We start from the raw sequence: 72,089 nt of genomic DNA on the forward strand, positions 1-72,089 counted from the left end.
TTTTAACTATTAATGGAAATCTTACTATTTCTTTAGCTTTATTATGCACCAGAACAAGCTTTGAAATTGCTGGGTGTAACTGCCTTTCACATCAGATACATAGAAAATGAATCAACTTCCATTGTGTAACCAGATATGTGAATCAATAGCATCTTCTATACTGTGAACAGGCACTGAGACTTACAGAACCTTTGAAAATTTGATTGGAAGGAACTGATGGAGATCACTTAATCCAATTTCCCATTCAAAGCAGGATTACCACCAATAGTAGATCAGGTCAGTTATGACTTTGTCTAGCTGAGTCATGGAAATGTCCATGGATGGAGATGGATCCACTCTTCACCCATTTGTTCCAGTTCTTACCCTTTTGTTACAATAGTTTTTCCTAACATTCAATCTGAACTGTCCAAGCAGTGAATTGTGGGTGTTGCTATAGCATCTTATTATACCGTCCACTACCAAAAAGTGTTTGGCTCCACTACCTTTGTAATTAACCTTCAAGTATCTGTAGGTTGCTATTAGATTTTCCCTTTGCCTTCTCTTTGCTAGACTAGAAAAGCCCAGCTCTCTCTTCCTCTCCTTGTAAAGTCACGTGCTCTATGCTCCTAAATACCATTAGTCCCCTGTTGGACCTACTCCAGCATCTTAAATGTTCTGTTTCAACTGGGGAGCCAAAACTGGACCAGCATGCCATTGGCAGTCCTACCACAGCCAGGCAGAATGGAATAATTAATTCCTCAATATCCCAGGCCATCCTCATATACTCCTTGAGGAACTTCACAATGTTGCTGTTGACATAATCCTCAAGTTTGCCAAGGTCTGTCTGGATTGGAACTCTGACATTTGCATGTGTCAACTATGCTCCCATAATTCAGTACCATCCACAAATTTGCTACGAGTGCATTCTATCTCATTATCTATACCACTGATGATGGTAACAGTATTTGCCGCAGCACAGACTCCTGACTCAGCTTGTTGCCAGCTGCCAATCACATATTACTGTATTGGTATTAACCTTTGAACCAGGTGCTACAGCCCATTTTTATCCCATCTGACAGTCTGCTCATCCAGGCCATACTTCCAAATGAGAATGTTGTGAAAGATGGTGCCAACAACTGTGCTAAAAGTCAAGGCATATGATGTCCACTGCTTTCTGCTCAGCTGTTTCATCAGCAATGGCAATCAAGTTGGTCAAGCGTGATTTGCCCTTAGCGTATCTGTGTTGATTGTTCATGATTACCTTCCTGACTTTCACATGTGTGGAAATGGATTGCAAGAAGACATGCTACATAATCCTTCTAGAAGCTGAGATGACGCTAACTGGCCTATAGGCCCCACATCATCCTTTTTCATTTTTCCTAAAGATGGGTATAGCAATAACTTCTTTGTATTTGTCAGGGACCTCCTGTGATTTCCCTGATTTTTATTCAATGGCAGACAATGACCTCACAGACACATCAGATTATTCCATCAGCACCCTCACCTGCACCCCACCTGATCCCAATATATTTAACTTCTATAAAAGATCTGTTGTTCCCTAATTGTTAGCTGTCACTCTCCTTCCCAAACATTGGTAATATATGTAGAAATCAGGAGCAAGGTTGCCTGTGAAGTTTTAGCAAAAATGGCATTGGCACTTCAGTGTTTCTTTATGTTGTCCATCATAAAGTTGTCTCCATGTTCAAAACCAGATATGTTTTCTCTGAATCACTTTTCATTATTAGTGTATTTGTAGAATCCTTTATACTTCCCTAGTCATTTCTTGTTCAGTTGGCTTTCCTGATTTTGTCCCTGAGTGCTTTTGTGATCCTCCTTAGTTGGCTGTCCATGCTTCTACTTCTTGTCTTTTTTGCATTTCAGTTAATTAAGAAGTTCTTAACTCAGTCATGCAGGCTTTCTGTCAAAATTTCCAGTCTTCCTGCATAACACTGTTGTTCCTTCTTGAGCTTTCAGTAAATTCAGTTAATCTGATCTGAGCACTCCTGCTCTTAGGACAGCTTCCTAAAGGAAGGACTTTGCCTAGCAATTTCCTAAGCAACCCAAAATCTGCTCTCTTGAAGTCCTAATTCTACTGCTTGCCTTCCTTCGAAACTGAAATTCAATCATCTTGTCATGGCAACCCAAGCTGCCTTTTATGGATATTTTTCCTGGTACCACATTTTTGGTATTACATCCCCCTTCTAAGCTTGACTCAGATACCCTAAGCAGACATGCCCTCAGTTTCAAACTGGAGTGATGTGAAGACACAGAGCTCCTTTACAAACAGCATGATACTCTCTCCTCTTCTTCCCTCCCTATCCTTTCTAAACAGCAACCTGTTATTTGCTGTGAAAGCTGTGAATATGTCATTGTGGTATGTGGAGAACCTCTGAGGATGCAGGCTCAGAACATCAGAACCAGTGCCAGCCAGTGGTTAGGTGCTGCAGGAATCTGAATATGCCAATCAAGATCGCATATCCTCTACCCAATCTCGTGACTGAAGTTGTCACCCGAGGGAGACACCTGGAAGAGACCCCAAGACACACTCCAGACAGAAAATGGGGAGATGTCACAGGCACCTGAGAGGGAACAGAGGGGACACCCAGCCCTGCCCCAAGACGATGCACTGCAGTGCTGGAACTGCCTCCCTGGCCTGCCCCAGCCTGCCCTGGCCCATGCTGTCCCATAGGACAGGGAAGTCATATAATTAGTAGCACTGCACATCTATCTGTGACTGACGTATCCAAGTCCACTTAGTCTCCACACTGCTAATTTGGCATTAAGTTGCAACACGATCCACCCCCCTGATGAATTTAACTGAAAGATCTCCTTACCAAGTTAGCAAGTGTTCACATTGACATCATCCAGTAATAAGAGCACAGGCGAACTGTATGAGTCTGTGCCAAAAACCTTACCTCTGACCACCAGCCTCATTCACGTCTTTAAATTTCTAGTTACAACGAAGTACTGCTACACAAAGTAGCACATTCAGCTTATGTAACAAAGAAAACCAGCAAGAAACAAGCAAACAATGAAGTATTTCAATGAAATGCCAGCAGTAGGAAAAAACGATCACCGAAAAGACTGTCACAAATATTTTGAATCTAGCCACGAAGATCAACTACTGCAAGACTGGAAGTGAGTGGAGAGCAAATGAAGAAAAGCCTGGATATGCAAGGATATGCAACTGCTCTATTTAGTCCAGGGCACTTGCACAGAAGTATGAAGCATTTAGGTATTAAAAGTACAATGTTTTTTTTAAAAAAGAAGAGGATTAACAGATGCTAGCTCAGTCATAAACTGTTAGATCAGGTTTTCTAGGGCAATAGGTCATCAAAAGTCTTATTGAATCTGGAGGCTGGTGACTGAGAAATTTGTTTTCAAAACTGGATTTCTGGAATCCAAGCTTAAACTTCTGGGAAGTTGAAACTGTGCAGGAACTAGTAATTTGTCTGGATTTAACTTTATGGTGTAATAGCTGTGTACTAGAAGCTAGAAACAGCATGCTTTCAATCTGAAGAAATTCCCCTGAAAATTGTGGCTCATGATAATTTGTACAAAAATCTATTTCTAATTGTACATAAAAAAAAGGCCACATGCTCAACACAGAAAACAACAATGATTGGACAGACTGCCAGAAAGGATGGGAACTGGTTGAAATGTATTAGGGAAACTGTTAAGGCTTTTGTCTTTTCTTGCATATTTATTCAATGTTTCTGAAAAGCAGAAAATAGCAAACAAGGAACTCTGATTACAGAATATTAATTCTAATCTGCAAGAAAACTACAGAGACTTCACATTTAACTTACATACTGGCAATTGGATATTGCTCTAAATTTAAATGGAGAACAGTCTGACACAGAAGTTATCAAACTTTTGAGATCATACACTTCAAAATTTCCTTCCTTTCCCATATACATACAAGTCATACAATGACCTACCTTAAATCAATACACTGCAGTCCTGAGTCTTTAGCTGTAGGAGTCCACACTACCTAACCTCCTACACCCTTGCACCGTAAGATCTAGAAAAGCCATTCTCACCCGTGCCCTACTAAGCATTTTCCCTAAATCCTAGACCTCCAGTCCTGCCCTACCTTCCCTTAGTCAATTTTAGCCATAGTACTCTCAAAAAAGCTCTTCCATTCTTTCATCTTGTGTTAATTGTCCTAAGTTCCTGTACTTCCCATCTTCAAGGACTCCCTCCAAAAGAGGATGCCTTTCCTGAACCCCCATATCTGTTCCTTGCTCAAACTGGCAGTCCTTAACCTTCCCTGTGAAGATGAAGCTCTCTCCTGCCCATGGTTTCAGTGCAGTTACCACAGCACATCCTGTGATCCCACTTGGCTTGAGTAAGAAAACCACCTCTGTGCTACCAGCAATTAAGCGAGCCACTGCCTGGACACAGTTAACAGCTCCTGTAGCCTGTTCCATTGATAAAGTAAACTTGCACTCTCTGCTCCTCAGCAGAACGGAGAGGTTTTAAGGGCAGGAGAGAGAGGGAAAACAGAGGAAGGGAGGAATGGAAAGTCAGAAAAGAAGGAAGCTTTGGTGGGACTTCCTTAGGGATTTCATTCTGACTGGATACATTTGTTAGAGCCCATGGGTGCCCCCTATATGTAAAAACTTCTGTGACTGCAGTCAGGAAAAAGGAGTCACGCCAAAAGAAATGCAGACAGCTGTATCTTTGTATACCTATTTTTCATTTTATCTTCCGTTACAGTCATTGCCTCATGCTTTCATAGAAGATAAGCTTCATGATACTTTTGAGAGACATTAAATATTCAGGAACATTATGGACAGTCCTTTGCCAGAGGAGCAAGGAGAAATGTCTCACTGAGATAATGCTGGGCACTGAGATGAGCTATCCAGAAGGGGCCCTTTTTTCATCCAGCCTGAATTTCACTCACATGGGATTTCTTTCTTAAGGTACACTGATCTGGTCCAGCAAAAAAAAATCATTTGGGGAAAAATCAGTGTTAATTCTATTAAAGCACCCAAAAAGGCAAGTGCTACCTTGATAACTTAAAATGTAAATTTAGATTTCTCTAGAACTGATTGTGGGCTAGTTTTAAAAGCTTTTCCTCTAAGGCTTTGCTCCACTTTTCAAAATAAGCTGAACCATGAAGGTGGCAGGTCATCACTGAGTAACAGCAGTTACCAGTCTTGTGAGGACGAAACACGACTAATACAGACGATGTCATAACAGGCATTACAGCATCCAGGCAAGTCTGTACTCTCAATTCTCTTCTTTCTTACCCTCCGCATCCCTTTGTCCCTCAGTTGTGACTTGGCTCCACATACCCAGGTTGTCAGGCACCTGGGACGAGGACACACAGGAGGTAGCTCTACTCTTTGGTGGTCCCTTCTTTACCAACGCCACCTGTACTACCACCAGCATCTTCCTCTTCAGAGCCTCTTAGAGCTCAGGAGCACGTTGCCGTTTATTCATCTCTGTGGCTTCTCTGTCAGAAACAGACACAAAGAACCTGCTCCCAGCCCTCTGAGGCAATCAGAGAAGGGCAAAGACAGAGCTGATAAATTAAGTACACTATGCACACCATGTTGAGGAAGGGAGAGTGAATGATGCATGGAGGTGAAGGAGAAAGAAGAAGGAGGACCAAAGACATAAGCGTCATCACCATCTACTCGGCTTTCCTGCAGGTAAAAGAGGCAACAGCAGTGGGGATTTGCCTCTCATACCAACCCAAAAAAGACTTTTCAAGTCTGTATGTTAGCAAGTATTGATGGTGCATTATATTGGCTTCTAGTAGGTTCCTGCTTATTGCAAGACTAAATTATTTTTTAGGATGCTATTTTTTTCCTCTTTTGTTAGTCAAAGCTTTCATTAAGAAATACAAACTTCTAATTATGTTTTAAAATTATATTTTGAAATTTGTATCATGAATGATACACATACATATAAACAGTCACAAGTTTCTCAGAGGCAGACATTCATCCAACAAAATAAGGATGTAAAATTGAAATTCTGACTAAGTGTGAAGTATGGTCTGAAAAACAATTCTACTACAGGCATCACTTACAGTCAATATACTTTTGCATTGCCCCCAGCCACAGAGAAAACTTACAGAAGAGGTTCTCTCAATTTCCTCCTAAATCTCCTCTGATACAACATGATCTCTTACATAGGAAGAATTAGGCATTACAATATTCATTTAAATGCAGCACATAATTGTTAAAAGGTTGCAAACTTCATTTTCTATCATAAAGTATTAGATTCAAATACATCAACCAGTATCTTCCCCTGACATTAAAAGATTACAAAGACATTACAATTTTAAAGATATTTTCAACCTTTCTGTGAGGCACTTTTATGGAATAAAATTGTACGTAAGAGAGTATATTGTGAATATGTTCTTTTTTTTCCCCTTTTTGCAAGTACTCTGCCAATCTACTTTAGGTGGAAAAGATGGCTGTTATGACTCTAAGAATCTAATTTAGCAATGTCATCTGTCATCAGTCTCACTTTAAATTTGTCTGTAAGGAACCTGTATATAAAAAAGGGTAAAAAAAATCCCCAAAGCCACTCTTGAAACTTTCATATTGGAAAAGCTGTTAATGATAAAAAGGGCTGACATATAAAAGGAAACTCACTATAACAAATTACTTCCCATAACAAATCAGTATAGTATTACCGCATTTAATCACACAATTTAAGACTGAATTTTTTGTAGGTATTAGTTATAGCAATTATAGGTTCTCTTTTCTGCTGTAATACGATAATCTAGTGAAAGAACACAATGTAAATGTGCAAGACATTCTTGTCGGTTTATCTCCATAAACCCCCTGATTTAAAATACATCTGAGACTTGGTGTACTGTCTAGACAGGGCCTATTATGAAATTTTCTGCCCTCTTTAGGGCTCTATTTTCTGGCTGCATCTTGCTTGGATACGACACACCATACTTTCTTTTGCTAAACTTCTATTTCTCAATAAAAGGTTACTGATTAAAAATTCTTTTTCTGCCTGTATTGTATTTCATTGTTGACAGGTAACATCTCTAAATATTTAACAATAATAACAAGTGTTATTAACAAACAAGTGTCCTCCATGTTTTCTTTACATTTAATTCAACTGTTACCCCAACACGGTCTGCTCTTCACTTCCCTCTTTCACTCAGCATGTCTTTGAAGACACAGAGTAAGGAAAGATAAAACCATTTCTTGAAGTCCAATTGTAAAGCTGTGCTTTTTGACTCCCTGATTCATGGGTGTATGCTGTATTTGAAAACATTTCTAACTCACTTTTATGTTGAAAACCAGTCAGGTATTAAACCAACTATTCTTTTAACACCATCATCTGTTCTAGGATTACAGTAAAATTTGATAATGAACTCTACTTTGTGCATCTTCAAAGTGAAGTTGGGTCTAATCTCGTTATTTTTAATCTAAATTAGATGTGTGTGTAACACTGAGAATCTAGGCCTTTGAGATTTAATTCACACTTTGTGAACAGTCCACGCAGTTGAAAGCAGAAAACCATGGTATCGTTTCACAGAGGAAAAAAAATAGATTTCTGTAACTGATTTATTTAACTGTTGTATTTTTATTGTTCCTAAAACAAGCCTTTTTTGGCGATGTTTACAACACAAGAAAAACTGCAGAGACTTTATTTTTGTTCTTCTTTTCTTTTTTCCAGTTCATGAAAATCATTTTTCGGGAGTGCAGTAAAGTTCTGAACAGTGTATTCCTCCACTGAGGCAACATACTGAATTCTTGATGCTTTTGCAAAGACGAATGCAAGCAAGCAACACAAAAAAGTTTCAAAAACAGGCGAACATATAACTTTAAAATGTAAATAATCATGCAAGCCAAGAGAGTACTCGTGTGTGGAAATTATTGATAAATTTCTGGCATCTAATGAGACAGCCATAACCATAAATCTCTAAAATGGATACATTAGATTTTTAAGAAGTAATTAAAGTGGTGAGCAGTACTGTTTATTTTGAAGCCCCAATCTCCAACGCTTTTCAACAGCAGACATCCTATATGCTTTCAGCATCAGGAAACAGCCACAGGCCACTTATCATTTTAGAGAATATTCAGTGCTTCGAGGAAGGGACAGGACTACCATGGGTGCATCAAGCATGTGTATCATGCAGACAGATTTTGCCAGGAGTAGCACATCTGTGCAGGTGCATCTCTGTGTATACTGGAGCAGCCCAGAAAAGAAATGAGCTGCTGTCATGAGAACAATTAATATATTGCGCTCACTGTGGCTCTCTCTGCTGGGGCCTTTTTGTCCTTCTGCTCATCACTTGGCCAGGACATAGCTGTGATTTATGGGGGAGAGAGCGGAAGATTTTCAGGAAGCACTGCAGCTGACAGTGTTTGGTAGCAACATTTTTTTACTTCAACAGAGACACAGTGTGCCTCTAGGAAGTTTACAATGTCTCTGACAGAGGAAGAAGCTGCAATGGTCGTAGGCTCAAAACATGCAGAAACCACAGATTTAGATCAATTCAGTTAAGAAAAATTAAGCAGGGGACTGCAATAGAAGGTCAAGTATAAGAATGCATGATACAAATTGTGACCCCTTCCAGCTTTCATCTTTAGGTAAACAGCCTAGATTCTGCTGGAAGCTAAAGATCTGTTGGATCTAAAGATAAATGTGAGAGTAATGGAAGAAAAATACTGTCTGCTGGAATACTAGAAGACACTGATGTAGATGAAAACTTTCCAAAGAAACACTTGTTCAGACCAGTAATAAGAACTCATTTTAAAATCCTTAAGCCAATTTATTGCTGTTATAAACTACTGATTTTTTTATAGTTGCATATAAAACGATATCTTCTTTGAAACAAATTAAGGTAGCTTGTCTACCTTCAGCAATTTGCCATTATACTAAAAGCAGACTGTATCTGGCAACCCAACTTTACAAAAGCACTATAAAAGAGCAACATTTATTGTTAACTCTTATTATACTCCTGCTTAAAATAAGAAAGCAAAATACAGAGTACATAAAACACTGTGATTTTATCAGCAAATATCACCCCAAACATTCTATTCCAAAGAGAATTTAAACTTATGTGATATATTCCTAAGGATATGTTCATGATTTACAATAAAAAGCGTAAGAGATGGGGGTTTTTTTTCAGCATTCTTTTGTCCTCTTAATTACTTCATGTTCTTGAGCACAAGAAATTGATCCTGGCACTACCAGAGCCTTTTGGTACTACAAGGACAAAAGGTAATAAACAAACATGAAAATATAATACCAAACATGGATGAGATTCCTCAGTCCCTTCAAGGCATTTTGACAAAAACTTACACAGAAATACAGTCAATTATTTTAATTATGATAAACATTTTGTGAAGGAATATCATGACAAGAACACCATAGAATTGTTTTACTTCAGAGGTACCAGATGCAGTAGTCCCTGGCTCTGTAATTGCACACATACAGGAAGAGCCATTCCACATCTCCTCTGGGGTATGTCTGTGTGAACCACCAGAATACCATTCAAAACATGTTTTTAGACAGTATTTTCTCAAACTTTGGAAAGATTCCTCACCTTCAGATTCGAGATACCATTTTTATATCCAGGAAACCATACTGTCTTTTTCACAAAGTTTTCTTTGAATACAATAGCTTAATTAGTGTGGTCCAGAGCTAATGAAGACATTTAAAATAACAATTATGTAGACCTAAATAGCTGGATTTTTAAAGGCACCTAAAGAGGCACTCAGTTGCATTCTAAAAAGCAGTCAGGGACCAATCTCCAGCTGATTGTACATAAATGTAAAATGCATCACTTCTTTTTTTAGAAAAGTTATACATGTGTTTTTTTACAAAATGTATCTGTAAATCCTTTGCAGAGTACATTCTTCTGCAATCCTTTGTCACAGTTTGTAGTTACTTAGTTTGCATATCATTAGGGGAAGAGTCATTAAAAGAAAAGGGACAGATTAACCTCTGGGCTTTTTTGAATTGATTGCTCGAAAATATTTCTGATCTATGCAAGGGTAAGTATAGATATATTTGGACAATTATGTCCCCAGATAGCATAAATAATAGCGATCAGAATGTGGTTTGGAGACCTAGAGAATTGCATAGTGCTATTCAGGGTTTAAGAGCTTAATATGGCTGACAGGGGCAGAGGACAGCTTGCACCTGGGTAGTCTCCTATCAGAGCAGAGAAGCACAGTCACTTCTGGTTTCTTCATTTCTCAATATCACCTGAAAGCCGTTCCACAAGGACTTCATAAGGATGACATCGACAGACTGATAGGGCTGAAGGAAAAAGATGTGTTCTGTACTGTGCCCTTTGTCACTACAAGTATCAGGAAGCACACAATGCCATTTTAGTTGAACTAGCAAAACAAGAAAAAGAACGAACATACAGAGCTCCTAAGTGCCTTTCTCTGAATTACCATTTCATTTCCTGATAAAAAGGCCCCTTCCCAAACATCCTTGACACTCACATAATCTTGCAAAGTAATCTCTCTGCTCTTTCAATTCATCTACAAGGCCTATTTTAAGGAACTCAAAAAAATTGGCCAATTTTGTTTTTCTCAAAGGTAAAAGTCAGGTTAGCTCCATTAATTTTAATGGACAGTTTAGCGGTCTCAGGGTCTTTCACTGGCACTCAAGTTCTTTCACCTTTTGGGTGTAAGATATGAAAATGAAAGTTCTTTATGTCTTTCATAAGTGAGAAAAGTTCTACAATTTACACATGGAATGGGGGAATACAACCCTAAGACGCCTCTTTCAAAAGCTGCTGTATACCAGGATAATCGCAGAATGTCACCATTTGTTTTTAATTCTCTTTCCTGTCTTTGGCTCCAAGCAATAACTTACTAACAGGCAGCTACACTTAAAAAACTTAAATATGACTGTCAAATCCATTTCCACATGCAGGCTCAAAGTTATGTCACATTTCATCAAAGAATTATCTTACAGCTCTCTCAAAGCAAATTTTTGCATACCAAATCTATTTATACCTGACTTGAATACTAAACAAATTTATGCATTTCAATGATTAAAAAAAAAACCCAAAGAAATCTACAAAGACTTCAATAATTGTTTTTGTTTCAAAATACAGAACATAAATTGCTGTACTTTAGTTTTCTATTCTGAAAGTTCGAAGACTATCTTAACTTCCTGAAATACGAGCATCAGCTTCTCATTTTGGAAAAAACTTCAAAAAACAACCTTCCCTGGCCATACAGCACTAGAAACCTTGGTCATAAGGAGGGTAGTTTTGCAAATATGGACATTGAAAAATGACAAAATTAAGTCATGCCATAGTCGTCACTGACCAAGACACTCCCCCTTTTTTTTCCCCTCACACTTTGCATCTGATATGTTTGCCATAAAATATGCAATACCTGGTCTGGTACGGTCTTCCGATTACTCCCCGCTGTTGGTTATACAGGCTGGCAGTGATGAGGTTCCAGAGAGAAGTCCTGCAGTGATCAAAAGGGACTTCAGGGCACTGGGGCGACTGGTTGAAGGGTCAGGAGCACAGGTAGTGTTTTCCTCAATCCCTACAGTGGCAGGGAAGGATACTGAAAGGAGCAGGAAAACACACCTGATCAACACATGGCTCAGGGGCTGGTGCCATTGGCGGAATTTTGGCTTTTTTGATCACGGGGAGGTTTACATGGCACCGGGCCTGCTGGCGACAGATGGAGTTCAGCTGTCTCACAGGGGGAAAAGGATCATTGCTCATGAATTGGCGGGGCTCACTGAGAGGGCTTTAAACTAGGTTTGAAGGGGGAAAGGAATAAAACCAGGCTCACTAGAGATGAGCCTAGGGGTGGCATGCCGATGCCGGGGGTGAAATCGATAGTCCAGCTCAAGTGCATCTACACCAATGCACGCAGCATGGGCGGCAAGCAGGAGGAGCTGGAAGCCATTGTGCAGCGGGAGAGATATGACTTAGTCGCCCTCACAGAAACATGGTGGGGTGACTCTCACGATTGGAGTGCTGCAATGGATGGCTATAGACTCTTCAGAAGGGACAGGCGAGGAAGGAGAGGCGGGGGGGTGGCCCTGTATGTTAGGGAGTGTTTCGATTGTCTAGAGCTCAACAATTGCGATGATGATACGGTTGAGTGTTTATGGGTAAGGATGAGGGGGAAGGCCAACGAGGCAGATATCCTGCTGGGAGTCTGTTATAGACCACCCAACCAGGATGAAGGGGCGGATGAAGCGTTCTACAAGCGGCTGGCACAAGTCTCTCAATCGCTAGCCCTTGTTCTCATGGGGGACTTCAACTTCCCGGACGTCTGCTGGAAATACAACACGGCAGAGAGGAAGCAGTCTAGGAGGTTCCTGGAGTGTGTGGAAGACAACTTCCTGACACAGCTGGTAAGTGAGCCTACCAGGGGAGGTGTCTCGCTCGACCTGCTGTTTACAAACAGAGAAGGACTGGTGGGAGATGTGGTGGTCGGAGGCCGTCTTGGGCTTAGCGACCATGAAATGGTAGAATTCTCGATTCTTGGTGAAGTAAGGAGGGGGGGGCAGCAAAACTGCAACCATGGACTTCCGGAGGGCGGACTTTGGCCTGTTCAGGACACTGGTTGAGAGAGTCCCTTGGGAGAGAGTCCTGAAGGGCAAAGGGGTCCAGGAAGGCTGGACGATCTTCAAGAAGGAAGTCTTAAAGGCGCAGGAGCAGGCTGTCCCCATACACCATAAGAAGAATGGGCAGGGAAGACGACCGGCCTGGCTGAACGGGGAGCTCTTGCTGGGACTCAGGAAAAAAAGGAGAGTTTACCGCTTGTGGAAGAAGGGGCAGGTGACTCAAGAAGAGAACAGGGATCTCGTTAGGTCATGCAGAGAAGAAATGAGAAAGGCAAAAGCCCAGCTAGAACGCAATCTGGCCGCTGTCGTTAGAGACAACAAAAAATGTTTTTACAAATATATTAATGACAAGAAGAGAGCCAAGGAGAATCTCCATCCCTTATTGGATGCGGGGCGGAACACTGTCACCGAGGATGAGGAAAAGGCTGAGGTACTCAATGCCTTCTTTGCCTCAGTCTTTAACAGGCAGACCAGTTATCCTCAGGGTACTTGGCCCCCCTGAGCTGGAAGACAGGGACGGCGAGCAGGATGAACCCCCCATAATCCAAGAGGAAGCAGTCAACGACCTGCTACGCCACCTGGACGCTCACAAGTCTATGGGGCCAGATGGGATCCACCCGAGAGTGCTGAGGGAGCTGGCGGAGGAGCTCGCCAAGCCGCTCTCCATCATTTATCAGCAGTCCTGGTTAACGGGGGAGGTCCCGGAAGACTGGAGGCTTGCCAATGTGACGCCCATCTACAAGAAGGGCCGGAAGGAGGATCCGGGGAACTACAGGCCTGTCAGTCTGACCTCGGTGCCGGGGAAGGTTATGGAGCGGTTCATCTTGAGGGCGCTCACAAGGCATGAGCGGAACAACCAGGGGATCAGGCCTAGCCAGCACAGGTTCATGAGAGGCAGGTCCTGCTTGACCAACCTGATCTCCTTCTATGACCAGGTGACCCGCCTAGTGGATGAGGGAAAGGCTGTGGATGTGGTCTACCTGGACTTCAGTAAGGCCTTTGACACCGTCTCCCACAGCATTCTCCGATCAAAGCTGGCGGCTCACGGCTTAGACAGGTGGACTCTGTGCTGGGTAAAAAACTGGCTGGATGGCCGGGCCCAGAGAGTTGTGGTGAACGGAGTTCAATCCAGTTGGCGGCCGGTCACGGGCAGTGTTCCCCAGGGCTCAGTTTTGGGGACAGTCTTGTTCAATATCTTTATCAATGATCTGGATGAGGGGATTGAGTGCACCCTCAGTAAGTTTGCAGATGACACCAAGTTGGGCAGGATGGTTGATCTGCTTGAGGGTAGGAAGGCTCTGCAGAGGGACCTGGACAGGCTGGATCGATGGGCCCAGACCAATTGTATGAGGTACAACAAGGCCAAGTGCCGGGTCCTGCACTTCGGCCACAACAACCCCATGCAGCGCTACAGGCTTGGGGAAGAGTGGCTGGAAAGCTGCCTGGAGGAAAAGGACCTGGGGGTGCTGGTCGACAGCCGGCTGAACATGAGCCAGCAGTGTGCCCAGGCAGCCAAGAAGGCCAATGGCATCCTGGCCTGTATCAGAAATAGCGTGGCCAGCTGGAGTAGGGAAGTGATCGTCCCCCTGTACTCGGCACTGGTGAGGCCGCACCTCGAATACTGTGTTCGGTTTTGGACCCCTCACTACAAGAAGGACGTTGAGGTGCTGGAGCGTGTCCAGAGAAGGGCAACAAGGCTGGTGAGGGGTCTGGAGAACAAGTCTTATGAGGAGCGGCTGAGGGAACTGGGGTTGTTTAGCCTGGAGAAGAGGAGGCTGAGGGGAGACCTCATCGCTCTCTACAACTACCTGAAAGGAGGTTGTAGCGAGGTGGGTGTCGGTCTCTTCTCCCAAGTAACTAGCGATAGGACGAGAGGAAATGGCCTCAAGTTGCACCAGGGGAGGTTTAGATTGGACATGAGGAAAAATTTCTTTACTGAAAGAGTGGTTAAACATTGGAACAGGCTGCCCAGGGAAGTGGTGGAGTCCCCATCCCTCGAGGTATTTAAAAGACGAGTAGATGAGGCGCTTAGGGACATGGTTTAGTGGGCCTGGTGGTGTTGGGTCAACGGCTGGACTCAATGATCTTAGAGGTCTTTTCCAACCTCAATGATTCTATGATTCTATGCCGCCGCACTCCCCTCAGTGAGTATCCCAGCACTGTTACATCTTACACAGACCATGCATCATTGACATTTCCTTAGGACAGTTTAACATCAATGACTGATGTTCTAAAAAGTATTCCTCTTTGACTTTTGAATATAACACTTCCCCTCAGTCATAAGCCACTGTGCTGGAAGGCAGTTGCTTGGACTTGTCAGGAAGAAATACACCTCAAGGGAATTCATGGGGAAGAAGTCTGACTAGGGGTGGGGGGACCTGAATCAGTCAAGCTGTATCAAAGTTATAAACCATGGAAAGAGCTATTAAGAAAGTTTACTCACATGCTCCCTTCAGCACCTTCAGCAAAAACTGTTGTTCAAAGTATAAAAAGGACCATGATTTTTCAAGGGGAAGACATACAGATGACAGTTAAATGGCACACATTCTATTTAAATCAGTTTCACCCTTTCCAAATTCTGTCTCATTGTTTGTGTGACACAAGACCTTGAACTTGTTTTCCTAGTTAACAGCTAAACTTGTTAATGGTTTACTAACTAATCACTGTTGAAATTATCTCTATGATAATTACATGACCTGATATGACTGATAAACTGTAAAGTGTAAGGCCTCTGGGACAAAAACAAGTCTGCTCATACAGAAAATCCGATTGTTACGCACATTACTTCAACTGCAGAAATATTACTGTACAAGGCTTCTTTGCTACTCTGGCATTTTATCCATTTCCTTCTAAACTGTGACAAATGAAGAAGAGCTCACTGCCAGTGTGGATTTCCTCTTCTTCTATATCCACATCTGACCCCTGAAAGCCTTGCTGTAGTTTACTGTTCACAAAAAAGGAGCCAAAGAAAATACTCTAATAATGGACTCTAACAATTAAAGGATTATGCTACCAGAACAGCATTTACTTAAGGAACACGTGACACAAGTGTAATACACATCACGGCAGATTCACTCTGTACAAAGCCTTAACCTAAGTCAGGGTCCTGTCTCCCAGGTTCATGAATGTCCACTAGCTTCATAACATACCAGCTGCTCCACCACCTTTGGTTGTGATCTGCTGAGGCACAACCACTTTCCTGAGCTTTCCACCATTTGACCTGAAGCAAACACTGTAGTCTAAGTCTTCAGGCCCTAATATTTTCCAAACCCTCCTTTTGCTTGTATTTTCTTAACCGTTTCACATAACGGCTTAATATAGGAAAAGCCAAGCAGATCACAAACCTGGCACCTCATCACCAGATCCTTAACGTCTGGCCATTACAACTGAGGAAATGAACGGCCCTTACTAATGTGACCTCCAAAAGTGACTTCCAAGTTTTGAAAGCCAGAATGCCGCCCAAGAGGCAGAAGGCAGAGCGGGCAGCTGTTGGGTGCCGCCGTCTGCAGCCACGCCTCTGCGCGCACCCCACCCACCCAGCCCACGCAGCCCCTGTCCCGCTGCCGCTCGCCAGCTGACGGGCCCGGCCACACGCACAGCAGCTCAAGCACTCCCGGCGGGCGCTCAGCGGCGGCGGCCTGGGGGCGGCGGGAGGAAAGCGGGCCGTTTGAGCAGAAGGCCGCACGCTGCAGTGCCGGGGCGGCGGGGTCCCTTGGCGGCCGTGCGGAACTCGCGCCCCCTCGGTCCTGCCCGGGCTCCGGCTTCCACCGGGCACCGCACCGCCCGCGCGCCGCCCTGCGCCACGTGACTGCAGCCGGGAGCGGGGCGGGCTGCCCGCCGGCGCTTCCATGGCAGCGGCGGGCGCCGGGCGATGAGCGCTTCCGCTTCCGGCGGCTAGAGGGCGGCGGGACCCGGCCGCGCTTAGGCCGGGCCGGGCCGCAGGGGGGGTCGGGGCCAGCGCGGGGCAGGAGGAGAGGACGACATGTGGCCGCCGCCGCTGCTGCCTTGGCTCCTGGCGGGGCTGCTGCTGGCTGCCCGCTGCGGGGAGGCTGCGGCCCTTTCCCCCCGGAGTGCCGCCACCGCCTCCCCGCGCCCCACGGAGGTGGCCGGCGGGGGCGTCACTCGAAGCAGCAGCAGCCGCCTGGCCGAGGTGTCGGCGCCGCCCGAGCAGGGCCAGCCCATGACCCAGCGCGCCCTGTCCGTGCTGGTGCTGGCCAGCGCCGCCCTCGTCGTCTACTTCGTGATCCGGACCGTGCGGTGAGGGCGGGGGCCGCGCCAGCTGGAGCGCTGCCGCGGGGAGCGGGTGGGCGAGCGGGGGCGGCGCTGCTGCCCCCTCCGGGCCACCGTGGGGAGGTAGCGCGGCGCCGAGGGGCCGGCCCTGCTCCTGCCAGCAGCGCGCCGGGCCCGGACGGTTGTGTTGGCTGTCAGGGTCCCCTCCGCTCCTGGCTGGGGGCCGGCGAGCAGGGCCTGTCTCCGCTGCCTGCGGAAAGCGCCGCTGGCCGAGGCGTCTGGGAAACTCCTGGTGCCTCCCCGCCGCGTATGGGCGGAAAGGTGCTCGGTCGGGCTGCGCTCACAGCGGTGATACCGCTTATCAGTGTCGGGCCTTTCCTGATTCTCTCCTGTTCTCTTCAAGTGGAGTTGTCGCTACTGACGTCCATCAGTCCACCTGAATTTAATTTTCTACATTCTGTGGGTTATTTTTGTCCTGTTTGCAAACTTCTGTCTTGCTGAGCTACCGAATTCGTCCATCTCCCCTTATTTGTCAGTAAACATCTTTCTTTTGTGCTTTCTTTTCAGTAAACTTTTCTATTTTGCGCTTTCTTAAGAAAAGGGCCCTTAAAAAGCTTGCATTACCAGTCAACTGCCTTTATGTTTCTCATGGAAACTATTGACTGCGTAACTCTACATGCTTTTACAGTTAATTACAGTGTTTGTCACTGTGTTTTGTTGTCCTTGCAGTTTTACTTGCTCTTTCTCAAGCTTAAACTGTGAACTCTTCTAGGTGAGGCCAAAATATGTGATTATGCATAAAGCGCATTCATTATGCAGCGAGTTCTCTATGTACTTTTGGCTGTAGTCAGATATACTGGTGGTTAGTGTGTCCACTACCTTCACCATTTGTTCCAGAAAGGTAACTGAAAGACAGTGGTCTGTGTGGGGCGCTTACTAAGACATGCAGTCCAAGTAAACTAGGGTATCCTGATTGCTCTATAGCTCTTACAGATCACTCTTGAGCAGCCTTCAGTCTTATTTTCATTAGAATGCATATCTTGATGATATCACGTCTTAAAGGAAACAACATAATCTTTTAAGCAAGTGAGAATGGACAAGAGCACTTCTCAGTGTTGCGGTTCCTCCTAGCAGGAGCCTGTTGGATTTGGAGTTCTGAGTAGTACTATGGAAAGGCCAAATAAATACATAAAAGCCTCTCATTGCAGGAGCTGGAGAAGGAAATTCTCATCTACTGCCATTATTTTCTGGATGAGTGGCAATTATTTGATATTCTCGTTTTGGCAATAGGAAGGTTGCTGTTCTGCATTTGAAACAGGAGTGCTGTCTCCTAGGTGCTACTGTAAACAAGAAGGTTAAACCTCATGTTATTCTGTAATTCTGCTGCATTGTTCTGTTGCATCTTGCTTCTGAAATTTGGAATAGATGAAGCATATGCTTTTGAATTTGAACTTGTGGCTGAAATATTTTTGGCAATGGTTGTATAAGAAATTTAAGGTTTAGGTACAAACCTCCCAGTTCCCTTTTGAAAGATTTTCTCGGGAAGAAACTCTATGTAATTGTTATCAGATATAAAAGCTTCAGGGCTTTTTACAAACTTTCAACTAGGTCATCTGCCTAGTGGATGAAGGGAAGGCAGTGGATGTAGTTTTTCTGGATTTTAGTAAGGTTCTTGATACTGTCCCTCACAGTATCCTACTGGACAAGTTGTCCAATTGTGGGATAAGAGGGTTCACGGTGCGCTGGGTGATGAACTGGCTGAACGGCAGGGCTCAGAGGGTTGTAGTGAATGGCGCTACATCTGGCTGGCAGCCAGCCACCAGCGGTGTTCCTCAGGGCTTAATTCTAGGGCCAGCCCTGTTCAATATATTTATCAATGATCTGGATGCAGGAGGTGAATGCACCCTTAGTAAGTTTGCTGATGATACCAAACTGGGAGGTGCTGTTGACTCTCTTGAGGGACAAGAGGCCTTGCAGAGGGATCTAGATAGATTGGAGCATTGGGCAGTCATCAATGGCATGAAATTTAACAAGTCCAAATGCCAGACTCTGCACCTTAAGACAGAGTAATGCCAGGCACAAGTATAAACTGGGAGAGGAGTGGCTGGAGAGCAGCCCTGCAGAAAGGGTTTTGGGGGTGCTGGTTGGCAGCAGGCTCAACATGAGTCAGCAGTGTGCCCTGGCAGCCAAGAGGGCAAACCGCATCCTGGGGTGCATCAAACACAGCATAGCCAGCCGGTCAAAAGAGGTGACTATCCTGCTGTATTCAGCATTGCTGCAGCCTCACCTTGAGTCTTGTGCGCAGTTCTGGGCCCCACAATTTAAAAACAATGTTAAGGCACTTGAATGCGTCCAGAGGAGGGCAACAAAGCTGGTGGAAGGGCTGGAAGGCATGTCCTGTGAGGAGCGGCTAAGGACTCTGGGTTAGTCAAAGCTTGAGAAAAGGAGGCTGAGGGTCGACCTCATTGCTCTCTACAGCTTCCTGGGGAGGGGAAGCGGAGAGGGAGGTGCTGATCTCTTCTCCCTGGGATCCAGTGACAGGAGGCCTGGGAATGGCTCAAAGCTCCGTCAGGGGAGGTTCAGACTGGACATTAGGAAACATTTCTTTACCGACAGGGTGCTCAAACCCTGCAACAGGCTTCCTGGAGAGGTGGTCGATGCCCCAAGCCTGTCAGTGTTTAAGAGGCATTTGGACAATGCCCTTAATAACATGCTTTAACTTTTGGTCAGCCCTGAAGTGATCAGGCAGTTGGGCCAGATGGTCATAGTAGGTCCTTTCCAACTGAAATATTCTATTCTGTTCTGTTCTAACTTAATATAGACACACACCCTTCAACTTTATTTATTCATTTGTTCAGAGGAAAGATCTGTAATTTTAAAATAAAAATTAATGTTTTTCAAGTTCTGGTAAAGACTTTACCTGGAAAATCTGGCTACTTCCTGTTGACATAACCTGTAGCCAGCTCTTTGCCTGATTCAGGAAGGTAGCATTCTCTTCCTTTATCAATTTTATACATTCTGGTAAAGGTATGACTTTTCCGTTTTCAGAGCCACGTAACTTTCTTTGAAGATGGTGCCCTGAAAATACATTTTCAAGAAAACCTTGTGCAAGCTGATATGACTTCGCTAATGTGGCTAACACTTAACTTCTTTCCACGTAGGAGATGAATTTTGTTTGGGAATGGTTATGTAAACTATAGCAATCTCCCATTGACCTTCTTAAGTGATACTGCTGATGATACAATTTCTGTCAGGAAAAAAAAAAATCTTCATTTCATTTCTAGCTTTGTATGGGGACTTGTTGTTTGAACCCACTGATTATAAAGGTTGGGCTGCTTGCACCTGTCTTTCTCCTGGTACACTAAGAAGCTTAGTTTGTTGACAGTTGTGACAACTGAAATGGACTATCATAGAGTGGCAGAGGCTGGCAGGCAGCTCTGGAGATTGTGTAGTCAAGTTCCTGCTCACGCCAGGGTCGCTTACAGCAGGTTGCTCAACTCTTGTCCGGTTGAATTTTGAATATCTCTAATGATGCAGATTCTACAACCTCTCTGGGCAACATGTTCCTGTGTTTTAGCACTTCTACAGTAAGAAAGTTTTTTGGGGGTTTTTTTGTTTGTTTTTTTTCTGTTAATGCTGTTACTGTTTTTTGGTTTTTCTCCAATCATGTTGGTGAAAAAAGTTGTTATTGTAGTGAAGCCTTAGTCTTTTCTAGAGTCCTTTGGACTGGAGGTCTTGCTTGCACAGGCTTGTTTTTCTGCAATAGCTAATTCTGCCAATTACAACAGAAGTTTTTTGGCTTTTATGGATTTTTATTCTGGTATATATCAAACACCTTTTGTAATGGAAGACTTGCAAAGAATAAAGTATGTAGCACCAAAATCATACAGCAGATCCATCAGAGCTAGGAATAAGAAAACAGAGACGGTGATGCCTTGTTCAGTCTACCAGTGTAGTTTTATTGACTTTTTTTGCTTCTTAGTTTTGATACTTACATAAAATACTTCATGTGTGTGATTGCCCTTCATGATGCACAGAAGGGCTAAGGTTACAATTCATATGTCCTTTTGGTTTTTCTCCCTATTACTCTGTCTGGAGAGTTGTGATTTTTTTAACTTAAAGGCTATTGCAGACAAAGGTCATATTCCATGTTTATGTAGGAAGAAGTGCATACCCTTAGATCTTCAGTCTTTCTGAGGTGATGGGAAACAGATGTAGCAGATGAGGTGAAATAGCTTTTCTTCTTTTTAGAGAAAAGTGTGCCACATAATTTGGCATGCTAAGAATTGTGTATCATGATTTTATTTTGATTTTAATTTAAAAGAAATTTCTAGGAAGTTAGTTATAAGCCTTCTGAAGGTTGATTACTGAATGTCTTCACGGGTGTGAAATCTGTAGCTCATGCATACCTTTCGCAGAAGAAAGGCTCAGTTAGCTTCAAGTAATAACTTTATGAGAATACTTTTTGTAACAGACATAGCTCATAGTTCAGGAAAAATGAATTTAGTTAAAAACACATTAATGGAAAATGTGAATTAGCTATAACATATTTTGTAGCACAAGGTATGAGAAAACTTTAGGATGGAACTTTCCCAGCACTGGGTCAACTCTGGGACAGATAAAACTTAGTTTTGTCACACAGACTGTTACCGAGCTATTCCATGATATTTTTGCTGAACTGTGAGTGTTTACCATAACTTATCCACCTATTTGAAAGTAGTCTGTCTTTGGAACTATTGAGCAAGAAAATCTGAGTTACACTTTTGAGGAGGCATATATTGGCCCATAAGTAAGACTTCTCTGTAGGTTGAGGTGATGGGAGAGCTGCAATTTCCTTGGCACATACTTCTCAGAATCCTCTAAGATATTGTGAAGCTGAAAGGTGATGAGTTGGGGTTTATTGTAGAGTTTACTAACAGTAAAAAGCTTCTAGCAGAAAGACGCTTTACCTAAAAAGGATGATTAGCAATTGCTACTTTATTGAACTGATCTTGTTTAAAGCACTTGTGGCATGCAGCAAGGGTAGTACCTTACACCTGGACAAATTAGGATAGTGTAATATAGCTTGTTTGTTCTGCGCTTACATAGGTGGAAATGACTACGGGAAAATGCCATTTTGTGCTAACACTTCTTTTTAGCATTTAGAGACATTTATATGTTAAGCTTGCAGTTTGCAATGAGTATGCCATGTATGGTGTGTGTAATCATGATAGAAATTCTATATATGTATTGTGAGTCCTGGTCAACCTTTTATTAATCTAAGTAGTTCTGTTAGGCCAGTACTGCTGCAGTCTTCCTTTAAGAAAAGGTATTGCTGATTATGCTTCTAGAGTGGGACTTCACTCATGGCACTAATACAGCATGGTTTTATCCCAGCTTTTTAAATTTATTTTTTCTTCAATTTGCATGGACTAGAATCATATAACAGCAGAATGAGAAAGTTTTGAACTTTTTGGAAAGCATTTACAGAGTTGATGAATAGAACTAGCTTCTGTGTGTGATTATTAGCATTGAAAAGCCATCTTGTTCGAGAAGAAAACCAAAAATCTGTTTTCTTTTTGTTTGACTAGGTTTTTCTCTGATGCACGCAGTGGTTTTTTTTCTCTCTGGTACAGTCTAAGGACAGAGTAGGTTGTTTCAGGCTACATTTACATCTCCTTTGTTCAGGATTTCCCTAAAAGAAGGTGAAAGTTATTTGAAGATTGCTTAAGTTACATCAGCTTATAAGCAGCCATTATCCTGCAAATCCTACAACACAGGATACATTTCTACACAGAAAATACATGGAAAGGTCCTTGGAAAAAAATATTTCACACAATTATTATGCTAAATTAATTTTCTGGATGGAATTAAGGACAGGTATTGCTGTGACCCTTTTACTTGGTATCAGATTCAGGTAAGAATTGTGTTTGAACTGTCTTGTTGCTTTAAAGAAGTTTGCCTCTTCTAAGTAGTATTTGACACTGAAAATACTGCAGTTTCTCAAGATATACCCTATCAATGTGTTGATACACAAAACTAAATCAATGAGTGGTCACGACTTTGTGTAAAAATGAAATTTCCTTCATGTAAATGTACCTTGCCCTGTTGCTTTTTGCTTTTTAATGATTCTTCTGCCACTGTTTGTTGCAGACATGTTCAGAAGAGGTTTGTATTTGATACAGCAGATGGGCATTCAGAAAACTTATAGATGTGTAATTGAGAATACCTTTTTGTACAAGGAAGTTCTTCGATCTACACTAACATTTAACTGCCTGAGATGACTGAGATTTTGAGATTTCTGTCAGCACTCAGTTGTGGAATTGTATCCCCTCCAAAAGGAGGTCGGGTGTTATGTAGTGACTGTTTTTTACCTTAGTCTGGGGGGGGGGAGGGGGTGGGGCGTTAACTCTTCCTGCCCTCCCAAGTCCCTTGCAGTTTTCTGTTTCTTTAGTCACTGGATGTTCTTTAAACTTGACCTGTTGTTTTGCTTCACTTCTCATTTTCTTAACATACTTTCTGCTTTTTTTTTTTTTTTTTTAACGTCAACATTTCTTAGTTTTCTCTTATTTAGCTCTCCTCTTGGTTTAACAGTCTATTATCTATGCCATCTCTGATGTTAGTCAGATAATATCTGTTCATATTTGCTTGTGGATTCCTCTACTGCTGTTAGCTGTATTTGAGGGAGGATTGGGACTGAGCATGTAAAAATATAACATTAACTTTTTATGTACTTTTAAATCCATTTTCATAATTTTATCTTATTAGACCCCAAGGTATCCATAGTAACTACAAAGATAAAAATTATCCCTGTTAAGTTCATGAGAGTCATAGAGACCGCTACTAACTTTAATGAAATTGGGATTTTGTCCTAGGTTTTCTTCCTAACAGTCACAGGGTAAAAAGTTTTAAGTTAGTTTTTGTTAACACTCATGACACTGCTCTAGTGTCATAGTTATGACCATACATGTATGTTGCATAAGCATTTCCAGTATCCTTTTAGCTTTAGTCTGTTGACTAATCTGTATATAGAGAAAGTTTTGTGTCACAAGTAATTCTTTTATCCCTTTTTCAACAGCATTCATCTGAGTCTAGAAATTTGTGCCAGCCTTGTGATAAGATTTTTTTGCATTATCTGCAATCTGGACATTTGCTATGACTGTCTTAGGTTATTCTCAACTCACTGTAGCCACTCACTTTCCTTTTTACCCCATTAAGTAAAAAAAGTAAAGGGTATACTGAGATTGACAGAAATATTGACTATACAAAAAGTATGAACTCCTTCATTTCCTATTTCATTTGTGTTCAAAATAATTTCTAGTCTGTTAGAATATCTGGGAGTGCTTGTCCTAGTGCCAATTGCTTAGCTTCTACTTTAGTAAAAACAAAACAAAAAATACAATATGTATGAAACAACCATATTTTTCATCACACTTTCATCTTAAAGTTTTAGAATTTTCTTCTACTTGGTGCTTTGAAGTATACAGCTTCTCTCTATGTTGGGGACTAAAGGCCAGATGAAATGAAGGAAGAAAATGGAAGGAACTTTGTCTTGAACCAAAAGGTGAAATTTGCGTCTTTGCTATTAGCTTTAGCTTTAAACAATCAAGTTAGGTACTTTAAGTTGTGCTAAAGCACTTAAATGCCTGGCACAACAGTTGCTCCTGTTTCAAATCGTAGTTGAGGGTGGAGGAGATGATCATGCTGATTGTTTCCTTTTATAATATCAGAAGTTGGAGCACTTTGAAGAAAGGTGTGTATTTTACACACTTCCCATCCTAATAAGGTTACATTTGCTTCTCAATTCCAAAAGGAGGTCTAATTCATTGGAGTATAGTCTAAACGAAGACAGGATGCTGCTGTGTGTTCTTTCAAAGTTGCCCTGGTGTGAAAAGGTGAATGCTTTTCCAGGTTGCATATTGAAAAAAAAATAAGCACACCAGAGTTCAGGACAGAATCTGAAGCTGAGAGTCTCAATATCGTATGTGGTATCTCCTACAAGGTGGTTAAAGTGGTGCCTTAGTGTGGGGCAGAGAGGTGATTATGCGCAGTATAACAACAGTATAATATATTATACATAGTATGATAGTACATACTATAGTAGCATAATATGTTATACATAAATAATCTTTTTGATTATTAGCTCTGAAATACCCAGTATTGAAGTTCCTGAATGTTGTAAACACCTTTCCTAGGCACCTAGCTTGGGTTTGTAAATTCTGAAGTTTCTAAAAGGAAGGGCTACTATCACCTTTGAGTTTAGAACTAGATGCCTAGAAAGCAGATTTTTTTTTTTTTTAAATCCAATACCTTTCATGTAGCTGCTGTTTGCTAGTATACAGTAGCTGAAAGTGACTCTGTCAGCATTTTGTAAACAGGCACCTTTGCATGGTGTTTGCTGAGTGGCTAGTGATCTGAGTTCCTGATCCTCAAAGACTTGAGCAAGGCATATTCGATGTGTATAGGAGTAGTTCTGCAAAGCCAAATGGAACAGTTCAGTGTGTATGGGGCTTATGTGGGACCTAGGCCCACACAGAGAAGCCATGGAAGGTGAGAAAAGCAGCTGCAAATAGTCTGTTCATCTGCGATAAGCACTGTGCCTTAATCCTGAATGTGAATCACTGCCTCTTCCTTCCACATTTTGTGAAGCATACAAGACATTGACTCTACAAGTTCTCTCTTATTCTAAAGTGTAATTATAAACAATGTTTTTAACTTGATAGCTATAAAAGACTTCATAAATGATAATAAAAAGTTGCAGTGTCACCCATGATTTGTGTTACATCTCTGCTATAGTTTTGTAGCGTTTCTCTCTGATTTGATCTGCTGTCCTATAGAGATGCATAAAACACACAGAGAATATGTAGCAAGACAATATTTTTTTCTCATTGTAGGATCTGCTAGAAGTATGCTTTTGCATGTATTTTTACCTGGCTTCTGCATTTAGCTACCAAATGCCTGTATAGACTTTTTGTATTCACTACAGTAATTCTGTACAAAACTACAGGTGACATTCCTGTTGGCCTTAATCATTTCATGTAAACTCTTGACACTTAGAATTGTCTGATCTCTGAATTTCATAGAGCTAAGAGTGTACATTTTACGTATACTAAGTTTTTTAAAGTTTATGGTGTCAACATGGCTGTATTTTAAGGGATTGTTTTCTTACATTGTTTGAATAGAAAGTAGAGAAGAATTTATAGAACTTAAACATTTTAAAATACATTTCAGGCTCAGAAGGCGAAACAGAAAAACCCGACGATACGGAGTTTTGGATACAAACATAGAAAACATGGAGCTGACCCCATTAGAGCAAGATGATGATGATGATACAACACTATTTGATGCCAATCATCCTCGAAGGTTTGTATATAGAAGCTGAATGTACTTCTAGCAATAGAAGTGAAGGAGTATGGATGATAAGCAGTTTCACTGAGAAAGCTCACTACTGTGTTTCATATGCATGTAGTTGGAGAAGGGATGTCAAGATGACTTGAATTTTAAATGGGCAAGAATTTAGTGGGCAAGAAGATAAACACCATTTGTCTTCAGCATGTGAGTTCCAGAGAAATGGAGAGGAAGGTAGGATATTTTTGTTACAAATACAGTGTCATTATTGAAGCTTATGTTAAAGTCGACAATTAGCTTTTACCTTTCTCTTTTCTCTTTTTTTTTAAATTTTGGAGGCTTCTCAATTTTTCCTGTGTATTCTCTCCTATGAGTTCTGCTGCCAGCAGCTTCATTCTGTTTTCTCGTTGCTAAAGTACTCAGCAGTTAGTTGATGATGATCCTGCATCAAGTTTTAGATTTGGTACTGCTGCATAGGAAGGTTCATATTCTTAAGTCACTCTCTGAAACTGTGTAGATACAGGAGAATTATTTCCTTATTGTTCTCACACTTAAACATTATGATCAATTCAAACTTAAACTTACGCAATTCAAACTTAAAAAAAAATGTACTTATTGAGTAATGCCATCACACTGCACATACAAAGACATAGTAAAAAATTTGATAGAATTGTCATAGTGAGGACTACTGTCAAGTATCAGAAGAGATAAAATGATGAATTCTGCTAGTCACAGCAAGTAATTGATTCAGCACTGTTTAGTGTGAAACTGAATTAAAGTGTTAAGCAAAACAATTCAACAAATGCCACACGTGATGTCTCAAATGAATTAAAACTATTAGAGTAGTAAGTCAGATGTTCTGCTGTTTATTAGGAAACAACCTTGGATGCAGTTCTGGAACTTGAAGTGAAAGATTCAGTCTTTTAACTTTGTCTCCTTAGGGGGGGAGACATTTCAGATTAAATTTTTTCATAAGTCAAAGTCACTCTTTCTCTCCCTCATACATTAGAAGAAACTAGTTGGAATATCTCCACTTACCACTCCTCTGTATTAGTCATGTGGCGCTTACGGTTACCCCATGTTACTAGTCTTGTTCCAGTATAAATTATGCCTATTATCTAATAGGTAATTGTCACATTATATCCAGGAATTCCCTCGATGTCTTTCCTAGATCTTTTAAGTTCTGTTGTAACTCAGCATACTTATTAGACTTCGAGGTATTTGATGACCAGTTAACATGATACTTCTTCATAAATGTTTATTTACAGGACTATCAAGTAACCTTTTTACTAGGAATGAACAGGATAATATGGCTAGTCCTCATTAACAAACAGTATTATACGATTAATAACAGTATTGTATTCATGTTATAGAGGTTACTTCATACTCTTGTATGCTTATTTGGAGATTAAGCATGGTTGTATTTGTTGTTAAGATGCAAGGAGCTGATTATGTCTCAAAAGCAGTATTTTATCTAAAGGTACTATACTATTAATATGTTAAACAGGCGTATGCACTGTGTCTTCTAGTGCAGAAGAGGCTGTATTAATGAGTGGTATTGAAATATGTGTCTTATGCATGTAGATAAGTGTTCTGATTTTTTCAACTGCTTATAATAGCTTCCAATTTACCTGGTTTGGAAATTTTGGGGGAATTATATTAAGCTTTCCAGACACTGAAATGGCAGCATGTGTCTTTTAACCTTACTCTTTTACCTTAGTAGGTTGCTGTCTAAATTGGGTTCACATTCTACAGATAAATCTAAAATTCCTAGCTTGAAGCTTACTGTATATTAAGATAAACAAGATTGTTTTTTTGAAGTCTGAAGCTACAAAACCACTCCAAACTGTCAAAGTGACTGTGTCTGTTTCTTTAAACTTCTTTGCGTACCTTAAAATAAAAGCAATGAAAACCCTAGAGGGAAAGTGCACTAAAATAATATCAGAGGTTTTCAGAGGGCGGATTTCTGCTTGTTGGTTCCCCCCCTCCCCCCCCCCCCCGTATGTTTCTAAACACTTCAATTTAAGGGAGAAAAGATTTTCATTCAAGTATTTTATTGTAGAAGTATCTAATATGCACAGTAATTTTAAATTGTTACAAATCCATTTTGCAATCAGTCTTGCAGCTGCTTATGGAGTAACCAAAGTATGTAAAGGAGATAGATACCATTCTTATCTGGTTTACATACTTCAGTTACTTCATTCTTGTCCTTGACAGGATGTGTAAGGACGAAACAAAAGTGAAAACAGTAAGGATGAAACAGAAGTGAAAACAGTAAGAAAAGAAGTATGGTTTAGACTGAGGTCCTTATTTTTGTTTTACTCTTCCCTTATTGCCACACAGACATGCTAGGGTGATACTGGGGTTTATATATGCTTGTTAACTGCCTATCAATCTAAAGAGACAAACCTGAGAACTTCTGAAATCTAAATATGGCTGTACCAAGGATCCTATATATTTCTGTCGTGGTTATTCAATTGGGTAGAGCATATTCTATTCATTCCCCTTCAAAATTTATCTTGGAAACTCATACTCAGTGAAGTGGTTGTCTTATGGATTGCCCTACCTCTGGTCCCAATATGGATTTTGTCAAATTATGTCCTAAATTAATGTTTTTACCACTACACTTTCTGTGGTTCTGTGGTTGAAATTAATTTGGTTTAGGATTAAGAAATTAACTTGCATTAAAGCAAACTCTTTATAACTATAGACAGCAGGCTTTGAACTGCATTTGTCCTTTGTGATAACTACAAAAAAAATCACATTATTAGTGTTGTAGTTGGAGAGAAAAAAAAAACAAACACAAAAAAAACCCTGTCCTAATTTCCAAATACTCACCCCCTCTTTAAATTGAAGTACTGCAGCAAATCTTCATTTAGTTTAGCTATATCAGGCAATTCGGAAGTATTTGAAAGTAGATGAGTGATCCAGACCATTTTAAAAATAGTCCTTTGGTTGACATATGGTACAAACAGTTTCAATACATTAGTAGTGTTTCATTTAGCTGATGGCATAGCTACTGTAAGATAAATCAAGTATTTATTTTAATAGATAACAGTTCCTCACACACTGTGGTATCTTGTTGATGAAAGAACTTCTGCTAGATATGTAGTATTTGATTTTAAAAGCATCAGCTTCAGCTGGAAAAACAATACCTGATGTTTTGATCCAAGTCCAAATTGCCCAGAAAAAGTGGAGGGAGAAGTGGCATGTAATGCTTGAACATGTCATAGTCTGGAGTAAATACACAGGGTGATGTAACTTGTGGTGTAGGCATACCTTTTTTTTTCTGCCCCGTGGGGAAATGGTCTGCAAAATGACCTCAAATTTGATGGTTGCTCACAGAAGAGATGATGATAATGTCAACCTCCCAGTCAAACTGCAAGAAAAGTAATTGTATTGGAGTAACTGAGTGATCTAACCAAACTTAATTTCAACATGTTTCTGTTAACGTGATGAGGTAAACTGAGTAAACAGATCAGAAATAATACCTTCGGAAGAGAATAACTATAGATAATAAAGGAAGAAGATGTTACTGTTTTTTCAAGATAGCTCAGAAAGTAAGTGCTTAAATGATCAAAATCATTATTTTGATATCAGGAGCTTGAGAAAACAATGACTTTAGTTATGTTTAGTCAATAATATGAATATACTCTGTTTATGTATATTGAGAGCTTGCTGTGTTCTCCTTTATGGGGAGAAGCTCTCAAAATTTTAGAAGTGACTTTTTATCTTGAAACAGTGTTTGTGTATAGGAGGAAAACAGTGCTGAACAACGTGAATGCACTCCACAAATCTCTCTAGAACAGCTTGATGAAATGCTGTCCAAACTTTGCAAAGCAATGGCATTTCTGGGAGGGAAGTTTGAAAACTAATGTAGAGTACCTTAAAAAAAAAAAAAAAATTAAAATCCTTAATTGGGAATGTACTTTTTTTCAGTTAATTTCTTTCCTCTTGGTTCAACTAAGTCTTTCGCATCTGCATTGAAGCTTAGTAATCAGTCTTCATATCACTGCTTAACCAAGAATGACCAAAGGGAGTACAAAATGCTTAAGTAATCAAAGAGTCACTGAGGACAACTTGATGATAATGATACTCAGATATTCTCAGGAGATGTCATTACACTTTGTCCTGACATTTGCAGTAATTCAGAGGTATAGCTGGTTTGGGTTTTTTAAGGTAGCATAAATATGCAGTCAGGCTTGGAGCAACTAATTAGGGAACAAGGAAGAGGGGCTTTTAATGGTTTTTGAGTTTAGTCCTTTGTTAAGTAAATCATAATTGCCGTTTTGCTTAACTACAGTCAACAATCAGCTTATTCAGTTCGTAAGTTTCTTACCCTCATAACTCATAATGGAAAGCACTAAAAAACTAAACATTGTTACAGGAAATTCTAATCTACATGTTCTGGTGGGTTCATACACATTTGTTATGGACAACAAATTATATAAGTATTGTTTTATATAGAGAATAGTTGTCTTTTTTTCCTTCTTTCTTTATGACCTGTTAATAGACTGCAGTAGTATCCACTCTGCTTTCATTTTTCTTGACTAAAACAATCAAGGTTTTTTTAAGGTGATGCTCTACAGCACAGTATGCATAGTATGCATATGTTAGAACTCCCTATTGGCTTGTTTAGGGTTAGCTGGTAAGTCTATTCGACTCTTTCCAAGGCTAGGCAGAGAAACTGGCTTCTTTCCTAAAATCAGCATAGCAGTGTTAGTATACTGGTGTGCTGATATGGTTATTACTTCAAGTGTTGTTGCTGTTTTCTTTCAGAGCTGTATGAAAAAAAAAGTTCACGGTGTCCTCTGTTGTAACATAGATGCAATTTCAGTGTACTCCCACTGTTGTCATCACCCATGTAGCTAGTCTCTGTGCCTCTTCAGTTTGGGGCATCTTATCTGAATGGGATGTTTCAGCCAATTTTGTTCGATAGCATACTATTACATGTCAAAGTTTGAAATTCTAACCTTTGGTTTCTCACCATGCAACTTTGTGTACATGTCATCTGAGGTACAGTATCCTAATATCACATCTTTGTTTTTCAAAGGTATGTCACACTAATAGTTTACAATCCTCATTAAATCACTTTACATACACACTACTTGCTGCATCGCAAGGCACAAGGGAAAGCACTTATTCTATTTTTGATAGCGTTCCAGTTATGGAATGCTACCAAGAGTTACTAAAGTTTGAATAGGAACTCAGGAGCCTTGGAAGTTTTAAAAATGTGTCCAACATGGTAAAAACAGCTAAGCATAGATACTTGAGCTGTTTAAGTATGTTAGAAACACTGGAAACACTCAGATTGTAAGCTCTTGCATCTCCTGGAAGTAAATCTTGAGAATTTCCTGGAGGAAAACAAAGGTTTTTTGTAAGTGAGCTGTCTCTCTGTTTGGGAAGTTTAAATGAATTGAGTTCTGTAGCACTTTCCTTCACAGTAATATGGTAACTATGAGTTTTTACAGGCAAATTTAATAATAAAATGTTACATCTCTATAGGTTTTTTCATAATGTTTGGTCTTCAGAAATGTAGGCTAAAGTTCCCCTTGAAACAGGGCATTTCAGATTAATGCATCTGTTTCTTCTGTTGTAGAGAAGTACGTGCCTTTCAGTGAAAGAACTTAATCTTAGAACCAGAGAAGGAGACTGCTTCATGGGAGGAATAAGAAGCAAGAGGGTATGCAAGTTGGGGGGACTAATTTAATTTGTGTATATTTTGGCATCCTTAATTTGTTGCAATAAATACTGTACCAATTTGTTGTACCTTTTTGTATATAGAGGATTCTAAATGTAAAGCATACAGAGAGTGCACTAAAATGAAAACCTATTTGGAAGGGAGATAACTTAAAACAGGGTATTTTTTGCTTGTTACAAATCTTGTATGCCACAAGCGTGGTATACACTTTTTCTACAGTAATCTGGAATGTTAACAAAGTTTTTTGCTAATATTAAATTGTAAGTAAACATAGCCTCTGTGGACTCCTCAGAATTGGTAGAACTTGGTTTTAGTTGAGGAGATGCTTTATCCTTTTACAAATAAAAAGCCAAACTACTGCCTTTTGTGTTGAGACTTTTTTAAACTGAATTAACATGTTTTATGTAAACTTTAGTGAACAAATAAAAACTGTTTACAGTGTTCCTATCATTTAGCGTGATACTTCAACACTTTATAGATTTTAAGGATATTAATATGATCTTGTAAAACACAGTACTGCAACATCTTTTTGCTGTTAAGACTACTGATTACAACTGTCAATTTTTTTGAGGTCCATCTTCAACTTGTGTAAACAGATGTTGCTCACTGACTTTAGGGTGCTGCTGGTGTAGCCCACGCGGTGTCAGTGTTCAGACCTATGGTAAAGCAGAGATAAGCCTTTGGATAGCCTTGTTTACTTTTGTACTCTTTAAACAATCTGGGTCAAATACTAAATTTGCTGTAACTCTAAAATGAAAAAGTGACATCAGAAGCAGCTGTTACTATGAAATATGTGGTAATATTCACATGAATGTAGTTGGCATCCAGCAGTTACATTTATTTTTAGGTAGTGCCATAAAAATTAATAGAACAAGCTTTAAGACCCGGGAGACCTAATTTTTTAAAAAATGTGTTGCAGTTTCCACAGGCAACTTGATAATGCAGACAAAGTGTTCAAATTCCAGTTCATTAAAATTACTGTCTAAATTTATTCCTAATTCTGTATATATCTAGTATCAAGGCATAAACTTGCTATAGCAGTATTGGTGGGGCTGGCTATGTTTCCTGAAAGTTCCTGTGTTATGGGGTACGGGGAAAGAGGGATTATCTTTCCTGCTTCTTCAGTCCCTTCTTGGTGTTTGAACAAAATAGGAATACCTTATTTGGCTTTGAGGTTATTTCTACAGTGGTGGGGCGGGGAGGGGGTCTGCTGTAGACTTTTTTTAACCCTGTACCAGCTGATTTGCTGTACTGAAACCTACTTACTTTGCCCTAGTAACAACTCAGATGAGGTCTGAAGTAATGGATGCCAAATCAGCCTCCCAAGGTGATTTTCATCTACAGTTGCACATGTGCTGCACACAGCTGGGAAATATATTGTATTTACAATAAATGCAAGTTTTTATTTTGCTTCCTCTCCTCTTGTACCCAACTTTTTCTGCCCATATTTAAAGATAAAACTGAAATGAAAACACAGCACTGATTCTTGGAGAGGCTTAGCTGAGGAATCTAGAGACATAGTGAAGAATAGCTGTGTCACAGACTGCAAGTGAGAGAACAACAAATGATAGAAGGCAAAGCATGTTGCTTCCCTTTACAAAGGGGACCATCAGTGTTAAAACTTAACATAATTGCAATCTTTCTTTAGATTTTAATTTTTCTAGCAGTGGTACATGTTAGCCCTAGCAGTAGAGACTGTCTTCCTGACATCCTAGAATTCACTGTTTTAATTCTGTAGAATCTTTCTAGGCTTTGGGATGAGTACATCCTGAGGAGCTGTTATGCTTGCTAAGCATAGATACTTGAGCTGTTTAAGTATGTTAGAAACACTGGAAACACTCAGATTGTAAGCTCTTGCATCTCCTGGAAGTAAATCTTGAGAATTTCCTGGAGGAAAAACAAAATAGAACAGGTTATTTACATTTCTAAAGCAAATTTGGGGGGGGGGAACCCAACGAATTTTCCAAAAAATTATGTGGGCTTCTTGGATTCATGTCTCCAGAATTATGAGGATCTATAGACACTATAAGTGTCTATAAAGCAGTCATACAACTGGTAATAAGTTGTGACAGTTTTGTTGTCTGGTATGCCAGATACTATGTGGTCCATGGTGTGAACTTCCTTGACCTTGTCCAGACCATATTAAATTTCAATAGCTGAACTGGCTCTCATTGCTATTGCAGACACAAAATTAGTCAAGAATACCAGTGTTGTATGTGTCTTGGTCTTAACAGTTGGAAATCTGTTCTGAATTATGTGCAGCCTCTGTTGATATGTGCAACAACATCAGTAGTACTTTCAGCTGTGGCTGAAAAGCTGTTCTTATGGTAGCCTAACATACTTTCAAAAATTTTGGGAAGAGTATGCCACCCCAGAGGCCAGTAACTGACCCGTGTATAAATGGGACTAAAGTTTATGTCAAGTGTACTTATCACTTTACAATTTGACATAAAACACAAGGTTAAAAAGATGAAGACAACTAATTATGAAATGTATAAATGAGTAGCCATATATGGAAATTTTTACTCCCATTTGAGTCAAGATGATAACAGGGCAGTAAAGAATGGGAGCTGATCTGCTGAAATAAAGCTCCTTAAAGATACGAGACAGCCCAAGTTTAATGGGAAATAAGCTGGGGGAGAGGCTAGATTTCTTCAATAACTTGAATTTCTGGAGACAGAAATGGAATGTGCAGAAAAAACTTGGAAGACTCAAAGAAAAAAGGTTGTTAAAAGACCTTTACAAATTTTACAGTATTAAAGCTATCATGTTATATCTATTACTGTTTGTGAGGGCTTCGTGACACTTTTTTTCATTAGTGCAATTTGAGACATAGCATGTACAAGAATATGTAGTTCCTGATCAAGTCTGAACGTATTAGTACAGTGCGTTGATGGGATAATGGAATACACACCCTCAGACACTGTGAATGGGTCTGAGAATGAGAAATCCATGATTCAGAAGAGGTAGAAAGTGTTTTAATTTTTCTTGTTGACTAGTAAAAGCCAGGAAAGGTCTATAATATAAAATCCAACTGAAAGACCCAGGTCTCAAAAGACCCAGTGTGGCTGGACTGCTTCATAGTTTTAGAATAAACTGCTGTTTGCTACAAACTTCTTGTCTCACGGTACTACTGATGATGTTGTTCCAGGTTGTTAACTGCTAAACCCCTGCAGAATTGACCCAGATCTCTCTGGAGTGCTGTCCTCTGCTGAGATTTTTGCGTGATTTTTCTCTGTCTACAGTTGCTCATCTGTTCCAAGTGGCTTGCACTCTGTTTAGCTTACATCTTGAAGCATTCTTATTTTAAGACACAGTAAAATGAGAAGACTTCTTAAAGATATTATCAGGATGATGGAGAAGTATGGAAGAGTATGAGCCAAAAGGGTTATGCTTTTGGCATAAGCCTTTTGGTTGCTTATGACTATGCTTTGCACAATATGCAATATGTATGTTTTTATAATGATGTGGATGCAGGAACCAAATGTACATTAAGTAAGTTTGCCAATGATACTAAACTGGGAAGACCTGTGGACTCCCTCAAGGGTAGAGAGGCTTTCCAGAGAGATCTGGATAGACTAGAGAGCTGGGCAATCACCAACGATAAGAAATTTAACAAGAGCAAGTGCCGGATTCTCCACCTGGGACAGGGTAAACCTGGTTATACGTACAAATTGGGGGATGAGAGGCTGGAGAGCAGCCCCACAGAAAGAGATCTGGGTGTCTGGGTTGATGGCAAGTTGAATGTGAGTCAACAATGTGCCCTGGCAGCCAAAAGGGCCAACCGTGTCCTTGGGTGCATCAAGCACAGCATAGCTAGCCAGTCGAGGGAGGTGATTGTCCCACTCTACACTTCACTGGTGCGGCCCTACCTTGAGTACTGTATGCAGCTTTGGGCACTTCAATATAAGGACATAAAACTATTAGAGTGTGTCCAGAGGAGGGCGACCAAGATGGTGAAAGGTCTCAAGGGCAAGACTTACAAGGAGCGGCTGAGGTCACTTGGTTTGTTCAGCTTAGAGAAGAAAAGGCTGAGGGGTGGCCTCATCGCAGGCTACAACTTCCTCAAGCGGGTCAGTGGAGGGGGAGGTGCTGATCTCCTCTCTCTGGTGACCAGCGACAGGACACAAGGAAATGGAATGAAGCTGCATCAGGGGAAGTTCAGGAAAGGTTCTTCACTGGGAGGGTGGTCGGTCACTGGAACAGGCTCCCCAGGGAAGTGGTCACAGCACCAAGCCTGTCAGAGTTCAAGGAGCACCTGGATGACTCTCTTAGTCATATGGTTTAGTTTTAGGTAGTCCTGCAATGAGCAGGGAGTTGGACTCAGCGATCCTTATGGGTCCCTTCCAACTTGAGATACTCTATATATGGCAAGGGCATAGCCTCAGGTCAAAACCAAAAGTTATGCCAGAGATCTTTTTGAACTGTTATTCCAAAAGGGCACTTTGTTTATTGATCTTCTTCCCTAAGCCTCATTCTGTTTAATAGAAACAAAGGTTCATTTGTTACAGCTTCAGAAAACCTAATCGATAGAGGATGAAACAATACACATTCTCACCCAAGCTTTTCATTGTTCATGTTTTAAAGAAAAGTCAGTGTCAGTTCAACAGCTACCCAACTGGATCGTGCATTGTATGAAGAATTACTCATTTCTAAAAACAAACTCTTTATTCCTGCCACAGCTTTTTCTTAAAAAAAAAAAAAAAATCCAACAATAAAAGCTTATAAGTAAGGTAAATGGTATTTATGAGGAATCTTTGTGAAACTCATAGTTTTAGGGGTTTTAAACTAGCACAGACTTCTGCAAGAGATTACTTCATTCAAAAGCCTGTATGCCACAAATATTTTGAAACCTCGAGGTACTGCAGGGGAAGTGCAATATGTTTGCACTGATCTTACTCTCTTGAACCTGCTGTCCAAGAAAAGATGCATGGCTAGGTGGATTTCTAGTCAGACCAAATACAGCTGTTCTTACTCAGTGCTCTGATAGAGTCCAAAGGCCCCTCATCTTTCTAAACACAGGAAACATACTTCTGTGAAGATTTACATTAAACCTACTGATCAAAGCAGGAACAAATATACTGACATTGTTGCGATGTTTCTGAAAGTTAGTCTTGCACTTCCAAGTATGAAGATTGTTTAGGTAAGTGGAGAAATCTAGTTCAAGGCTTAACTATCCTTTCTAGTAGATTGGTTTTTAATTTTGTTTTTCCTGATATGTAATCTAAATCTTTTTAGTAATGTTAAGCCTATTACACTTAAGTTATAGTGAATGGTAGAAAGAGCTTTGTTCTACTGCAGGTCTGCCATATATTTCAAGATACTCCCCCTCAGTCTTGTCTAAACAGAGCACCCTCAATTTCTTTCCTAGTACTCTTATGGTGTAGGTATGTAATACATTTCATTCTGGAAATGAACCGGCTGGTTCACACACTCCATGAACTGCAGTGTCCAAAAGAGAAGCTGTTTATGAGATGGCAGTAATGGAAAGTATGTGTGCAACATCAGTGTTCATAGCCCACCTATCCTTCTTGCAAAAGATCACTGCCTTTTTTTTTTAATTTATTGAAAGAACTAACGGGGAATCAGCTGTCTACACACTAATCTCTCTGCGTGGTTGCTAGCACAATGTAAAAGGCTTTCAATCCACCCCAGTAGCGTTGTAGTGAAAGTTTTTAATTAAAGTGTGCTTAAGCATGCTAAATGATATATAATCTTAAAAATTCTATATGCATGTTGTATCTGGGTATATGGCAATGCTGGACCATGCAAAGAAACCAAGCCAGGAATAAGCCAACTTAAATACCGAAAGGAGCTTATTTGCATCAGCCCAGTACTCTATCTGGCCTACTTAGCATGTCTATTTCTTATCCAAGTCAGTTCATTTGGTTGGATCAGATGTTTGTGAAGTGCTGTTTTATGCCATGTAGATTTAGTTCTCAGACAGCAATAGTTATACCTGTTTTTTCCTGCTGAAGCAACACTTGGCCTTAATCATGTACACATCTTACCTGAGTACACCATGCATGTTTGAGTTTTTCTGCTAATATTCACAGCTGTCAAAGTAACGGTTGGTGTTTCCCCTTAGGCACAATTTTCCCCCATATGAGATGGAAGGGTCTGAAGTCTTAGCTGTTAGCTCAGTGATTGGAGGCTTATGTGTAACTTCAGTGATTTGCATTCAATTCATTTTCTGAATCTTACAAACATAAGAAAAACTTTTTTCCTTCGTCTCCTACCTATATAAAAGATAAGTTTATCATATTTTCAATTTTAGTGCTCTAAACTTTTATTGATTTAGGGCCTTAGATTTTGTAGCAGCATCGGAACCATTCAATACTAGAAAGTAAACATGCAGAAAATAGGGTTCTAAATTAAATATGAATAACTACAGGTCTGCTCTACATCTGCAAGCAAGATGGAGGTTCTAGAGCTTTGTTCAATCCAAGCTAGGACATGACAGCATTCATTTTCTCAGAGGTGCTATGAGAGCAGGGCTTACTTGCCTGAGCAGCTGTGGTGCTTCTGGCTCCAATGTTATATGCTCTCTACTAACAGAATACAGAAATATCTGAGCTCCAGTGTGCAATATTGGTGTAACTGAAGTGTTTATAGTCTTCTGGATAAAAACAGCAGAGAGTGATTAAGATTTTAATTTATTACCTTGGCAACTCTAGCGGTCCTTAAGAAAAACCCCTAAATTAACTTGTGTTGATGTAAGTTTCAAGAAGAAGAAAGCTAAAGTAGGATATATGAAAAAGTTGTTAATTATAAAATGTGTTGTTCTTTATTTTGCTATTTGAATATAAACTATGTTGTCCTTGGTGCAGATACATCTGTCTTCAGTACCTATGAAATTGAAATATTTTCCTCAATTTATAACACTGTAGATACTGTTCTGCCCATTTGCATGGCTAGATACCATAACTCAAACCACAAACAAAATTGTTCATAACATTTCAAATTTTAAATGAAAATAAAAATTCCCATGTTGGATTCAGTTTTGTCTTCTTTCTAAAATCATAAAAGGGCAAAATTCTGATTAAAACCTGCAAGTCACAAAGGTTTGGGTTTGGGTTTTCTTTTTTCCCCTCTGATTCATAATCTAGGACTTTAACCAAACAGTTCTTCCAGAAAAAGGAAATTTTAGGATTGAAAATTTAGGCTATCTAGCTGTTGTTACTGTTGCAGTAATATTGCAGTTGTTACTGTTCTGTCACCTTGTTGTCAGTTGTGCTTTTGAGTGCAAGGGCTGTTAACGGCCTCTGTAGTAAAGTAACTGTGCTCAGCACTCCTTGTGTCAAAGTGCGAGACTTGCCTTGAATATGAAATTTTAGAGCAAAATCCTGTTGAAACATTTAGGATTGTCATTTTGTTTCTTTTCTCACAGCAAACACAAGTTTAGTTTTGGGTAGCATACATGCCATTCTCCAGTGAGCAAAAGCAAGAGAAGGCTACTGTGAGTGTGTTTTATTTAGCAAAGTTAAATCTACAGCCTCTTAAAATCTGTTTCTAGTTAAATGGTGAGGTGACAATAGTTTGATATTTTCAGGATCCATTTTGAATATTTGGTTCGGAGAATATTTTCATTTAAAGTATTAGACTGACAGTGGACTACAGTCTTCTGTGTAGAAGAAGCAATATAAACTTGTCTATGCTTCAGAGTGAAGCTGCAACTCTAACAGTGGAAGGAAGAGAGCACGTGCTTTGTACATGCTTAGCCCTTGACTAACAAGACCATTTGGGGTTGATAATAGACTGACCTATTTTGACCATTGTTGCTTGTGCCGATAATGTCCTTTGCACCCTTCAAAATTGTATCTTGTTAACATGTATTCTAGAAACCTGCATGGCAGACTTGTCAGGGACTCTGTGACCATGCACTGAAATACAGCATCCCCTTAAAAAAATCTGCAGCATATGCAAGGCCTCCAAGGTATACATGTCTCTCTTCTTGCTACCTAGCAATCGGGAATCTAGTACCTAAGGTGTTATTTGATCTCAGGAAGCGGTCATAGGAATGAAATATGTATGCTATAAGAACTTTACTGACATGGCAAAGTCATATTTTCTAGTTACTTGCACCAGCTTGAAGTTTACAAAATGAGCCACTGACTACAGCAAGACTTTCACAAGGGTGTTGGTGGTTGTGGGAAGAATATGGCACTTTGTCTTGCCTAATGTAGAAAGTCCTGAAATACAGAAGGAAAGCCAACATTCAGCCTATATATTCTTAATGGGAGAAGTGGAATTCTGTTACCAACAATGATGAAAACAGAACGGCTCACAAGCTTTTATCCCAAGGATACTTCTGGATAATGTCACTCATACACCTAGCACAGTTGCGTGGCTGCAGGTATCCCATCAACACTGACAGAGCATCCATCCACTGACGTTACCAGCCAAAGCCAGATGCCCACCTTGTTGGGTTTGCTGCCAAATAGTCGTGAAATGTTTCTTCCAGAATATACTCCCTAATACTCTGCTACTAGCTCCTTGGCTGAGCTGGCTGGTAGCCCAGGCCTCTTCCCCTCCCCCCCTGTCTGTTGTCAGCCAGCATGGACTTCTCTTCAACAGCAGCTCCCAGACTGATCTCTAATCAGCCAGGCTTCCTTTTCCTTACCAGCCGAGCACTCAAGAAACATGTTTGGTTTGGGATTTTTTGTTGTTTTTTTTCCAAGTCACTTGGTCTGTTTAACTTGAAGGTGGACCCCTCCAGTCATGCAGTGAAACTGCTATGAGGAAGGACTTGGTCTTCACACCAGGAAAGCTCCATGAGCTGATCCTAGTAACGTAAGAGGGAAGTACGCTTCACTGGATAAACAGCTACCAATGGAACACTGATGCAGTACTGCCAACATATTTCTTCACCTTTTATTGTGAATTTATGTACAGTTTTGGCACTTGACAAAGCAATAAAATAGTTGCACGTTACGAGTTTTCTGTCTTGGAAAGGCCCTAATTTTATGTGACTCATCCTGCTGTTAGCTTCTCAAGGAAGAGAGGCTGTGTCCAGATCACTTGGAAGAATATGAAGTGGAATGGAGGGTCCTGCCTTTGGGGAGCCATGAAAGGAAGGGAAAGGTGAACCTCCTTGCATAGGTATCATTAGGACATACTGGATATATGAAGCAAGTGATTGCATTTTGCTGGGCTATGAACAATTCCATGTCTTGCCTTCCCCCTCCCTTCCTCCGTCCTCCTCTGCCTTCCTCACTCTTTCAACAAGTCCACCTTTTTCTATTGTGTAATAAGTTCTGGCAAGGAGACATATCCTTCCTATGAGATGACCCCTGAGGAGGATCACTCTCCAGAAACAATGTATGAATCTGCAAGCCACCAGGTTGGATGGGCTTTCCATTCCTCATGTGAATTACAAAGTGTGCAGCAGATAATGATAATCCTGCCAGTGCAGAAGGCAAAGCCGGTGTGTATGATGCCTGAAGGCCTGGTTCATGCTCACCTGGCAGAAGTTAAGGACCCACTGAATTTCCAATAGCTTTGATGATTGTACAGAATGATGTTAGGCACCAGAGCAACAGAGGTAAGGCAGTGCTGCTGACAACGTTGTAGTAGTTGTCCCATGTTTGAAACAGGTGCTTATCACAAGAGACAACTACTGGAGTTCTGATACTGATACACATCAGTGTTGCCTACAGCCAGTAGGCTTAATGTAAGTATGCATGAATCACTTCTGCTGAGACACTGCTGTCATTTCACTCTATTCTTTTGATCGTGACAGCAGGCTCCCTGTATTAGTCACTGGATTTCTCATCTATGGGCTGGCAGTGTTGGAGCTGATATGTGTCCTGAATTCTGTGCCCCTTACACTAAATATTTCAGGTGGTGCCACAGACCTTGGTTATAATTATGTTAACTGTGCACTACTGAACTGCTTGCTGCTCATCCCTTGAAGGTTAGTGTTGCCTGCTTCTGGATTGCAACAAAAGCCCAGAAAATGCAGGTTGCTGAATTGAACATAGCACCAGCTCCAACAACTGGCTTAGGAATGTAACCTCCTGCACCCAGAAATTTATGGGTACAGAAGTTGAGGGGATCAGCCTGTATACCTGTAATTTTTTAACAATGGTGGATGTAGGCTCAAAAACTGCCATTTAACAACTCAAAACTACTCAGACAACAACTTACTCTTTTTTTCTGACCAGGTTGTTGCAGATTCAGTAGCTGCCTCTCTTGTGCTTGACTAGATGTCTCTTGAAGTTCTTCTTGATAAAAGCTTCTGTCTTCTTTACCTCCACCCTGTAGATCATAGGTTGGTACACCATACCGGCTCAATGAGGTTTGTGTGGACATTGAAGGTAAATGGCAGACAGAGCTTAAAACACCCTACATGATAGATGAGAGAGGTGCTGATGAGTTGGTAGTGAGAAGAGGCCCAGAACAGACTTGCCAAACAGAGTAAATCTTGTAAGTTTTGCCTTAGATCATGCCTTCTTCATGTCTTAAATCTTGATATAGCTGTCACTCCGTGGTTTATTAGCCTAGGTGTGAGTGGAGATATATTGATATCTTGTCATGTGAGAATGTTATGTGCATATAGGTGAAGCTGTGTAGCCTAAATAAACTCTTGGGAATAATGTGACAGACTGACCTAGATGTAGTCACTCGGACATGTGCAAACAGGACAGTTGTGTAAGTCATTGTCACATATTTATGACATACTTTTCTAAGGTGAATGCATCTGGACAACCAAGCTCATTTTACATAGACATAAGCTCAAACAGGCAGCAGATAATAACATTTTCATTTCAAATCTAGATTTGATGTAAAGGAGCAATCTAGGCATGATGATTTTATATCTCATTACAATGTACTTAATTCCCTCTTAAGAAGCTCTAATTGGAATAGATTCTTATACATTCTCAACACAGTGTACTAAGAGAAGAAACAGTTTATTTACGAGCAATGTACACATTTAACTCCTCAATAACTGCACTACTCACAGCTCTGCCTTGCAATATTCTTACTATGCATGAATATTGACACATTTTAAAACAAACAAACTTATCAAAGCACTTAATCATATGCTTAATTCCCACAGAGGTCAACTGGATTTACCTACGTCTAATGTCTCTGCTCAGCTAAGATCTTGAAGCATTGTAAATTACAGTAATGGAATTCCAGTTTGTCTGGAAAAATCAGGTAACTATATCAGGCTACTGGAAAACCATTGCCTGTGGAAGTATGCAGGCAGACATAATACCTGTTCATGTCAATAAATTATGTGTTACTTAGTAGTACTAAGCGAATTTTGACAGACCATAGAGTTTTGGCTCACTCTGAAGTAGATGTATTTAAATGTTCACTTGCAACATATGAAGAACTTGCAAACCACTTCCATACGAAGACCTTTCAAACAACTTTCATTGCATGTGTTCAACAACAGATATTCAGCAGGTTAGATGCTTCAGTGTACCGAGAAGAGGAGCACTCATTCAACTTAAAAATTACATATTTGATGGCAGTATGCAATATTCAACTACATGCTGTGTTAAGCATTATTCTTTGTTTTGTATTAAAGTAAAAATTTAATCAGGTTTCACTAGGCAATCAAACTCCTTGATATCTTCAAAAATAAAGTCATTTGCTTGAAAGTTCTTGTTTGATATGAGCCTGTGTTTAAGACAGACTTAAATCTTCACATGCATTTGATAACGTCTATTCCAAGTAATCTTTAATGTTACTAACCATAAGGGGACTTTTTGGCCGCCTTCATGATCAGAAGTATGGTGTTCCCTTTTTTGCTGTTTTGAATTTGCTTAGAGTAACAATGATCTGGTTTTACATACCTCTTTTTTTTTTTTTTTTAATCTTAAAACCTTTTCAATAACATAGTTGATCTCTTAGTTGAGAACTGATTGTCAATATTTATTTAGGCAACATTTCAAATAGAAGTTCTCTGACTTGTTAGCTTCTCTCACGGCTTGTGTATGTGTGTGTCCACATTGCATACAAAGAAGTTAAAAATAGCTGAAGTTACAATAAAAGATCAAGTGCTTAAATGTTGGAAAGTATTGTACAGGTTTTCTGTGCAACCTTAATTTAATTCATATGTGTATAAACATAATGATATAATCATTATTACTGAATATATAATTAAATAATATTTTTTCCAGAGGACTTTCCTTGTTTACTGCAGGGCAAAGAAACTCAATAAATACATTTTCAGTGTACTGTTTTCTTCACACATTTGCATGATTTAGGCCTTATTCCTGAATTCAGATGTTTTTCTACATAAACAATGACTACTTTCCTCTTAGCTTTCTTCCGAGACACCGACGCCAATAGTAGCTTAGACCTTCAAATGAATAAAATCAAATCGATTTTCACAGAAACAGCAGAAGTTCTTATTCCCATTTTATAGATTGGGTACTGAGGCTGTGAGAGGCTAAAATGTTACTGATTTTAGTAAGTTTGCTTCAGTTAAAACAGCTAGGAATGATTTTTCAGTTTGTTGGAGCATTTCACATGTTCTAAGTATGTGTTGTTTTATTCATCATTGTGTTGTAAGAACTTTTACAGATCGGAGCCAGAATCTTAATTTGATCAATCAGAAAATGAGAAATACATAGCAAATGACAAACTGGACAAATTTTGAGTTAAAAGATTTGCTTAGCATCACCTGGAGACTCAGTGGCAGAGCCTGGAGTAGAATCTGTTTCTGCAGAGTATTGTTCAATTTTGTTTCCCTTTATTTTTCCTTTTAGCCTTATAATAAAATGCATAGATCTTTAATCACCATGTATCCCTAGTTCATTCCTCTAGTGTACTCCATTTGGCATGCGGAATGAAGCAGGGTCCTTTGAGAAAAATACTTTCTGATTATGTAATTAAGGACTGTATTGTAGTGCATGTGCACGAGGGGGCAACTTTCTTCTGCTATGATTAAAGAAAAGTTATTTGTCTTTGGAGAACTGGGCTAGTAATCAGGAGAAAAAAAGGAGAGTGAACCTGGGAGCTGTTTACTTAAATTTGTGATTGTTTTGGAAGGAATTTTATTAAAAATTCTTCTGAAGGAAGGGGGATTTTTTTGAGGGTAAGGGATATGAGATGATGTGTTGAGAAGACCAGTCTTTGGAGTGTGCTTTCCACAGGTTTCAATTTACTTCATTCTCTAAGAGAAACTAATTCTGAATTGATTTGCTTTGAATAACCTGTTACAAAGCTGGATCTGTGAACTGCATGAATTATCTAGAATGCAATAGTTATTTCTCGAGGATGACTGGGCAGGAATTTAGTGCTTGGCAGACCAAAATGTTGAAGGAACCATTTATCTGGCAGGAGTAAATTTTAAATTGTCTGAGGATGTGCTTTACTTTGGTTTGTAATAGATGCATGTCAGCAATCTGGCTTGCTGTGCTACAGCTATGTGCTCTGTTTTGTAGGTACCTGGTTTGTTTCCTTCCCAACCACTTGTATTTGGTTTTATTCTTTACCTACAAAATGTTTATAACAAGAAAGATAAAGGTGCCCCAAGTAGAATCAAGGATTTACTGTGTATGGTTCAACATAAATGGTTCAACATAAATATAATAACAGACCAAGAGCTTAGAAACTAAGCAGGTGAAGCCGACAAGGGATAACAGGCAAGAAGCAGCAGTGTCTTCATTTTACGGCTACAAGATGTAGTCTCCACTACCAGCTGCCACAAACTTTGCATCAGTTAGGGCAAATCACAAACTCTTTGCTAGTCTAACCACTTCTGATCTTTCACTCAAGAAAAGTGAGAGCAGAAGCTTTCCTTTTATTTTTCTTATGAATGAGTAATAAAAGGATGTAACAACTTTAATTAAGGGTCAGTTTCTAAGTAATGTGTCTTTTCTGAACTAGGGAAAGGTTCGTCCCATCTTATCGTGTAACACAAATTAGATGGTTGGGCTTGGCCTTCCTGTACTAAAGTAGGTTCTGATGAATGTCTAACTAGTGTAGTTATATGTAGATAAATAATGAAATATGAGAATAAGAAAGGGTCATGAATGAGGAATTACTTTACCATTAATGCCTAAACACCTAACTAACAGGAAGTCTGGGGATGGTGGATTCCAGAGGACACTGCAGAGCCTACCCACAATCTGTGCAATCCTTGGGCTGGACTAAAAGACGAGTTAGGGGACAAGCTGCTGGCCAGGGAGAGATTGCTCCAACATGTCAGTCCTCGACATAACTACCGATGTTTGAGGCAAAGAGGAGGAGAAATTAATGCACCAGATTCCAATTTGCATGTCTGAGTATAATACTAGTTAATAATAGTATGAGTTTGTCATACTGGGTTGAATGTGGACAGACATGACACTTTAGGGAGGCAGAGCCAGAGCAGCTGCAAGTGAAAAGTGCTTGCAGCAAACCGAAAGGCAGCATTTGACTTCCTGCCGTCAGAGGTCCTGAAAAGAGTTTGGATCCCTCAGCCACACAAAGGACAACCAAACTCCGTGAATTTCAGTGCTGCTTCTCTCTTTTAGGCCACAGCAGCAGCAGGAAGTAGTGGATAGCCAGGAATCATAGTCACTGGTGACTTAATCCTTCTGAAAGGAAGTTAAATCCCTAAAAAGGGATGTGTATACAGAGCTCCACTTTGCAGATCAACCAAAGTTTGTGGGAAAATTACAATGCATGTTTGCTAATACTTGGTTTGAGTCACTTTAATGTTTAGCAATTTATGTTTGTTATTTGGTATCCAAGGCTTCCTTGCCTGAGTCCTTTCCTTCCTTTCCTTTAATTAAACACGGTTTAATCCTCTATGGCAAAAAACAGTTTTGGGTTTTTTACATTAAAAAAAATCCTTCATTTCCTGTTATTCTGATGTGTAATAGCTTAGAAATTTCAGGGATCATCCTTAGTCGTTTTCTTGGCCACAGGGTGGCAGCACTAAGCGTCAAGCCCGGAGCTCTGGCTTTCAAGGGATTCACCAGGACCTGGAGGGAGGAATGACGAGCACCAAACGCCGTGATGAGCCCCAGATGCAACTGTAGGGATCTCAGTATCTCCTTTTTCTTTTTGACTGGAGTCTCAGTTCTTAAGTAGAGTGTCAATTCTGATTTCAGGTTTGTTAACAAATGGGGTCTGTTGCTACAACTTGACATCAGTGCCCAAAAACCATGATGGTGTTAACTTTTGCTGAAAGTGGCAGGAAATAAGTATTCAAGTGAAAGAAAGGACTTTTTTCAAGCTGTCGAGGAGGAAATCAAATAGGATGCGGCGACTAATAGGTCAGGGAAATGAGTTCTCCAAATTCACTCCAGAATTTGCTACAGGACAGTGAATGAGTGAATACCAGGACCAAGTCTTTCAAATATATTTCAGCTATGAAGGATGAGGAGAAAAAATAATTTTCATTACACTTAATGAGATACATTTTACTTACAAAATTATGTTATTGTTCTCAACTGAGAACAGCTGAAGTTACCTTTCTCTAAGACAGAATGCTATTTTTATTGAGTGATGTATTAAAATAATGTAAGTATAGTGATTTCTGAATTATTATTAAAAATATAACAGAACTACTCTATGCCTTATAAAATATACTATAAAACTTCAAATACACAATATATCTGAATTTTGGAGAACTTTGGAATTCATGAGGTGTTCTTTAGGCCAGTAAAGTATGACTTTACTTTTCTTCCTCTTAAGAAATACTTTCATATTGTAAAGAAAGTATTTATTCTAAAATATGGCCAATATTGTTCTATCAAATGACTTATGTATTATCAATTAATGGAAAATATTTTATGGTTCTTTGTTTCCTCAAACAAGCCAGCGTTTTCTTTTTTTTTAGGCTTGCATTTGGACAACTAAAGGATGACAAGCCCCATTTATTGAAAACTTAAGTATTGCTGAAAATGGTGTGTTTTGTTTGCATATATTATGATTCTTCTGTTCTTTTAAAATCCTAGCAAGAATTACATCCTTAGTTTTATTAGTGTCTAACAATTAGGAATCCTGGTGAGAACAAGTTAAAGATCCCCTTAAATGCCCTGTAAATATTCACTTGAATCCTATTTTATGTAGTGTGCCTGCTGGCAGGAGTGATTTATAACTGACCTATAAAGGAAAATACTAATGCATCTAAATAGAAGCACCAAAAGCCACAACTTTACCACAATGTGCAGAATGCACAGAACCATATCCTGTGTATTACATTATCTCAGATACCTTCATTTAAGCAGACTCAGTCAAATTCTCCTGGCTATGAATTATGAAAGATAAGTAAGTGTTACACCAAGAAAAAATAGTTAAGACTACTATGGGAGAAAGTACAGTAGGCAAAGGTGTTTCCCTCAAAACACTAAGGAATATTTCTGTCTAATCATATTAATAAATTGTCCGCTGAAAAAGATAGATAAAGGTAAAGAAGGTGGAAAGGAAGTGTGTGAATTCCACTGGGATAGGTACAACAGACTGATGTGTTTTTTGAGATTGGTTCAGCAGACAATTATCTCTGAAGAAACCTCATTTGGCATTTTTTCAGTGGATGGACAATTTAATTCTCTTTGTGGCATATGAAAAATGAGAACAGGCAACATACTGCCTCTCTCTCATGGTGGATTCTGAGATAGAAACTTAGGTCAAAGTAGAGTGTGGCATACATAAAACAGCTTAATGGAGTGGGCATGTTCAAGTATTTATTTTTGGAGGGAAAAAATGCTATGCACAATTCTTCCCTGAAGTGATTTGTACTAGTATGAAAATGCATTTATTTTCTATATTACTAATTTTTTAGTTTTATGGTAATTTCAGCATGGAAATTCCTGTAGGTCAGCTTACAGTTTTGAAATGGAAAATGGAGGGTGAAGAAAAACTCTGAAGATGTGGATTTAAATCTATGAATTTGCACTAAATAATATTAAGTGGGGTTCGACCCAGAATCTTTACAGAAATGAGTAGATAATTGTCAATAATGGGCTCAGTTGTAAGGGGTTTGTTAGCACTAAAACCTAACATTTTGTGGTGCCCTTTCTCCAACTGATGGGTAGACATGGCTGAATCTTGCCATAATAGAGTTACAAGTGACTGTAAGTACTGCAGGGATCTGGCTCTAGTTTAACCATTCTTTTTCAGGCTGTTAAACCTTTCTTCATGTTGCAACAGTGGATCTTTAATCAACCTATTCATCCAGATCACATCTGAAAAACAGGACATCCAACAAGGTGATTACTGTGCTTGTGAAACAACTAAAAAGCATCATGTACAATTCAACAGAGTACCTGTGTCAGAAACATGGTCTTGAAGTTAAATATTTTTCACTGTCTGCTGCTTTATAAAACTCTTTTTATTCACATATGTTGTAATTCTTTATTGTGTGATAATGCTTTTTATTTATAAATATCAGTATTTTTAAAGGCTGGAATACGTTGTACTGATTCCTTTTGATTCCACTGTGATAGTAAACTGAATTCATGGAAATAAAGTTGTAGGTGCTTTGTCATTCATTCCTCTTAAAGTAGAGAAAAAGGCATTTATATTCAAAATGGATGTGAAGAACTAAAATTAAATTAATCATACTGACATCCTAGATCAGGCTAGGAAAGTTAGAATCAAGTTTAAATTGGGGTCATGATGAGATTAAGCATTCTGTAGCCTTATTGTTGTAAGTACATAAGAAAAGAAATTTACATGCAGTATTTTAGCATCTGATGTCCTGCATCTCTTAAAAAAAGGTTTTACAGTCACAATTATGGAATACATATTTTCAAAGTCCTTTTCTTCTCAGCAGTGTCCAAATCTGAATGAGCATGTCATTATATTTAGATTCTAACAGTGCACTCCTATTTAAAAATATACACCCTTATCTTTTAAATAAAATGCTATTGTTTTTAGTTTCCTGTTTCCTTTTGATCTAAGTTCATTGTTGAGAACTTGCTTCATTTTATGTTTACTCTGATAAGGTAGATCTTTGAGAACTATCTATTCCTTCACCAAAGTCTTTCTTTTACAACCGGGAGACCCCAAGTGACCAGTACCTTTCTTCAGTCAGGATGAATACCTTCCATTTCTTCTGCAGTTGCTGGTGGTTTGTTTGTATACTTAATCTCCTATTATTCCTCTTCTTGTGTGAACTGCTTTTATAAAAGCAGTACCATTGCTTTTGTAAAAGTGTACTGAGTGGAGTGTACTGGTGGCAACCCAAGACAATAGTAGGAATTCACTGAGCACAATAATAATAAATGAAATCATATTGTGAATACAGCTAGTGCTGTATACAACTAGCATACGCTAGCATCCTTGCATAGTGTGTAAGTTAGTATATGCTATTGTTGTAATGCAGGAAGTTAGCAATTATTTTAATGTGCTTGGTTATATTTCACACCAGCATATAATTTCTAAATATATCATTATGATATGCAGGTGATAACTACTTCTGTGTTACTGTGTAGTCTTCAAATGACCAAACTTTGGTTTGTTTGCATCTTAAAAAGTTGGAAAGAGAAATACAACTAAACCATCAGAAAAAGATAATTAAAATCTTATTAATCATAGAATCATAGAATATCTCGAATTGGAAGGGACCCATAAGGATCGTTGAGTCCAACTCCCTGCTCCTCGATGGACTACCTAAATCTAAACTATATGACTAAGAGCATCGTCCAGGTGCTCCTTGAACCCTGACAGGGTTGGTGCCGTGACCACTTCCCTGGGGAGCCTGTTCCAGTGCCTGACCACCCTCTCAGTGAAGAACCTTTCCTGAACTTCCCCTGACGCAGCTTCATTCCATTTCCTCATGTCCTGTTGCTGGTCACCAGAGAGAGGAGATCAGCACCTCCCCCTCCACTGCCCCCCTTGAGGAAGTTGTAGACTGTGATGAGGCCACCCCTCAGCCTTCTCTTCTCCAAGCTGGGAAGGGTCAAGACAACAAAAATGAAATGAACATAGCAACATCACTGATTGCACATTGCATTTTCAGTCCATCGTTTTTAGTTTCATTACTGTTTTGAACTCAGAACTTACTGAAGCCTAAATGTTTTTTATTGGCACCGACATTCATTGTTAATCCACTTCTAAACTGGGATTTCTGCTTCTCTCTTATTCCCTCGCTTCTCAACATTTAGCTGGTCTTCAGCTCCTTTTACTCCTTCATCACTGTTATCTTTTGGCCTATGGATTCTTGACTGCCTTCCATAATCCTAAGCTAACACCTAAATGGGATATGCATGAGTAAATGCTGGGAAACTAAGGTATTTTGCAGGCTGTAAAACTACCATGTTATACTCAGTGTTGCACGTGAGAAACCATGTAAAGGCAAGATGTTAGATCTCTGTTAATTCCTTTGAGTTGATAGGCTCTATAGGGTAATAAAAATGTGAACTGAAATGGTTATCATTTGTAAAGAGAACCTTCTTCGTCCTCAACCCAAATGGACCACACTAAACACTGTAATCATATGATTCATGCCTCCTTTTGAACCTCCTTAATTTAGGCCTCTCTTTCCGTAGGAAACGTGGTTAGACTGTTTCTTGAGTAAGTAGGAGACACAGTTCTGCCTGTGTCTCTAGATTGAAGCTTTTGAAATTATTTCTGTAAGACTATTACCCTTTTTTTTGACTGGTACATGAAGCATAAGTGCAGCTGGCACTTTTAATTGCCTCCTTTTTGTCTACAGAGTAAAAACAGGATAAAATTATGAGGACAGGAGACAGGAAGTGTCAGCTTGGGTAGAGAAAAACAAAGTTCTCCAATCTTTCAGCACCCCTGAAGATAGAATCCAGAGAGGAAGGAGGCTGGAGAAGTGCAAAGATGGAAGATTTAATGGAAGAGTGAACCCTATGACAGAAAAAAATGGAAGTAGAAAATAGAAATATCAAAGAGAAGACGAAAGGAAAGATCAGCACCGCTGGTTAAATTTTGTTACATGAAATGCAATGTGTTCAGTGTCCAAGAGGAAAAAAAAACAGGTAAGGATTCCTGTAGACAATGTATGCTGTGAATTCTGAGAACAGGCATAGAGCAGCCATTTTCCCTCTCATTAGTTCCCATGGAACTAAGATCCCATACTTAATGTAAGCAGATTTTTCCAGGTGCACCATTGCTGACATGAAGCTTTCCTAATAGATTTCAGACAGGATTCAGGTGCTGAAAACGGGAGGATGGTCATTTTATTCTTTGAGAAAAAGAAAAAGACAGAGTCTGCTAGAAAGAATACAGGGATTTTGTTTCCTTAAAACATGTTTTGAAAGACTTCATGAAAAACCTCTGACTCTTTCAATTTCCTTTTTAGGTTTATTTAAATGGTATTTAGTATTTCCTACTCCTGCTATACTGCTGCATAAATGATTTTCTCTTTTTCAAGCAAAAAAAGTCACACATTATTCAATTCCTGCTACGAAGCAAAATTGTCAGTCTCAAGTATGCATTTGTCCTTCCTCTGTGTGTGTGTGTTTTCAAATTTCATTTGAAATAATGAGTCAAATGTTCAAAGGTAGCTTTAAAGTAATAAAATGTTTCATTTCAGTGAATTCTGAAAAATAATTTCAGAGCATATATGCATCTGCAAAATGTCAATCTATTTCAATATTGTCCTAATTTGAAAGAATAACAATTCCTGTGCTATTGGAAAATTCCAAAGAGCAAAAAAGCTGTTGTATAACCTGGTCAACCTTTTGTTTATTTCCCCCAACACCACAAGTCTGTTTCTTTTTCCTGAAGTACAAGCCTAGAAGATGTTTTCATGAAATTCAATTACTTAAGGTAAATTTTGCTTGCTTTTTGAGGTTTTGCTTGCACAAGCTTGATCCTGTAGTTCCAATAAACCTGATTTTTAGACTTCAGGCAAGACATTGTTGGACTCAGCACAGCTGAAACTAGACTTTAAGAAAATCCTCATTCTCATTTAGGCACTTAAATAGCTGATGGTTTTTCAGAAAAATTCAGCTCTTGTGATACTGATGGTCAAATTTTTAAGAGAAAAGTGAGATAGAGGTTTAACAAGCATGTCTGTCTGTAACAAAACAACTTTCTATTAAAAACAAAAATAGTTGCTTTCATTCCAAAACTGTTACTGTAGACCTCTTTATAGGTAGCCTTGAAGGGGTTTAGACAGATTCCCAGCTGAAAAGTGAATCATTAAACATGAAATACTAAAATAGAGCTGAATAAGCAACCAAAATACGTCCTTGGCAGCAAAGAGGTCTGGAATTTTATTGGGTTTTTTTTCACTTCTCTTTCTCTCTGCTGCATCTGTCTGTGATGGGAGATGAGATGACCAAATCATTACAGATATACACAGTCAGAGCAGGGTAACACACAGGCAAAATCTCAGCTTCCTCCTCTCTCTACCCCAGTGCTGGCCACACAGCCACCTCAGCTGTGATCATTGGGTCAGTAACTGAAAGCTGGAGGAGGGTACAGATGCTGGAAACCCCCCAGGGATGGTAAATATGAGGGCTGGCATTTCTTCCTCTGTGTGTGTGTGTTTACTTACAGAAAGGGCATAGTCTTTCTTACGGTGATGTTTTTGTCGTCTATCATTAGCCCTATAATTAATTTTGTGGGCAACACATCACTTTATAACATTTCATTTGCACTTCCACATTTAGTGACATTTCCTGGCACTTTTTGCAGATCCTGCTTACCTCATATTTTTAATCCGTTCTCTTCTCTCCCTCCCTCCTTCCCTCAAAGGGTATAGGCCTTTTCTGTATTAGCACAACTCTTCACCCTTCTTGGACAAAGCCAATTGCATTACTCTTGAAAATCTTTGGCTCTGTGATAGTGCATGTGTATTGCTTACTCAAGAACGTGCCCAAAGGTTGTGTACTATGTTATGTCTGGCACACACAGAATAAACCTGTTCAGCAATTGCATGGAATACTTCTTGAGGAAATGTTAAGAATGGCTGTGCTATGGCTGATTCAAGGAAATAGGCAAAATAGGATGCAACTTTGGGGCTGGGAAAAAACGGGAATTCCTTCCCTTCTGCCCCACAAAAAGCCAACCATATTTATCACTTCCAGCCTTCCAAAAGTCCTTGTATCCTTTGATTTCTCCTATTCACCTTTGTAACCCCAGATTCTCCTACTGAGGCTTGCCAGTACTCTTCTTGCTCTTTGAACATCACCTGAAAGTGAATACAGCTGCCAAAGAATGTTTGCTATAGGAAAATTCAACCTGAGTGACATTACTGAGAAAGGTTGGTCAAACACTGGCTGCGAGTGTGACTCAGGTCTAAGAGATACCAATTAAACACTCTAAAAATGGCAGATTAGTTTTGCTAGTTCATTGTGCTAATTCTTCAGACTGACAGCATCCTGACAAACTTCTCCCTTTCTTTCTCCCATCATTTCAGGAGGTGCAATAGTTCCACAATAGCAGATGAACAGTGACACTGAATCTTATTATCTTATTTTAGTTGTTAGGTAACAGAAATGAAGGTGCCAGGACACAAACTATTGGTAAATAGACCAGAATTAATGTCAGACATCAGTGGACTACTTTCTGCCTCTATTGCAAAACCCTGGAGATTGTTGAAATGTCTGTAGACTTACCTGTGTAATGTCCTGGAATGTGCTCTGATAAATGCTTGTTTCCTCTCCAGGATGAGCCCAGCATACTCATAATGAAAAAAAACCAAAACCGCAAAGTTTTACATCAAAAGCAGCAACTCTGTATGCTGATGTAGTGAAGAATGGAATAGGAAGCTAAGAAATATATATAATTTCATAGTTTAAAAATCATTAGGGTTTTACTGAAAAGGCGTAAACATTCATCAGTTTGAAAGGGTGGCTGATTGCCTAAATTGTAAGTATAAGCTTTCCTCCAGCCTTCAGATGCTTAAAATTTCAATAGCATACGTTGCTACAAAGTTTTGCTAAATTAGCTATTCTGGACACCAGCTTCTCAACCAAGAGGAAAGAACTACACTGTAAACTCATTTTGGAATAGGTCAAATACCTGAAGACCTGTTCACACCTTTAGCAGACTGTATTTATAGAAGGGATGGGCAAACATTCAGTTTACAAAGAGAGGTGATATTATTTCTGCTCACCTGTTTCTTATTTCCCTCTGAAACAGAGCAGTTAGTCACTTCATATAAAGCAGTTGTGTTTGTTGTATAATTAAGTGGGAGGAAAGGAGGATGGATGGATGGATGGATGGATGGATGGATGGATGGATGGATGGATGGATGGATGGATGGATGGAAGGAAGCAAGCAAGCAAGCAAGCAAGCTAGCTAGCTAGCTAGTTTTATGTTAGTTAGTTTGAACTACCCCAGACAGGAATGGAAGTGTTTACCTGACTGTTCTCCAGGAAGAGATGAGGGGGTAGTGACAACCAGCTGGGGCTGTGCTGAACACCTCGCAATGGGAACGTTTCCAGACAGCCGAGTTAAGCCCAGAAGATGTCAGGCAAGAGTTTCATATTCTTTTGCATGAGAAAATATATACACATCTGTGTAGCAGCCCAATTTCACCAGGTCAGTTCTACCTATCGGTTTGCAGGAAGATTTTGTCCTTGCATAGAACACCAGTAAAAAAGAAACTGAGTCTGCAGCACAGCTTGTAGGCTCAGATCCAAAATCTGTAAAATATTATCAAGTGCTTTGAGATGAAGGTCAGACATGAAATACTCATATTATTCATGATATACTTTTACCTCACAAGAGTTTCAATTATTGTCAGTGCTCTTTATAAATCTGAAATGTCTGATGGAAACAAAGAGGTGAGACAGGAATATTTGCCCTTTCCCTTTAGACATTTTCCTTCAGCTTTTATTTTCTTTCTGATTCATGTGCGGAGACACCTGTACAACCTCACCTTCCAAAGCCTTTTTGTTCTTGGAAATGAGTGTTGCTGACTGCGTAGGGGAGATGCAGATTGCGAACTTTTATGCAGTACATTGCATTTACATTTTGATCACCAGGTCTGTCATTTCCACAGGCAGATACTTGTGATGTCAAAAGCAATGACAAGGACTTATTGGCGATGGCTGCAGCAAGCTTACAGTGTAAGACAAATGGACAGATTTTTGTCAATTGCTGAAACCAGTTTGGCAAAGATTAATCACATATTTTTGCTGAATTACCTTTGTTTCACTAAGCAATACCTCTTTTACTGAATTTTTCATGATGAACAGAATAATGTGTCTTTAATGTTTTATTATTTTCCAGTTCTTTCTTTTTCCTTGTTGATTTTGTAAAGCAGTTGCTCAGATTATAAACTATCCATCCGTACAATGGCCTTTCATGCTTCCCCAGGGTTTAAGCCCTTTTTATATCTGCTCTTTGTTGTCCTCTGCTTGGCCTGCCTTAAACTTGACCCCTAGGGAACAAAATGCTGCATAAGCAATCTTTTTTAGTATTCTATGGCCTATCATATATCCCCCTTAGGACTTCATTTTGTATTTCTCTCCAGCAGGAAACAGTAATAGATTCTGTAGATCTCCTTTTATAATGTCTTCTATTTATTACACACATCTAATGGAGCTGAGTGTCATACTTCAGTGCGCATGTTTAATGACCTGCTATATATTAGAGAAAAAACATTGGTCCAAGAGCCTTTGCTCTTCACCAGTGTGGTTAGTTACATTAGTAAGGCTGAAGATGCTTCTGTATATGAGCACGTGTTCAAAACTGGACATGTATGATAAGTAGTACTGTATTAATAAAAATCCTGAGTGTCCCAGCATTCTTTTCTGTCTGTAGCTGTTTTTAACAATGGAACAAGTCCTTTCTTAGATTGTGCGTCTTGGAAAAGGGCAGTTTCATGAGCAGTATGAGGTAAGCAGGATTATAGTATTTATCAAAAGTCCACATTCACAAAAACTGCAATTTAATGAGAAAAGAAACCTCATATAAGCGAGTAAGTGAGAGGGCATGTAGAAATTCATAGTCTTCCAGATAATTAACTTATCCAGACATAACCATCCCCCCCTCTTCCCCTTCTTAGTTATATTGCTTACACACACACATACATGCACACTATGGCATTAATTCAGTAGCTTTCTGTGTGAATACACAACGGGAATTAAGATTACATGAGCAACATACATATTTCGGTGAGCTACAATTTCCACTACATTTGTAATGTTTTCTATTTCTCTTCAAGCAAATAATCTGGCACTTCATTTCATACACAGTAGGTCACAAAGAGCTCTCTCATATCCTGCCCAGTATTATTCTGGCACTATTTCTGTAGTTGTATTCAGGAGACTTGTCACTCCTGTGTTCCAAATTCAGTAAAAGCTTTGTCTACCTGTTTGGTGATTAATAAAAATTGAAAAATATCTATAAGCTGCCAAATTCACACTATACTTTCTGTGCCTGTCACAACATTTAGTAAGAGGAAGATTCAGCAGGACAGAATAGGAAACATTCGAGGAAAGAAAAGGACAAGACCCTCCATAAGTTTTAGCCTTGTGGATAATAGCCATTCTTGCCTCCTTTAAGGAATATTTAATTTATTTTTATTGTTATATTATATATTTTAAACTTCATCAATACTTGAAATTGGATTTTGGTTTCTGAGTGTAAGCTTCTATTGAGTAACATTCAAAATAAGGGATTTAACAAAAATCTGAAGTACTGATGTCTCATGATGATAGAGAGTATTATACCTTTGAATCTACATTACCAGAAAATGTGGCAATATGTTTTGGAAATAATACATAAAAATTAATGAATACACATACACATTGCAAACATTTTGTGCCACTGGATGGACTTTAAAGATTGTTTTTATGCTTGAAAAAATGCTATTCCTAAGTGTTCTTAATTGTGTGTAAATTGCACCTTTTCCAGTCACCTTTCTTTTTAATAACAATTACTGTAAAGCTGAATAATGTCTGTCATGCAATTTGTTGATGTAAAAAATCACTCCCAGTAGAATGAAACATTATAAACTGTGCAAAAATAACAGCTCTGTTTTTCTTTAGCTCTCAGTTTGATTACACTGTATTGCAAAGGAAACAGTATTGTAGGTAAGTAAGTTCCTGCTTTTAGCCTGTCTTTCTAAGGAAACAAGCTTCATGACCACATTATCTGCATGAGTACAAAAGTCTTTCTGCTAGCCTCTCAATAATGAAAGATTCTAGGCCATTTCATTTGCATATGACACAGAGAGAGAGTTGTCAAAGACATTATCTTCCTATACATTAAAAAAAAAAGGAAAAAAAGAGGTAGTCAAATAGAGAAGGAAGACCCTAGAGATGAGGGAAAACTACAAACTTAGCCTATTAAACTGAATGCAATGGGTGCAGGAGTGATACATTGGAAACCAGAATGTGTTAGTTCCACTGAATATGGAATTGCTTTTTTCCTTTGGCCAAACTAGCAGTGCACGTTCCTATAAAACTACCCATTATGTATGAAGCTTCTCCTGCAGAATTTGGGAAAACATTGTACACAACAGTCACGTTGACTTTTGTGAGTACAGCAGGTATGCAGACATCTGAAGAAAGTTTTATTCCTGTGAAATTGTTAGACTACCTTGTCCCAGTATTTTAGGTTTTGTGCATGATAAAAATCTCAATAGCTTTCCAGTTTCAAAATTCTTTCAAATTATAACTTTGTGTAAATGTGATTTTTAATTTTTTTTTTTAGATCCATACTTCCAATGTAATTAATATTCGGTAAAGAAGGTTCTTAAGAAGCAGAAACAAATTTTAGACATTTTAATAATTCACTGTTCTCTGCTGTGGTCTGAAAAAACATATCAGACTTTCTGGAAAGGCCCGTACCTAATAAGTACTCAGTGATTGTTCATCTAAAAGGAAAGACTTCTATTCAAAGTAAATTTATGAATGTGATAAAAGACTGTGCTCTTAGTAGGCAATCTAGTATGGCAGAAGGATCTTTTATTTCTGAAGTATTAGCAACGAAATTTAGGCAAGAACATAGCATATATTGGGGGTACAGTAATATATAGTATTAGCAGCATTGCATGAGGTTCTAAAATAGACTAGAATAGAATATTTCAGTTGCAAGGGGCCTAGTATGACCAACTGCCTGACCAATCCAGGGCTGACCAAAAGTTAAAGCATGTTATTAAGGGCATTGTCCAAATGCCTCTTAAACACTGACAGGCATGGGGCATCGACCACCTCTCCAGGAAGCCTGTTGCAGGGTTTGAGCACCCTGTCGGTAAAGAAATGTTTCCTAATGTCTAGTTTGAACCTCCCCTGACAGAGCTTTGAGCCATTCCCAGGCCTCCTGTCACTGGATCCCAGGGAGAAGAGATCAGCACCTCCCTCTCCGCTTCCCCTCCCCAGGAAGCTGTAGAGAGCAATGAGGTCGACCCTCAGCCTCCTTTTCTCAAGCTTAGACTAACCCAGAGTCCTTAGCCGCTCCTCACAGGACATGCCTTCCAGCCCTTCCACCAGCTTTGTTGCCCTCCTCTGGACGCATTCAAGTGCCTTAACATTGTTTTTAAATTGTGGGGCCCAGAACTGCGCACAAGACTCAAGGTGAGGCTGCAGCAATGCTGAATACAGCAGGATAGTCACCTCTTTTGACCGGCTGGCTATGCTGTGTTTGATGCACCCCAGGATGCGGTTTGCCCTCTTGGCTGCCAGGGCACACTGCTGACTCATGTTGAGCCTGCTGCCAACCAGCACCCCCAAAACCCTTTCTGCAGGGCTGCTCTCCAGCCACTCCTCTCCCAGTTTATACTTGTGCCTGGCATTACTCTGTCTTAAGGTGCAGAGTCTGGCATTTGGACTTGTTAAATTTCATGCCATTGATGACTGCCCAATGCTCCAATCTATCTAGATCCCTCTGCAAGGCCTCTTGTCCCTCAAGAGAGTCAACAGCACCTCCCAGTTTGGTATCATCAGCAAACTTACTAATGGTGCATTCAACTCCTGCATCCAGATCATTGATAAATATATTGAACAGGGCTGGCCCTAGAATTGAGCCCTGAGGAACACCGCTGGTGGCTGGCTGCCAGCCAGATGTAGCGCCATTCACTACAACCCTCTGAGCCCTGCCTTTCAGCCAGTTCATCACCCAGCACACCACGTACCTGCTCATCTCACAGTTGGACAACTCATCCAGTAGGATACTGTGAGGGACAATATCAAAAGCCTTAAAAAAATCCAAAAAAACTACATCCACCACCTTCCCTTCATCCACCAGGTGGATGACCTTATCCTAGAAGGATGTTAGATTAGCTAAACAGGACTTTCCCTTTGTGAACCCATGTTGACTGTGCCTGATGATTTCATTGGCCTTTAAATTCCTTTCAATAGCACCCAGTATGATCTTCCCCCTAATTTTTCCAGGTACTGAGGTTTGACTAACAGGTCTGTAGTTTCCTGGGTCTTCCCTCATGCCTTCTTGTAAATTGGAATAATGTTGGCTAGCTTCCAGTCAGTGGGGACCTCCCCAGACCCCCAAAACATTTGGTAGACAGTTGAGAGGGGTCCTGCTGTAACATCCGCTAGCTCCTTCAGTACTCTGGGATGAATCCCACCAGGCCCCATGGACTTATGAACATTTAACTGATGCAACTGATCCCTTAAAATGTCAGTGTTCACAAATGGAAAATCACTGTTTCTGCAGTTGTGGTCCTCCAACTCAGAGGACCGGGCAACACAAGGCCTATCAGAATTGTTAAAGACTGAGGAAAAAAAAGCATTGAATGCATCCGCTTTATCTTCATACCTATTTGTCAGGTGACACTTCAACAAATATTGGACCAATATTTTCTTTAGACCTCCTTTTGCTATTAAAGTACTTTAAAAAGCACTTCTTGTTTTCTGACACAACACTGGCCAGTTTCAACTCTAGTTCAGCTTCAGCCTTCTATGTCTTCTCCCTGCATATGTAAACCAGGGCTCTGTAATCTTCCTGTGAAGCCTGACCTGTCTTTCAGAGATGGTACAATTTCTTCTTACTCCTGAGTTCCAAGAGGAGTTCCCTGTTCAGCGAAGCTGGTCTTCTGCCCCACTTGCTTGAATTTTAAGACAGTAGAATTGCCTGCTCCTGTGCTTTCAAAAGGTGGTTCTTAAAAACTGACCATTGCTCATGGACTCCTAAGCCCTCAAAAGCAAATTCCCAGGGGACTCTGCTAAGTAGCTCCCTGAATAGCTTTTTTTTCCCTGAGAATCCAAGGTAGGAAGTGGAACATCATATGCAGAGCAGGGGTTATCTCTTTGAAGTGATTCAGCTGTGATGGTACAATAGGAAATGGAGATCAGTGCAACCAAAGGAATCAAGTTTCAGACTGGCTGCTTTCAAATCCCAACTTCGGTGCCTGTTGTTAATTGCAGGAATGGTGGGGTTTATTCTTAGGATGGCACTGTGTCCACAAACACCCATTTACAAAAAATACAGGTAGTAGCTAAACATGTATTTTATTACTGAAAGTAGAGATAGTAGGATCATATATTCAGTGAACAAGAAGATAAACTCAGTGGCTGAAACTGCCTGTCTGCACACACGCACTGACTACAGCCCACACCCAGCATCTAATGTTTATTTTATGGCTGGACTAGATTTTCTTCCTTTTTCTTTCCAGTCCTGCTTTTTTCCTATGGTTCTAACTTTTTATGTAGCTATCTCATTTTTTTTCTGAAGCAGTAAGTGATGGAGATTGTGTCACTCTCCTGATGCATTTTTCCAGTGCCATCTGGCACTTCTAGGAAATGGCAGCTGATTTAATGGTTCATTTTGCCTACTGTCACTTTCCAACCACTTCATCCTCCTGTGACTTTCTCTGAAAGATCGGAAAGCTCCACGGAATCAATGGTCTTTTCCATGTCTGACATACTTATCAAGTTACTTCTAAACCCTTTTTTAGATAAACTGAGTAGACTGAATTTTAATATACTACTTTTTTTTTTTTCTAATTCTTGTATTATTTTTGCAGCTGTTTTTTTTTTTTTTTTTTAAACTCTTTTTGGTATTTCTACTTCATCTGGAAATGTAGATGCCAGAAGTGGAAACAATGTCCTAGCAGCAGTCTGTTTGCACAGGCAAAAGCACTTTTCTCCTTTTTCTTATTACGCTGAGAGTTCATGTTGAGTCTGTTACCTCTGATGGCCCACTGGTTTCCAAAGAAATCTCCCACCCTACTTATATAGTCTTTTATTTGTGCTCTAGTTATACTACCTTTAGCTGTATTAAATCCATTTAATCTGTCTGGGGCCATTTAACCAATGGTTAATGGTTTGACCATTCAGAACATTCTAACAATATTATTATTAACAGAAGTAATGCAGTATCTCTACTGCAGTTGGTGATGACTGTTTCTTAAAATGCTTTAACTATCTCCTATTTCACCCTCTGTGTATATGCTTATGTGAAAATAATCAGTGTTGAAGAAATTGCTGGTAGAAGAAATTCTAGTTAAACATATTTATAATAGATTACTGGAAAATGGTAATGATTTTCATCTTCATTTTCATGGGGACCAGCTTATCCAACATAAGGCAGAAAGGAAAAGGGAAGAAAAAGTAGTCAGATCTAGCAGATCCATTACAGTACAGAAGGGGAAAAACAAGCCCTGATAAAGTTACAAGCTTTCACTTACACTTTGATTTTTCAGATTCATGGTGGTGATTCAGGAGACTAATTTTCCTTTGCAAACATGGCTAATGAACACAACCTGGGCTGCTTTCTGGCGCTCTAGCACTGCACAGCCTGCATCCTTACACCTAAACATATTTTATCTCCTAAACAAGATAGCAAGCTGTCTATTGGAATAGGGTTTGAGTCCTTTCTAACTCCTAAACTGGGTCTGAGAATTTTCTAGGCGAGAGTTTTTGGTCCCCTAAAATTGCCTGTGATCATTTTAACATTGTGACAGAACAGCTTGTTGAGTTTTAGTACTTGAATACTACCTGGTACTGCTTAATTTACAGCATAGACTAAGTACCATTGAAAGTCCTAATACCATCTCAATAAGGCAATGGGTAGAGTGTAGGAGCCAACACCTGGTACTCTTTGGACATATCCTCCAAGTATTGGCTATCAAAAGCTTGCTGCCATGGGCTGGCATCCTCACAGAGCACCGGTTTGAGAGGAATCGGCCCTGCTTGGAGGAAGCAAGTATTTGTCATTACCCCTCTGGTCCAACACTGCCCTCAGAGCTGACTCAGCTGTAGTCAGGGGCTGGGCTACAGATATCCTAAGGCCCGTTCCAGCCTGAATTGTCTGTCTTGTGATGCTATGGCCCTTTGGCCCTAAAGCTCAATATATCTCATTTTCCAGACACTCACAGCATAAGGCACCATGCGGATGCTGAAGTATGATAAAGCCTCCACAGTAGTGGAGGCTGTAGACCTACAGCAGTGGTAGGTCTAAAAACACATCTCTTTTACTTCTTTACTTCCCAACTTGTTTTACAGCTATTCAATACATTGGTTCTGCTTCTGCTAATTTAGACTATACTGACATTAATGTGTTCAATGTGTTCGTATGCCTTATTTTATTAATGTGTTATTGAAAAAAAGCAAAACCAAAAACCTAGGCTGAACTTCTAGGATATATGCTGTTTCTACTGCTGTGTAATGCATATGAATAAACAGAAAGTAACATGAGGTTTTTTTTTTTTTTCTGTAAGATAGCCTTCAAATGTTTTCCTTTAATAACTTTCTGGATAACTACTGCTAGGTTTATAGTTGCATAAATCTAATTAGTCATGGACATTTACCAGCCAATGATTTTCACTTCACTTGCTTTGAATACATATCTACCCTATATAACTTTTATGTTGTCTAATATAGTGTAAGTGATTTTTATTGTTGACAATATCTAAGTTTTACTGCAAAGAAGTATGAATAAACTGTAACTTTAAAAGATATGATTCAACCAATTTCTCTTGAGAGCAAGATTTTTTGTTTTATAACCCAGTATTTACTTATGGATTGATGATTAAATGATTAAATATTAATTTCCTAGATTTGTCCTCTGTACTTAGCTCTTTGCCTTAGTTCTGAAACCAGGCAGAATCACTTCACACCTTCCATCACTCCGAACTTTAATAGGAAAATACAAATTTTTACTAAAGTGTCTAACTTAATTTAAGTTGTCAAACAAAGCATACATCACAGTTGTCCAGCTTTGTATGACAGAAGCCCACCCCAAAAGTCAGTTTGCATGGATGAAATGGATGTCTCCTTAATTGGACTTTAAATAACTAATTAAATTATGTTACATTAAGTTACAGCACATCCACTGTACAAGTGACAAGAAAAAGAAGCTAATTTAATATGGCTAGGCAGACGTTTCTTCAAGTAAAAATATGGTTGAAGTCTGTTCTTCACAACTGCTATGAAAAATGTGTGGTATGTTGTATTTACATTTTCTCTAGGAATTTGGAGGAAAGAGGGTTTTTGAGTTTTGTCTTTGCTAGAAACAATAAAAGGAAGTTGTTAAAATCTATCCATTACTGACAGTTGTTCAAGCTCCAAAACACAGCAGAAAAATCAGCAGTCGCAGAAGCAGAACGGGTGGAGCCGGTCAGAATTTTTTTGCATGAACATGAGTTCTTTAGTAAATGCCAAATTCAAAATCAAAATTGTTTTGATAAATGCAAATCATAACACAAGTTGGGTTTCCTGTCTGTTTGGATAATAGGCTGCTTCTAGGTGGAAACAAGAAATATGAACTTGAACAAAAAGCCAAGAGAAAGTCAGCACAGGGAATTTAAAAAGAGAGTAGCATAATTAGATGGGTTTTACAATTATTTTTGTGTTAAATGTTTAATTATTTTTTATAGCATTGACATTTTAGTTTATGAACAATTAACAATATTTTCTTACTTAGATTTCTGATTATAAACAAAAAAAAGTTTATTTATTTTTAATGGATGTAATAAGTTAGCAAAGGGACATATGCTGATTGCTGATGCACAGTGTAATCTCTATAAATTGTTATTGATATAATCAATATAATTAAGTAATAGGATTATTAGGGGGAAAAAAGATTGTTTCCTAAGAGGATTAGAGGACAATTTGAATTATTCAGTTTTCTCCTGCTGAGAGAAAGATTACACAGAGAAATTGAAGTTTCTAAAATAAAGTGTTGGAGTCTGTTGCCATCCTCTCCTAGCCATTTGATATACTCAAAGGCAGCCCAAAAACCTGTCTAAATCCTCAGCTATTCCATATTTACAAGATATTACTAAGACATGTCACATGCTCTTTCCTAGTCACTCTTGATTGATTTTGTGTTTTGTTTAGTTTTATGGTTTATGCTACTATATCAAGGAGTTCAAAATATTAAGCTGATCATTTCATTTATTTAAGTATTACTGGTTATTTTACAGATGTCTTAGGAAGCATCATTTACTTGCATAAAAGGAACTTACTGAAAATATGAAAACACAGCACTGTGTCATGTGTCCATATTTTGGAATACAAATTTTATGGTGTCTATGAATATTAGTAACATGAGTTTCCAGTTGTTTTAAATGCTTTACAGAAGACATGTTCAAGTTGAAACTAATGTAATAAATACTAACATTTCTGCATTTCTGAAAGTGTAATTTTTTTATACTCTTCCATACATGTAACAAATGTTTCAGCATAGAATGAACACTCTCAACTTTTTATGTCTCAACGCAAAGCTATGGGTATACTTAGAATATAAAGTCCTTTAAGATACCAGCCTTAGAAAAAGGTTATACTGAGGAAATATGGGAAATACATTGAATCTATTCTGGGCTTGATTACAAATAGTAAAACATATAGTCTGGATGTACGCAGAAGTGATTCCAGTATATTCATTAAATAACACCAAGTAAGGATAACAGTAGTGATAAGGATAGTCATATAATATTCCAAATATTTGTGTGGCTATCTTGTTCTACTGTTGTTTATCCAAGCCTTATACAATTTGGAAACTGGAGACCTCCAGCTGTGTGAGACTAAACATGTTTATTCTGCTCCAAAACCATCTTTTCTGGGCTATTAAAAGGAGCAATTATTCAGAGAAATAGAGCTACTAACAGTGATATTAATGCTAATAGGAAGGAAGTTCTGCCAAGTCAATCAGGAGGATTATTCTAGGTATCTGTCCCTGAACTTTACCTTGACCATATACATTGCAAAGCACTCAACATTACTTTTATGAAAATAAAACAAGTTTAGATTAGGTACTCATTAAAATCCTAAACTGCTGACTTCTTGAAGCATTTGACTGTGATGGTTTCCTAAAAAATTTTTATTCCAATAAAAATCCGCATTTGCCCTGGGTAAATATCCCACATATGAAACTACCAGACAGAAACCCTGTTTTCTTTCTGAACTATGAAAAAAGTGATACATGAAGAAAAAGTTGTATTCTGTTTGATTTAGCTTCGTTCCTTATGGACAGAAAAAAACTGGTAGGGACTGGACCACATCAGCTTTTCAAGAAAGGAATTAGCTAAAGAACTGCCTGTCAAAACTGAAGCTGATTGAGATTTCAACAAAGCCCTCTCACAAGCTGAAGGCATGAGGCGCAAAGACCAAGCATTGGATTTCTCATCTGGCCACTAAGAAATACCACATATTTGATACAAGCAGGACTTATCAGATATTAACACCTTACTAATCTCTAATAAATTCCTCTAGAAGACCATAATAATATTGGAACAAGACTACAGCTGAAATACTACTTTCCACTAACACTGCACTGAAATGTGTACCTGTTTCAAGAAAGCCTCTGTAAACTGTCAAACACTGGGAAATTTCTAGGTGCAGTTGTAGTCTAACTTGCTGCCAGCAGAGCTTTTAATACGTGTTTTTCCTTTTAGGTGAGTTACAATTTCCACATTGTAAAAAACCCCAAACCTCTCAAGGATACATATCTTTTAAATGCCCACAAAGGCTTTCATATAAATAAGAAACTGGAAGTACTGAAGCTGTTTATTTGAGAAAATGTGAGATAAAGGTCATGTCTAAGTGATTTTTTTTTTTTTTTTCTTTTTTAGGGTGTTTTTGCAGTTGTTGGACTGTGTTTATGATAGTTTTAAAACTCAATGGGAACTCAGCTTTGGTTCTATTTTTGGTTACATTTATTAGATATAAATGTCAGAATCATCTCTTGATGAGTCTGCAATGTCAGATTTCATAGCTTTATAGAAGAAATGCATCCAATTCTTGTAGGAACATACTTAAAGAGAATCAGAGATGAGGTTTTCAAAGGTGGTTCAACCTGCCTTCCTCTGACATTTTTTGTGCTGTATGGTCTCAGTCCAGTTTTGCTCATTGTTGTTCATAAAGCCATTTCTTTGCAAGATCAGGTGCTCTTTAACTTAGCTGCATGGTATTGGAGCACATCAGAGCTCAAGATATTTTCTCCATGTGCCTCTCTACCATGTCATTGGCTTACCCCCCAGCAAGAGAAAGTGATTCTAAACAGTCTGTTGCCCACTTTGCATGCAGAATATCCAGGTGTATATTGGGTACCCCAGGTTTGTATAGCTGCTCCTGTAGGAACTTAGATTAATTCATTTTAGAATTTCATCATTTCCCTGGGATTTGTGAAGGAGCTCAAGCTGTGACTGCATCATCAGTTAGGTGGCATAGGGTGGCAAAATTGAAGATGCACATTTGTCTGAAATGGGAACTTAAAAATTCCCAACTCTCTGCCATACAGCCAGAAGATGGGAAGTCCTGGGAGACTAGCAGAGCTGTCAGTTCTCAGAGCTCCTTTGATTGTTTCAAAATAAAATTTGTTTGGAATCTACTTTTTTGAAAATTTCAAAAAATAAACAGGGTGCAATATTATTTATCGTTATGCTCAGAATAATGTAGTCATTCTTGAGAGTTTCTAACAGAAACATACCCTTCAATCAATGTCTATAGAGTCATAAATGTGATGGAAATTTATAGAGAACAATTGTTCACCACTTACCATAACCCCCCTAAATTGAGACATCAGACTTCAAAGGAAGTAATTTTCTATCTAGCATAAAATTAAAATTGATTGCCAGACATTTTGCCACAGGATGTTGTGCCTGAAAAACATACGGACTAAGAAATTCAGAAAGCAAAAATCCATCAATACGGGATAACCGTAGGAACCGAAGAGCCACGGTAGAATTTCCAACTGAGGAACTTTCTGAATTATGCTTTTTGGAGGCAAAGAAAATATTTCCTGTACTTGCCTGTTTCTACCTTCTTTCTCTACAGATCCAATAGTTGCCAGTGTCTGAGATGGCATACCTGAGCAGAAGCAGCTTTGGTTTTCTTTTCTTAAGGCTAGGCTGTCCCAGAAAGGACAGATTTGCTGTGAATGGGAAGGAGAACATTTGCTGGAAATAGCAAGAAACCTGGAACTCAGATTTTGTTGCAAGAACATCTACTTTTCATTGTAAAAGCATGAAGAAATCTTAGAATCCGTTGAGATCTGTTATTACTGCTCAGCTTCACAGAGCTCTTTAATGCAGCTATTCCTGTGTTTAAAGCACATGCTTAAATGTCTTGTTAAAGGGCAGGAGCAAATATAACCAGAAACTCCAGTTTTCGTGATCCATAAGCTTTAGTTCAGGTCAAAATCAATATCTTTACCTTCTATTAAGAAACAAAAGAATGGAATAATTACTGAAATAAAAAAGATGAAAATCATTATGTTGAAAAGAATGAGGTCTTTACTTTTTCCTGGGAATATAAAATGCTTATGTTTCTAATTACGGGTTAAATTTTCAAAGACTTTAACCTATCAGGTGTCAGTCCAGGTTGTGTACTTCTACACCTGCACCTGTATTTACTGCATTAGAATAAGAATATATGTTTAAATGTAATATTGTTCTTCATTTGTGTTAGTTAAGCATGAAAATTATTATAATAGAAATTATCAGGTGGATCATCCTTTACATATACTGATACTGCATTTGCTAAAATATAATTTCAATTTGGTTTTGTTTTTTTTTTATTTGCTTCAAATAAATAGCTTCAGTTTTGGTGTTTGAATCAAAACAGTAAAACCAATTTTATATCTGAAACAGGGTTTTCCATTTTTTCTATATGATAAGGAAAATAAAAAAATACTTCATTAAATATTAAAAAAATCAGAAAATTAATATTTCAATAATTACCCATGTTTTATTTGTAACCTTTCATGAAGTTTCTGAAGAAACATATTAGTATAGAGGATATTACAGCAATTCTTCTTGTGATGATAGCCTTCATTAAAATATAATGGATTTCAGTAATGTTTACACTCCTCAGATCAAAAGCAATGGTATGTAACAGGTTAGGATCCAGTATCTGTACATGTCCAAGAGAAGAAGTTTCATTATTATTATAAAAATACATCAAAACGACAAATTATTGAACACCCCCCAAAAAAAACCAAAACCCAAACCCAAACCAAACAACCAAAAACTGTTGGCTTCTGTGCTTTGAATGGAACAGAATGGAACAAATTTTTCAAAAATTATTGTGGCTGTTGTTTTCAATATCTGAGGGCATTTCTAGCAGGTCTTGAAGATATATCTACAAAATACAATAGGACCCTAAATTAGACACAGCAATAAGTGAACAGTAATCAAATGGAAAATGGTACGTCAGCAACAAACCTACCTTAATCATACAGCACCTTCCACAAATGATCCAGCTCATTGCACAAATGAAGTATATTAAACTTTCTCATTTTATCTTGCTTGGGGTAATTATAAAGAATGTATACTCTGAAAATTAATTAAAGGGAAGGTCTAAACAACAGCAAAGGTTAATGAATTTTAAGCAGCATTCACAGATAAGTGGTGGGGGAGGTTTTCAAATTTTTTATTTAATACATGTGCACACTGAATACTTGCTCAAATGATATCTTCTTAGGAAGATATCCCAAAACCAAAAATAGGATCTATATCCTGTGATACGGAATCACCTATAAATCACAGCAGTTCACTTGTGTCGATTTTTCTTATCAGCTCTACAACTAATATCAGCAGTGACAATACTGGCAAGCACCTAAGCAGTATCAGTGGGGCTTACTGTATTGCTGGTACTGCAGCCATGCACCACGCACATCTTCTCCTCCAATCCTGAGTCTTAGATCCAGCATTCCTGAACCCATGGTCAGACACATCACGGGTGCAAGCTGGTTCTCAGAGACACCCTCCTTAGATCATAGAATCACAGAATCATAGAATAGTTTGGGTTGGAAGGGACCTCCAAAGATCATCTAGTCCAACACCCCTGCCATGGGCAGGGACATCTTCAACTAGATCAGGTTGCTCAGAGCACCGTCCAACCTCACCTTGAATGCTTCCAGGGATGGGGCATCCACCACCTCTCTGGGAAACCTGTGCCAGTGTTTCACCACCCTCAGTGTAAAAAATTTCTTCCTTATATCTAGCCTAAATCTCCCCCCCTTTAGTTTAAAGCCATTCCCCCTCGTCTTGTCGCAACAGGCCCTGCTAAAAAGTTTGCCGCCATCTTTTTTATAAGCCCCCTTGAAGTACTGATAGGCTGCAATAAGGTCTCCCCGAAGCCAAAGGGTCAGGGCTTGGGTTGTTTTGATAACAAAAAATTGTCAGGGTAAGGCCTGGTGCTTTCCAACCTGGTCATGTTTTGAACTTTGTTCTACAGAGCATTAAATGTTCATCACTCATGTAGAGAACACCATAGCAACTGCAGCTAGAAACTGCCTGAGAGAGAGAAATCAGGGATCCAATCCTTATGACAGAAGTGAGAGCAAAGAAATATTGCCAGCTGGTTTTGTGCAGTATTTTACACCCTCAGTGCATATACTTAGACATATTACCTCCTCTAAGAACAACAACAACAACAAAAAGAAATAAAAAGGTATCCATGCAGTTTACTGGTATGAAATACTTAACACAAAAATATTTTCTATGCAAACTATTTTTACCTATCAGAATTATGTTACATATAACAAATTTAAAAGATTTTAAAATTAAAACTTAAAAAAATAGTATTTCTTTGATGCTTTTATGGCAGGACCAAAATTATTTTCCTTTAAGGTGCAAAGACCTTTTTGTTTGTTTTAATTTTAGTGTCATTTAACTTGGACTAGGCAAGAGAGTGTATATATATGACATGTCTTAGTCATGTCATGTAAATAATGAATAACAGAAGGTTCAGACAGGTTTTTGGAGCTGCCTTTGAGCAAATCAAATGACTAGGAGAGGATGACAACAAACTCTTAATGGTTTGTTTTAGAAAATTCCATTTCTCTGGGTAATCTTGCTCTTAGCAGGAGGGCACTTTTGCAACAAAACTCCTAACTGTCCCCATTTAGCATGCACTGAGTGGCAAGACGAAAACAAGAGAGAAGATGCATTCTGGGAATGCACCTATTGGGCTCCAACCACTGATGGTCATTCAGTCCTTGGAACCAGAGTGGAGCTAGTCTGAGGTAAACCCCTGAAATGCATGTAGTACAGACAGTGGGATCTCGGTGTCAATTTTTTTTTCTCTACAAATGCACTCCTATTTGCTAAGGTGAGCATAACCTTAGAGGACTAAGTTTAAAATCTTAGAACAGTAACATGCATTGCAAGCTGTGCATATGTATGATATAGTCTTACAGAAATGTTCAAAAGGTTGTATGTATTAGGCTTTCCTGATGTATCAAAACATAGCATAAACCTAAACTCATGGATTAAACAGATCATCTCCTTGAGGGAAAAGTATTACAACACTAATAGAATAACTACACTACCTCAATTAGATGCTGAATAGTTACTCCTTTCTGAAGCGGAAGACAGTATGCAGGAGGGCTCTTTGCTGCCTTAGAAGGGTTGGGGAAAAAAAGTTGGATAGCTCCAGAGAATACAATGCAACAGTGATTTCAAAGCTCTGTTAATTAATTAACTTAACAGAAATGTGAACTGTGTAAGAAGTCAATTAAGTGGAATTGATGTGCATAATCTTTAGTTATGCCAACCTTTGGTTTTTATACAGAGCTTACAAAGTGCATCAAATACATTTCCCTCAGCCTGGATACAGAAAAGCAGCTTTTTTTTTTTGGCTGCACTTTAAAAAATTATTTGGTTCTCATGCTTCCCCCAAGACTTTTCACAGCACTGCTCATTCTTAGAGAGTGCCTGCTTCTCTGAAAGAGAACAGGCTTTAGAAATGAAAAGGAAATATATAAGACAGACAGTCAGCTGCCTGAATAGCAGAACAGAATTACAGATCAAGTGATACATTGCAGACTTGGTTGCAGATACACATGAAATGGTTTAAAACACTATTTACCAACAGGTTTTCAGAAATGCCACCAACTGGAGGTGACAGTCCCCCCAGGTAAGGCATCACAAGAGCTCTGATGTGAGTGTGCAGTCCCTCCACACCACTCGGACTCACCCCTCTCATCCGGTTTGTTCCATCAGCTCAGCTGGGGGATGGGAAAATGCAAGTAGGAGGCCCATAATAAACAGCTGAAGGAACAGGAG

General features: G+C 39.3%; 1 protein-coding gene across 4 annotated transcripts; it reads left to right on the forward strand.

The window, feature by feature from the left end:
- The first annotated feature begins 16,476 nt into the window (after positions 1-16,476).
- On the forward strand, positions 16,477-52,010 carry FAM174A (family with sequence similarity 174 member A). Of its 4 annotated transcripts, none has more exons than XR_012997433.1 (4): positions 16,477-16,785; positions 25,969-26,100; positions 26,207-26,319; positions 42,849-43,489. XR_012997433.1 is itself a non-coding variant. In XM_076362816.1 (3 exons), exons 1-3 carry the CDS (start codon positions 16,511-16,513, stop codon positions 51,592-51,594), a joined length of 516 nt encoding a protein of 171 aa, XP_076218931.1. In that variant the 5' UTR covers positions 16,477-16,510; the 3' UTR covers positions 51,595-52,010. The 4 variants fall into 4 exon arrangements, 2 of the variants coding, with proteins under 2 accessions (XP_076218931.1, XP_076218932.1); XR_012997432.1 differs by lacking the exon at positions 42,849-43,489 and adding an exon at positions 31,685-32,144; XM_076362816.1 differs by lacking the exons at positions 26,207-26,319; positions 42,849-43,489 and adding an exon at positions 51,486-52,010.
- Positions 52,011-72,089: the final 20,079 nt, after the last annotated feature.

The sequence above is a fragment of the Aptenodytes patagonicus genome, chromosome Z (genome assembly GCF_965638725.1).
Source record: "Aptenodytes patagonicus chromosome Z, bAptPat1.pri.cur, whole genome shotgun sequence".
NCBI classification, from domain to species: domain Eukaryota; kingdom Metazoa; phylum Chordata; class Aves; order Sphenisciformes; family Spheniscidae; genus Aptenodytes; species Aptenodytes patagonicus.

What these genes read in the sequence shown, in the direction of transcription:
- FAM174A (XM_076362816.1), top strand. Translation starts at nt 16,511, where the DNA reads ATGTGGCCGCCGCCGCTGCTGCCTTGGCTCCTGGCGGGGCTGCTGCTG. An exon ending in TTCGTGATCCGGACCGTGCG is followed by an intron (nt 16,786 to 25,968) that starts GTGAGGGCGGGG and finishes AATACATTTCAG; the next exon opens with GCTCAGAAGGCGAAACAGAA. An exon ending in GATGCCAATCATCCTCGAAG is followed by an intron (nt 26,101 to 51,485) that starts GTTTGTATATAG and finishes CCAATCTTTCAG; the next exon opens with CACCCCTGAAGATAGAATCC.